The sequence below is a fragment of the Culex pipiens genome, unplaced genomic scaffold (genome assembly GCF_016801865.2).
Source record: "Culex pipiens pallens isolate TS unplaced genomic scaffold, TS_CPP_V2 Cpp_Un0001, whole genome shotgun sequence".
Taxonomy (NCBI): domain Eukaryota; kingdom Metazoa; phylum Arthropoda; class Insecta; order Diptera; family Culicidae; genus Culex; species Culex pipiens.
In genome coordinates, this window is record NW_026292818.1 from 1 (window position 1) to 59667 (window position 59667).

At 36.2% G+C, this 59667-nt stretch overlaps 3 protein-coding genes across 5 annotated transcripts; 1 reads left to right on the forward strand and 2 right to left on the reverse strand.

Annotated features, from left to right (window-relative positions):
- Positions 1–6: 6 nt before the first annotated feature.
- LOC120412463 (threonine--tRNA ligase 1, cytoplasmic-like) lies at positions 7–14413 on the forward strand. 3 transcript variants are annotated; one of them, XM_039572938.2, is made up of 6 exons: positions 7–99; positions 687–732; positions 803–1218; positions 5748–5825; positions 12554–13994; positions 14056–14413. In XM_039572938.2, exons 1-6 carry the CDS (start codon positions 43–45, stop codon positions 14199–14201), a joined length of 2184 nt encoding a protein of 727 aa, XP_039428872.1. In that variant the 5' UTR covers positions 7–42; the 3' UTR covers positions 14202–14413. The 3 variants fall into 3 exon arrangements, with proteins under 3 accessions (XP_039428872.1, XP_052567292.1, XP_039428871.1); XM_052711332.1 differs by having other exon boundaries at positions 90–109; XM_039572937.2 differs by lacking the exon at positions 7–99 and adding an exon at positions 125–324.
- LOC120412465 (uncharacterized) lies at positions 3964–5490 on the reverse strand. Its single transcript, XM_039572940.2, has one exon. The coding sequence runs from the start codon at positions 5354–5356 to the stop codon at positions 4070–4072; it is 1287 nt and encodes a 428-aa protein (XP_039428874.1). The 5' UTR covers positions 5357–5490; the 3' UTR covers positions 3964–4069.
- Positions 14414–16544: 2131 nt separating the features above from the next.
- On the reverse strand, positions 16545–32207 carry LOC120412466 (E3 ubiquitin-protein ligase Su(dx)-like). Its single transcript, XM_039572941.2, has 6 exons — positions 31922–32207; positions 26996–27483; positions 24960–26881; positions 18367–18468; positions 18214–18310; positions 16545–18148 (listed from the first exon to the last, which is right to left on the reverse strand). The coding sequence occupies exons 1-6, from the start codon at positions 31953–31955 to the stop codon at positions 17879–17881; spliced, it is 2913 nt and encodes a 970-aa protein (XP_039428875.1). The 5' UTR covers positions 31956–32207; the 3' UTR covers positions 16545–17878.
- Between the last annotated feature and the right edge of the window lie 27460 nt (positions 32208–59667).

Sequence of the window (59667 nt, forward strand, 5' to 3'; positions counted from 1 at the left end):
AACAACAAGACGTTTCTCTCTTTTGTAGTGTTTTTCGCAAAAATGACCGACAACGTGCCCGTCGCCGAGCTAGAAAAGTTGGATTTGAAGCAGCAAAAGGCATGAAATTGTTAAGTTTATAATCGAAACTCGCACCAAGAACTGTCCGCTCCGAGAATGCGCCTGCTGGCGGTTCTGGCCGGGTGCAACCGAGTGGCCAACGCGAGGTTTAGTTTTGGTGGTAGATTGATTGCTCTGAATCAGCCGCAGCAGCAGCAACAACAACAACAGATCCATCGTCCTCAGCAAGTGGGAGAATTCCGGTGCCGCGAATTTGCCACACTGGTTCGTGGCCAGAACGGGGCCGAGTTATGTTCCCCCGGCTGTTTCTGTTTAGTTTGATAGTGCTTTTAGCTTTTTAGAGTAGAGTGACTTTTTTGTGTTATTTCGGAAGAGACTAGATCGAAGTTTGATGCACGTCAGCAAAAGATCGGTTCCCCTTTCACTAACCGAATCCGTTACGTCACGTTTTCTGTTTTTACTGAATGGATCTATTATCTAAAAACGATGCCCGACTGTGCTATCGTAAAACGTGTTTGAACGGTGTTCAAATGACGAAACTTTTTTGTTATCTTTTATCATTCAAAAAAATGTTTATAAGTTCTGGGCAACCACTCTAACACAATCATTCTCTATCCACCTTCCAGGCTAGCAAGATGAAGAAGGAGAAGCAGAAGAACCAACAGGAAAAGGGTAAATCACACAAACATGATGCAATTTAAACTGCAATTTCAAACCTTCTCCCCTCCTCCATGACCCACAGCCGCCGCAGCGGGAGAAAACTCCAAACCAGCAGCGGCCACCGCAGCAGCAGCAGCCCCCGCTGCCGCTGGCCAGCCGGACTACATCGACCATCGCATCAAGATGTACGACGAGCTGAAGGCCCAATATCTGGACGAGCTGTCCAAGAAGCCCAAGACGCCCATCACCGTGACGCTGCCGGACGGCAAGGAGGTGCAGGCCACCAGCTGGGAAAGCACCCCGTACGATGTGGCCAAGGGCATTAGCCAGGGCCTGGCCGATAATACGGTGATTGCGCGCGTCAACAACGAGCTGTGGGATTTGGATCGGCCGCTGGAGGGTAACTGCAAGCTGCAGCTGCTCAAGTTTGACGATCCGGAGGCGCAGGCCGTGTTTTGGCACAGCTCGGCGCACATTCTGGGCGAGGCGATGGAGAAGGTGAGTTTTTTTTTGGAAAAAAATTCTGGTACTTGAAGTTCACGTCTGTGTTTGGGAAGAAAGTTAATTTCGAAATGGTGGTGAAAAAGTTGAAGTTGCGAAACTCTCCGACCTGGAGAGAGACATGTAGCGGTCGTCAAAGTTAAGTCTCGGGAGATAAAGCTGCTTTCAGGATCGACAACAGTGACAGGGGTCCGTCAAAATCCAGGACCTTCGGCGGATTAAAGCACTGTACGGTTTCTTTGTGACGTGGCACGATTCTACACGAAGAATTCGACCGAGCAGCACAATGCCACCGCTGTCAAAAATTCGGAAACGGCTCTCGAAACTGCAATCTCTCTCCCCGGGCCGTAAAGTGCGGTCAATTACAAGGCAGACCACTCTAACGCAACTAAGTGAGCTGATGATAAAGTGCATCTACAACGGAAAAGTTGTCTTGTGCAACGAATTTGTTTTGTAGTTTTTCCTTCTTTTGCCAAAATACGGCGTTTGACGTTTATTCGGGCGGTTTTTGTATGCAATATATTTTGGTGAAATGAATCAAGTTACAATAACATAACTTTGAAAATTCTGAATTGCTCAGAATGAGACTAACAATTATCATTGAATTGTCGGGCAGAAACATTCAAAAAATTAAAATCAAAAACATAAAAATTTTAAGACAGAAATTTAGACATTTTTTAATATCAATTTACAATCGAGAAATTAAATAAAGATTTACATGAGAAATTTAATAATGCAAACAATAAAAATTCCAAATAACAAAATTCAAATAAAAAATTCTACTATCCTAAAAATCCAAAATTTAAATTTCGAAAATTTAAAAATTTAGAATTTCGACGGTTTGAAAATCAAAAAATTAAAAAATCAGAATTTTAAAAATTTGGAAAGGTCAAAACATCAAAAATTTAATTATTCAATTGAAAAAAAAATACAAAATCATAATTTAAAAAAAGTTAATGTCTAATTTTCTGACGGCGTTAAAAATTTATAGAATTTTTAAATTTTTTTTTTTTATTTTTTTAAATTTTTAAGTTTTTATTTTTTTTATTTTAAAATTTAAATTTTTTAGTTTTTTAATTTTTGGCTTTTAATTTTTAACTTTTAATTTTTAGTTTTTTATTTTTTTTTATTTATCATTTTTCTAGTAATAAATTTTATAAATTTTTAATTATTTTTTATTAAATTTTTTTATTTTGAAAATTGGAATTTTTTTAATGTTCAATTAGGCCGTTGCAAATATTTTTCAAAGTTTATGTCCCTCGGCTCTGACCAAAGTCGAGGGGGGGGGGGGCAAAAAATAAAAAAAAAAATAAAAAAGCTGAAATTACAAGCCTAGGTTTCAACATTTGGATGAAAAAAGTGTTTTAAAATGCTTTTTACAGGCGTACAGTTGCTTTCCAATCATTAGTTTTGAAAAAATCGAGGTATTGACGGATTTTTTTTTTTCTTAAAAAAAATTGTTTGTGGGACGACTGTACATTAGTATTTCATGAAAATTTAAAATGTTTTCAAAGGAGTTCAAACATGCTAAATATGATTATAAACGCGGGAAAATGCATTTTAACTGGTTTTCGGCTGATTAAACTTTAATTTTCATTAAAATTTTGAAGTTTTCCGAAAAAAAAATTTTTTTGCCTCCTGATTTTTCAGGCCAACTTTGAAGGGGGGGGCGACATAAACTTTGAAAAATATTTGCAACGGCCTTATTTAATTTCTTTAATTTTATGTTTATTTTTGCATTTTAAATTTTTCTATTCTTAGACCTTAATAATTTTCCAATTTTAAAATTTTTGATTTTGAAATTTTTAAGTTTCAAAATTTTTAAATTTCACAATTTTCAAGTTTCAATTTTTTAATTTCATAATTTTCAAATTACAAATATTTAAATTTAAAAATTTTCAAATCTGAATTTTTTTTAATTTAATTTTTTTTAGATTTAAAATTTTTTAAATTTTATTTTTTTTGATTTTTAAGTTTTTTATATTTGAGTTTTTTTAAAGGTCCTATAAGCTATTGTGGTTAATATGTTTAGATATGTCTAGATATTTTAAATTTTAGAATTCTTCAGTTTTTTTTGAATTTGAGAATTTTAGATTTTTTAAGTATTTTAGAATTACAGAATTTTAGAATTTCTAGGAATCGAAGCTTTTTTTTAAATAAGAATTTTAAAAATAATGAATTCAGGAAATTTATCAATTTGAGAATTAAAGGATTTGTAAATATAAAAAAACGAACCGTCAACCTTTTAAAAAATAAAATCTAGAGTTTTTTTTGATTAGGTCCTATAAACATATGAAAGACAATGGTTTATTGGTCCTTTTCAAAAAAAACTCTGGAAATGCACAACATTTCTTGGCCTCGTTTCATCCAATCTCCGTACTTAGCTTTACCAGATGTACAGCAAGAGGACAACAACTAACAGTGATAAACTGCTAACTGGGGCGTTTAGAGACATATAGCGTGCCCAGGAACGCCCGAGACAATTGGAGCCAAACATTTTAAAAGGGCACAAAACTTTTGTAAACAATAGTGTATCCCTTTCACTCAAATGACAGTTTGCATAAGGTGTGAGGTTTCAATTTTTTACGTAGTGTCTCTTCAAAAATGACTGAAAAATGAACTTTATTTTTCTTCTAAATTGTTGAACAAAAACCCATCTAAAAGTTTTCAATTATCCGTAGATTCGACTATCCGAAGTGCATTTTTTTTCGAGGACTATCGAGTCTAGACTGTACTACAAAATTATCAATAATTTGCTTTTTATTATCATTCATCAATTAATTTTTATTAAAATATAATTATCACCTATAAATTCGGCTACGAAATCTTGACCTGTTTACAACACCTTCTACAAATACCCAAACCGCACCAAATCCTTGATCAACCCCTTCATCCGCTCGCTGTACATCGCGTTCGCCAGTTCGGTCTTGCTAAATATTACCGACGACTTGCCCTCCTCCCCGGCTTGCAGCTCCCTCTGGGCCTTTTCCATCTTCTCTCCCACGTCTGGCATTTCATCGTTCGGCGTACAGATCATCGGCAAGACCAGGAAACTTATCAGGAGGCCGAACCGTCCAAACCGCTTCAGCTGGTCGTCCAAAGCTGAGCGTGGGAACTGCTTGTCCGGGTCTCCGCCGAGTCGACGGAGGTGGTCTCCAAGCGATTGGTAGTAGATGTCAAGGAGTTGGTTGTAGTACTTGGCACGCATCGCTTCGTCCGTGCTGACACAGATGAAGTACATCAGGTCGAAGATCGGGGAGGTGTAGCGGCAGAGTTGCCAGTCGAGCAGGCGGATCTCGTCCGGGATGAGGGAGTCGTTGGTATAGCTGTACATTACGTTGTTGATCCAGCAATCTCCGTGGCCAATGACGGCGTACTGGCTGGCCTCGTCGCTCTTGGCGTCTGCGATATAGAGATCGGTTACGACCCCACGGATTGGTTGCATTTTGGACCTGGACTCGGCGTCGTCATCGTCCAGAGTTCCGATGGCGCGTTCGCAGTTGGCGTTGAACATCTTCTTCATGTGTTGGCCCGGTTCGTGCTCGATCAGCTTCGCGAACGGATCCTTCAAATGGGTGAACCGCTCGAATACCTCCGGCTGTTGTTCCTTCATGGCGAACGAGATCGCGTGTAGCTTTCCCAGCCGGATCATCATCAGTCGGGTGTGCTCAAAGTCAACCGCTTCCAGCTTGTTCCACATCCGGAATCCCTTCTCGCGGAGATCTTCCATGATGACCACGCCTTCCAGCTTGCCAACGTCACAGTACGCGTAGTAACACTTGGGCGCGTTCCAGAACCCTTCCGGATCACTCTCGCCAACTCCCTTCTCCTTCTGGAACTTGTACAACATCGGAAGCACCTCCGTGTAAGCCTGAACCTCCCGGTGGAACAGTCCAATCGAGTACCGCTTCCGGATCTCGTGCTCCGGAAGCGTCTTGCACAACACCAGCAGATCATCGCGACCCGCCTCCCGAATAAACACCTTGAACAGGTCGCCAATGAACCCATCTCCTTTCTGGGAACCATCCTCAAAGTCGAACCGGCAACCTCCTTCGGAGAAACCCTGCTCACCCGCAACCTTCTTCAGCCCCTCCTGAATGTACTCGGGCAGCTTCGCAAACACTTCGTTGGCCATCGCGTTCAAACTCTTGCACAGGACAAGTTCGAAACTCGCCGACGCGGTGCACTTTTATTCGCACCCAAATTTTCAATCAGCCCAATCACCGACCCTGTTGGCCGATAAGATTATTCGGTAGAAACAGGTGTGTTGTCTCCCCCCGATTCTCATTGTGCTGTGTGTTGATAAGGGGGTGGTTGGTTGGTGGGATGATATCGGATGCACTCGGCGGCGGCGGTCGCCGCACGCGAGTTCCCGACGCGCGGACTGTTTTGATTGATAACGGACGGGTACGATGACCACGCCGAATAAGATGTGGGGTTTTGCATAAATCTACGTTTGTTCCAGATTTGAATTTCTTTTTTTTTTAGATAATAATAACTTTCATTGTTTCCTTTGTCTTTTGCAGCGCTACGGTGGACATCTCTGTTACGGACCGCCGATCGAGAACGGATTCTACTACGATATGTGGCTGGAGGGAGCTGGTGTAAGTACAGAACAATCATTTGTATAACATGAAGACTCAAACGTTTAAAAAAATCAAAGGTTCAAAAAAATTATAAAATCATAAAATACCAAAATGTTTAAACATTATAAATCTAAATCTTCAACTTTAAAAAAAATTAAAAAATCTCAATATCTAAAAAATTAAGCTGGAAGAAAACATATAAAATTAAAAAAAAAATCATTAGAAAAAAAATCTTCAGAAAATAAGTCAATTTGACCAATATTTAAAATGTAAAATTTTCAAAAAACCTCAAATACAAAAATGCGTTATACATACGTACATTTGATTTGCAATCATCAGTAAAAAAAAAATTAAAGATGTGAAGAAAAAAAAATATCAAAAAATACTTTCTGCGGAAAATTTACATGATTTTTGAATAAACATTAAACCCGAAGGAATGCATTGATTTCAGCTGATTGCACTTAAATTTCCATTGAGAATATAATTTTTTTTGAAAATAAAAGTTTTGGGCCCTTGATTTTTCGAACCGATTTTGAAATTTAAAAGGAGGGTGACAAAAAATTTGAAAAAAAAAACCTAAATTTCAAAGTTTAGAGCATTTCCAAAACTTAAAAATTTAAATATACAATATATTGAAATAAAAAAAAATCTGATTAATAAATATTCTCGAAATACTGAATATTGAAATCTCATCAAAAATAAATTTATATATTTGTTCAAAATACTTGAAATACTGAAAATGCTCCTAGTATTCAAAAGACTCAAAATATTCAATTAGTAAAAGATTGAAAAAAAAATAATATCAAGATTAATCGATCGTAATTCCTAGTTTTTACACTGACAAATTAAGACTGATGAGCGAGCAAAATTTAAAATAATCTATAAAGGTTTTAAAAGTTCAAGACAATTGCTATTACACTACCGCAAACAAACAAACAAACTCGCACTTTTTGCCAAACTCGCAAACAAGGCAAAATGTATGCAGGCTGACGTTTGTAGAAACAAATCCAGGCAAACAAACAAAGCAGGCAAATTGACAAACTGTCAAAAATTGCAAGTTTGTTTGTTTTTTTGCCGTAGTGTAATAGCTCCTTAAATTTGTGATATTATTGTTCACAACAATAAAGTTTTTTTTTCTGAGTAGAATGACCTTTGTCCGACCGCAAAGGATTTAAAATGGATTTTTAAATCAATTTAAAAAAATAACGTCGCGACCCTTCTTGACAGAAAAGGTCCTACTTGACAGCTCGTCCCAAGAGGACCATAGTTGATCCATCGAAAAAATGTTGTCTGGTAAATTTTTTTTTGCATATAAATAAATTGCCGCTCTAATCTAGTCCGTCCCATATGTAAAAAGTGAGTGCTGAGATAACGCTGTGAAAAGCCCAAAAAAAGTTTCACCATTTTTCTCATTCTAAACCAACAATTTCTATATAATTTTTCATACAGCTATTTCAATATCAATCTAAAAAACACCACTTTCATAAATTTGATTTAAAAAACTAACAATTTGAAGGTAAATTTGTGGAATTTTCAACAAGAGACCGGCTTGACTTTATTTGTCCATAAATAAAGGCGGGTCAGTCATAGTATCAAGGTAGGCTTGAACATTTACACCAGAGGTTCAACCTGGTTCAACTGTCATTTCCAGGTTTGTTTTGGTAGTTTTCCAAGTAATTAATTGTCACCAAATGATACAAATTTGTTTATTTCAGATTTTTATAGAATTCCATATAAAAATATGACCAGCAACGACACCAGAAATTGTCAAAATACTACAGAGGCAAATGACATGTAACTGCAAATCTCATCTGCTCAACCCTTGCAATTAATTTTAAAAAACTCCGCTTATCGTAGGTGGAATTTCTTCCAGAACCAGGATCAAGCCTATTCATTCAAGACCAAATAGAAGTAATTGTATTGTGTAGATATTAGCCATAACGGCATGATTTTATTTTTCTATCCGTGGTTTTCCCTTGCAAAAGAAAAAAAGCACAAAAGGTTTGGATTATTTAGTTTTTACTAAGCAAATATTTCTTCAGAAATGAACAAATAATGATATTTTCAAGTTTTACGTATTCTCAAAGACATACTCTAGAAAAAAATTAACAAATCTGCATCCACTCAAACGATTTACAAGACATTTCTTTATGAGGAACTGGCTTGCCTTTATTTTCCATATGGGACTGCACGAAAGTCTTATTTATTTTGGGATTTTTAGAACAAACGTTACTTGTTTATTCAATAGGCTAAAAGAACATGTAAAAACAAGACTTTTGATAAGTTTATCTAATTTTTGACAAAAATACATATGGGACGGACTAGATTGGAGCGGCAGTAAAATAAGTGATCACAAATGGTTTTTAATCGTATTTTTTACCGTTGTTCATAAAAAATTACAAAGGGCTTTAGGCAGTGTTGCGATCCTCACGCACTCGTGAGCGCTCATTTTTCGCTCATTCGCGAGGAGGAGCGCTGCGCAAGCTAGCTCATGTTTTCCCGCGCTCACGTTTGCTCCGATTTTTTCAGCTCGTGTTTGCCCCACGCTCGCGCTCGCGCTCATTTTTCGCTCACGGAGCGCTCACTTTGGAAGTATCGTGAATCGTTTTACGTTTTTGAGAATGTTTGTCCACGCTCCATGCAAAAAAGATTTTTTTGTATGGACAATTGTCCACGAAGGAGGGGGGAGGGGGGTTGATATTCCCAAAAAAGTGTCCACGTGGTTTATGGATGGTCCCTTGGATTCGAAAGGGTCAAATCATATTGGAGAACTACAGTCAGAGTTGAAAATTTAAATATTTTCGAATTAATCGGGCTTACCTTAAAAATAGTTAAGGTAAGCAGAGACAATTGCTGGGGCAAGGGTATGAGCGCGTAAACAAAAAAACTGAAACCCTTAGAAAAACTTACAAAACAATGAATTAATTCAAGAAGATTTAAGCTGTGGTAATTTCGATTCAATTTCAAGTGCTTGGTTGATTAAAATATAACATTAAACAGTTTTATGTACCTAAACAGTTTGTTGACTACTTTTCCAGCGTGCGGATCAGAATGAGCAGCCATTAAAAAAAGTCATTCCGTTTAATAAATCGTTCAGTGCTTGAAAACGACTAATCATTTTTATAAAGTTAATCTTTCTCTTTCTCATTTTAGAAATTGAGGTAAAATTGTTGAAACAGTTCGCTTTTTACATTAAAGCCTCCAAATTGCTAGTGTTTGAAATAACCCATTTGAATGAAATAATATAAATTGTCATTATTTTGTTTTACCACATAAAGGGTGGCTCCTCTTCCCCCAAGTCAATTATATTTAACACTTCCGCTACCAAGCCCCTGAAAATGTTCATTTATAGATTCAATAAATGATTTTTTTTAATATGGACATTCTGTAAAATGTTCCAAATATGAGAGATGATTATAACTTTTATAAAGCTTACTGCTGAGTTTATACAAACATTTTTTTTTGTGTGTTTAAAACCGCCTTAAGTCAAAACTCCAGATTCTAGAAACTTAAAATAAACATAATTTGTCAATTAATTCAATTGTTTGTACATATCTATGCATATTTTCACGTCAATGAATTTTTACTTTAAGAATGAGTTAGCTTTTTGTTAGCTCACTCAAAAGTGAATCATTCTGCCCCTTGGCTAATTCTGAATTTCAATTCAATTCAATTGGTGTTTATTAGAATTTAACAGTTCTGCTCCAGGATGTTACATTTGCAATTCAGAGATTTGGAGAACCTTTCAACTGAGATCAATTCATAAGCCTTTACAGGGAGGGTACATGTTTCTAAGTTTAGATGTTGCTAGCTGCGTGCTCTTTTAGGGAAAATAAATTTTGAGAAAAAACCCTAGATCTATGTTTGGCTTAAAACTAATATCACAGTTGTTGACGGAGGAGTGCTTCGATGAGTGGATTCGTTGACATCCCACAGGAAGTCCTGAAGGTTCTCGTTGCCTTTTCGATGCTTGCGTCGATGGTGTCGACGCCGGCCAGCTCATGTAGATCGTCGGTCGGGTACCACGGGTCCAAGTTGTGCACCATCTTGAGCAGCTTGTTCTGCTTCACCTGGAGTCGCTTACGGTGCGATTTGGCGCAGTTGCCCCAGACCGCAGCAGCGTAGGTCAGCATTGGACGGATGATGCACTTGACCACGAGCGACTTGTTCTTGATGCTCAGCTTCGACCGCCGATTCAGCAGGGAGTAGAGCGCCTTGGTGGAACGATCCACCTTCTCGATGATGTTGTTCACATGCTTGTCGTACTTCAGCTTCTTGTCATGCACCACACCCAGGTACCTGACCTCGTCGTCCCACGTCGCAGGCTGGCCGTTGACGCTGATCGATCTGCGGGGAAGGTGCCGAGCAGCACGCCTCCTGGTGAAGAAGATGGACTGGGTTTTCCCAGCGTTCAGCTTGATGCGCCACTTCCGCTGAAACTCCTCGAGGTTGTTCTGTGCCGCTTGTAGGTGGGTGACGACGATCTTCGGGTCCTTATCCGATGCCAAGTATGCAGTGTCATCCGCAAAGAATGCGTACGACACTCCATCGATCATCGGCACGTCGGAGGTGAGGATGTTGTAGAGAGTCGGGCTCAGCACTGATCCTTGGGGCACGCCGAAGGGGATGTTGTGGACGGAGGAACGCTCGCCATTCACCGTCACCGTAAACGACCGATTCGTCAGGAACGACTCGACGATCTTGACCAGGAACGGCTGGAGGTTCGAGCGGAAGAGCTTGTAGACCACGGCGTCCTGCCACACGGAGTCGTAGGCCTTTTCGACGTCGAGAAGGATCATGCCGGTCGATTTCCCCGCCAGGAAGCCGCGCTTCACCATCTCCGAGATACGGGCGAGTTGGTGCACCGTTGAGTGCCCCGGCTTGAAGCCGAACTGCTCGTGTGGGATGGTTTGCTCCGTCTCCAGGTGACGGTTTATCCGGGCGAGGATCACCCGTTCCAGGAGTTTACTCAGGCTGCTCAAAGGCTGATCGGGCGGTAGTTACCTGGGTTGGTTATGTCCTTGTTCGCCTTTGGGATGGCGATCACGTTTGCGTGCTTCCAACGAGCCGGAAAGTAGCCCAAGGCCAGGCAAGCGTTGAAGATTTTGGTCAGGACGACCAACCCTTTTCTTGGCAGCTGCTTGAGGCACGTATTCCGGATTCCGTCTTGCCCAGGAGACTTCCGGTTTTTGAGCGTGCGGATGATCGCCTTGACCTCTTTCGGCTTAACAAGGGCGGCCGGAGGCACGGGAGGAGTTATCGCTCGGATGTGGCCAAGCGCGTTCTCCACAGCGGCCGATGTTTCGGGATCACCTGGTTGCTCGTTGTTGTGGGCAGCGGCGAACGCACTCGCGAGCGCTTCGGCTTTCGCTGAAGGGCTCACTACGAGGTCTCCGTTGACGTTCAGCGGGGGACTGTACTTGACCGTGTTCCGGAGGTTGCGGGTAAGCTTCCAGAACTTGTTGCTGCCGTTGTCCAGCGTCCTTAGCAAGGAGCCGAAGTTTTTGTAGCGGTGCTCGGCGCTTTTGGTGCTGATGACGTTGTTCAGGTGGGTCACCACCGCTCCGATGAGCGGGTCCCGTCTTCGGATGAACTGTCTACGCCGCACGTTCCTTAGCCGGATTAGCAGCTTCAGCTCGTCGGGGATGTCCTTCTTCTGAGGCAGGATCCTACGCGAAGGGACAGCGGCTTCCTCAGCTGCTTTGAGGATGGCGGTGAACTTGTCGATGGCGTCAAAAAAAAAATTCTGAATTTAAAATATGTAGAACGTATATTTCGTATATATGACTAAATCCATTTCATTGCTTACTTTTATTCGTTTGACCACTTTCTTGTTTGTTTTTGCTGCCTGTTCTGAGATAGTTCTAGAAACTTCGTTTCAACCAGGCAGATGCTTCAACAGGGGAAAACAACTACCTACTTTGGCTCACCAGCTCACGTGAGCGTGAGCGAGCGCGAGCTACCTGATAAAAACTCACGCTCCAGCTGGAGCGAGCGCGCATTCCGTGAGCGCTCGCTCATTCGCAACCCTGGCTATTGATATTTTAATATTTTAAAAGAAAAAAATAAAAGAATCAAAGCATACAGAAATTGATGTTTGAATTTGTTGAATTGTTAAATATTTGAAATAGATTCTGTAGATTCAAAACTGTATTGTTGTTTGAACATTCATGCTCTGACTCAATCAAATTCAACGAATAATTTTCGCGGTTAAATTTACGCAGTTGGCCTGGCCGTTTAGCAAAGAAGGATGCTTCAGGAAGGATTGCTGCGCCAAGGTTAGATTAGATTAGATTTTTGAATATTTAAAATATATAATATTTAAAATAAATGATTTTCGAAACTTTTATAGATTTTTATGAATTCCAATATTCAACAACAAAAAATATCGCTTAGAAAAAATAAAAATAATTTGACGGTCACAAAAAAATGTCTTTGTTCAAAATGTTAAAAAGCTAAAAAAAAATATGCAAAAACAGTTTAAACAAAAATAATCTAATCTAATCTAGCAAAAATTAAAGCGGCCAGCCCTACTACGTTGTGTTTACCGCAGAGAGGATTCTGAGAACGGAACACATCTCTCAGAATCTACATGGAAGGAAGGATGCGTGGCATACCGTACAAAACGCTCCAGTTTAGCAAAAACAATTAAAGCAAAAAAAAATTAAAAGAAATGAGAACCCTATTAGAAAAAGTGAATACTTGTGTACTGTGTGACTCATAGATTTTCCAACTCCCCCTTCCAGATTTCCAACTCGGACTACGGCGCCCTAGAGACCGACGTCAAGAAGATTGTCAAGGAGAAGCAACCGTTCGAGCGGCTCGAGATGAAAAAGTCCGACCTGCTCAAGATGTTCGAGTACAACGAGTTCAAGTGTCGCATCCTGAACGAGAAGGTGACCACGGAAACGACAACGGTGTACCGCTGCGGACCGTTGATCGATTTGTGCCGCGGACCACACGTCCGCCACACCGGCAAGGTCAAGGCACTGAAGGTGGTCAAGAACTCTTCTACCTACTGGGAGGGCAAGGCCGACGCCGAGACGCTGCAGCGCGTGTACGGAATCTCGTTCCCCGACCCGAAGCAGCTCAAGGAGTGGGAAAAGATCCAGGAGGAGGCGGCCAAGCGTGATCATAGGAAGTTGGGCAAGGAGCAGGAACTGTTCTTCTTCCACGAGTTGTCGCCGGGTTCGTGCTTCTTTCAGCCGAAGGGAGCTCACATCTACAACACGTTGATGAACTTTATCCGCGCGGAGTACCGCAAGCGTGGCTTCCAGGAGGTCATTTCGCCGAACATTTACAACGCCAAGCTGTGGCAAACTTCCGGGCATTGGCAGCATTACGCCGAGAACATGTTTTCGTTCGAGAGTGAGAAGGAAACATTTGCGCTGAAGCCGATGAACTGTCCGGGTCATTGTTTGATCTTTGACCATCGGAATCGTTCGTGGCGCGAGTTGCCACTGCGTATGGCCGACTTTGGTGTGCTGCACCGTAACGAGCTGTCCGGAGCGCTGACCGGGTTGACCCGTGTCCGTCGGTTCCAGCAGGACGATGCTCACATCTTCTGCATGCCCGAGCAGATCCGTGAGGAAATTACCGGCTGTTTGGACTTTTTGAAGCACGTCTACGGAGTGTTTGGATTCACGTTCAACCTGGTGCTGTCGACCCGTCCGGAGAAGTACCTGGGAGAAATTGAAGTTTGGAACGATGCCGAGAAGGCGCTTGCGGAATCGCTGGACAAGTTCGGTGAACCGTGGAAGGAGAACCCCGGCGACGGCGCTTTCTACGGCCCCAAGATCGACATCACCATCATGGATGCCCTGAAGCGTGCCCATCAGTGCGCCACCATTCAGTTGGACTTCCAGCTGCCGATCCGTTTCAATCTGAACTACATCGACGACAACGGCGAGAAGAAGCGACCGGTTATCGTGCATCGCGCCATTCTCGGTTCGGTGGAGCGCATGATCGCCATCCTGACGGAGAACTACGCCGGCAAGTGGCCCTTCTGGCTGTCTCCGCGCCAGATCATGGTCGTGCCGGTTGGTCCCACGTACGACGAGTACGCCGACAAGGTGCGCCTGCGGCTGCACGACGCCGGATTCATGGCCGAGGCCGACCTGGACGCGGGCGATACGATGAACAAGAAGATCCGTAACGCCCAGCTGGCGCAGTTTAACTTTATTCTTGGTAAGTATGGAAAAATCTAAAAATACTTCAGATTCTAACAAAAAGCTGCTTGCTTTTTCAGTGGTCGGCGAGAAGGAACGCAGCTCGGAGACGGTAAATGTGCGCACCCGGGACAACAAGGTTCACGGCGAGGTGTCGGTGGAGGAGCTGCTTGTGAAGCTTCGCCGTCAGGCGGATGAGTTTATCAAGAATGAGGATCAGTTCTAAGCTCAGAAAAAGACATTTGGGTGGGATCGCCGCGGCGCGCATTTAAGTTATGATGGCAGAAAGTATGTAATACCCGTGCTACAATTGTTTGAGATGTGGGAAGTTTAGAATGCTGGTAATTGTATCTGTAACCCTAAACATTTTCATTTTACATTAAAATTATTAAAATACTTTCTTCTTGAATTGAAATAAAGTTTCCAAGAGCTAATATTTAGTCTTTTTCTAGTTTTGTAATTGAAGAATATCACAATCACAAGCCATTATCTGCGAAATCGCTCTTTAAGAAACCATTTTGCATCATTCATATAATTTTCCATACAAATTTGACAGCTGTCCATACAAAAATGATATAAGAAAATTCAAAAATCTGTATCTTTTGAAGGAATTTTTTGATCGATTTGGTGTCTTCGGCAAAGTTGTAGGTATGGATACGGACTACACTGGAAAAAAATTATACACTAATATTTTTTTGGTGATTTTTAATGTCACTTTTGTCACTAAAACTTGATTTACAAAAAAAAAACTATTTTTTTCTGACATGTTATAGGGGACATCAAATGCCAACATTTCAGAAATTTCTAGAACGGGCAAAAAATCTTCGATCGAGTTATGAATTTTTGAATCAATACTATTTGTTTCAACAAATCGAAATATTGCTCGCAGTAATTTTTCAACTTCATTTTTCGATGTAAAATCAAATTTGCAATCAAGAAGTACTTTAGTGAAATTTTGATAAAGTGCACCGTTTTCAAGTTATAGCCATTTTTAGGTAACTGTTTTGAAAATAGTCGCAGTTTTTAATTTTTTTTAAATTAGTGCCCATGTTTGCCAACTCTTGAAAACAATATTTTTGAAAAGCTGAGAAAATTATCTATATTTTGCTTTTTTGAACTTTGTTGATACGACCCTTAGTTGCTGAGGTATTGCCATGCAAAGATTTAGATTAAGGAAAATTGATGTAATGTCGATATCTCAGCAATTAATGGTCCTATTTTCAATGTTAAAATATGAAACATTCGAAAAAATTTCCGATTTATTCGAAAATAACGTTTTCATATTTTTTTTAAACAAGACTAACATGTTAAAATGGCCAAACATTCAATATTACGATAAAAAAAGCTATTTTCTGATCATGCTCAAATTTGGTGGAGCTGTTTATACATTCATGACATGCAAGAATCCCAAATTTCAGCAAAGTTGGACCATCCCTTCTGTTTTGTCACAAAGGTTTTGCGATTTTCGTGTTGTTTGCACTAGCGTGCACAGGGTGGGGCAACATGGGGCAACTGCCCCACCATCCTCAGTAATTTGTTCTAAATTTGGTCAGGGGGCGTATTTTTCAAAACGTCCATATTATTGCCCCACCTTCCTCAAAGAGTTGGGCACGCTAGTGGTTGTTTGTTGAAAAATCTTTCAGACTCTTGAAATAATTTGTAATATTTTGTACAATTTTAAAATCAATTGCACTCAATTCGTTAGCTCATAAAAAATAATCAAAAGGTTTTTAGCTTAACACAAAGTTACCGCACAGAGACGTGAAGCAGATGTTCAAATAAACAAGCGAACCTTTGGTCACTCTGTTCCTGCAATTGACCAAAACACTTTGTCTAGTAATTTCATCCGAAACGACTCTACACACTCAGCAGACAGAAAAGTAGCAACGAGGGGCTGAAAGTGGGAAAAGTTGGTGGTTCTACAAATTTCAATGGGATTTTAGGAGTTTCTGACCGAATCCGGTTTCTATCGCGTCGGTATAAATTTGGATGTGGATTCACTACTTTGAGACGAAAGATGGCGAATTCTCGAGTGCTGAGTCGGCAAAGGCCAAAAAACGAAAAAAAAGGTTAGCGGCGAAATTGCCAAACGTCTGTTTGAGACTGATGTAAATAGATAATTGTAAATTAGTTTCGTTTGAACTTGAATTTCAGTAAACATTTAAGTTCAATTCAAACTTCGATTGACACCTGAGACGGATTGTCTTACTTGGAGCGTTGGCATCATGGCATTTACAAGGAAAGGTAGCAATGCAAGCTTGCACTCTCAACCAAACAGTAAGTAGAAGTAATCCTTCTGTAGACCCAACGTAAATCTCGCGTTCTTAAATTTTATCGGTAACCCGTCACATCAATTAGTAGGCTGAAACAAAGCATGCTGCAATAGGAACAACTAGACCCAGCTTTTAATGACAAAATTCAACGTCAATGCAGCGTCTTAGCATTCACAATAAAATGTACTGTTCGAAGACGTCTTACCTTCCAAAGAGGTGCTTAACTCGCACGTCCGTGATCGGGAAACGCTTCGTGGGCTGTTCAATCTCGAAGCTTCAAATAAAACAAATTGAGATATTCTGAATAAGTCTCATCCTTACTGATATCGTTCTTTATTTGCTAAACAAAAAACATAATTTATTCTTCCGATTATTTTCTATATCATCCCATTTATTTGTATCATTGATATCACGTATTTACACCGTAAATCTGTCTAAACTATACAATGCAATTATACAAAAAACAAAGAAGTCAAACTGTGACAGAATCGTTACGCCGTAATCGTTCTCATGTTACACAGTTAGCTTTTTTAAAAACATTTTTTCTTCGTAGTAACTAAATCCGCCGCATACAAAATTAGTTTTCTTTCGTTTTAGTTTTCATTTTGCACTAATTTTACGTGTTTATTCTTCCCCTTTCTAGCCGTTTAATTGATTGTTCAAAACAATACTCTTTGCTTGCGTTTTTTTTTTCGCGCGTATTTCAAGTTATTTTTGGATTGCGACTATTTCTAAGCACGATTAGTGTGTGTTTGTTGTGTGTTTGTTAATAGACAGATTTTTGTTAGCATTATTTTTTTTGCTTTACTCAACAGTACTATAGTCACTAACATGGCCCCGACAGTGTTCCTTTCAATATGTTTTCTTGCCGCCTATTTTTTTTTTTGTTGTTGATATTCTACGGAAACAAACGACCGAGCGTGGAACGTGGTTTGAAAAGATTTAGATTTTTTTAACTTGTTTTTTTTTTTGTTGGGTGGGAAAGATGTTTGGAAAGTTTGATGAAATCTATTGTTTTTAGCAGACACAATCTTTACTTGATATAAGGTAAAATGGGCTCGTTTCCTGTAGTATAAAGCTGCTAGTTTTGTTGTTTAAATATGCGTTTTTTTTGTTTTCGCTAGTACGCTTCTAATTATTACCATTTAGACAACAATTTTCTTTTATTTTGTGGGATTAGAGCTTTATTGAATTACTTTTTTGTTTTTAAACTTCTAGCCCTAATGCTGCGCGTTTTTTGATATTTACAATTAGTATTTTACATGCTTGTTTTTAGTTTGCTTCAATAACACTTTTTCACTAACTCTACATTGATGTATCACGATTTTTTGGAACAAGGAAAAGCCAACCTGGCCGTTGACTCTCAACGTTTTGTTTTGTTTGGGCTATTTACAATTGAATTACTAGTTTTGCTTCACTGCGTGCGATGCTGAATTACGCGGGACCAAAACTTTCCACTGTTTATACTGGCTTAATATAAAAATTTAACACGAAACAATTGCTGTGTTTGTGACACGGAGGGAAAAAACAACGAAACGAAAACAATATTTCACCTATAAAACTGTTCGAAAAAGGACCCCACAAAAAAATAATCAATTCAAACATATCACCGTCAAATTTCGCCCCATTCTTACTCCTGCCCGAACCCTTCAGTCTCCTCGATTGCGTAGTTCAGCTTCTCCACCAGCTGGTCGTAGCTCTTGTACGGCGGCAGATCCAACCGGTTGAAGCACGTGTGCGACCGCGGCAGCCACGTGTCCTTGCCCACTTTCTCAATGCAAAAGCGCTGCGGTCCATTGGAGCCCATCAGCTCGGCGAATCCGCCCACCGGAACGCGGCACGTCCCCGTCACAAACTGCAGCAGCCGGGCGCGCTTTTCGTTGTCGGTTTCGCGGACAAACTGAAAGAAACGATGACGGGATGTTAAAACTTACACTAATTAATTCCAGGTAGATTGTTACGAACCTGCCAGAACCACACGACCTGCTTGCTGGTGCGGTTGTAGTGCCGGTAGATCGAGTTTCGCTGCCAGTCGTCGACGTCGATCTCCTGCATGCCGCAACTATAAAATTTAAAAAATCATAATCATGAAGATTTTCTAGAAGTAAAAACACTCACAGCATCAGCTCCAGCTCGCGCTCGTCAAAGTACTTGAGCCACTCCAAAGGCACCACTTCGTTGAAACCCTCCAGGAAGGTTTTGGTTTGCTCCTCGATACCTCTGCAATTGAAAAAAGGGCAACGTTAATGTTTAAAAGTGATACTGAGTCGCGCGTCAAGTGCGCAAACTGTGAAGGAAACCAAGCGGCAAACTACCGCGGCTGTGTCGCGTAAAGGATTACTTGAAGAAGCGGAAGTTGTCCAGTTCTGGCCAGTGAACTATTTAGTGGCAAAAAATAACTTTTTGGTCCTCAAGTCCAGAACAAGTAATTTTTTTTTAATTGTTTTTTTTTTGTTAGGTATTTTTTATTCTATTAGGCCGATGCAAATATTTAAAAAAGTTTTTGTCCCTCTCTGGCCGAGGTCAAGGGGGGCAAAAAAATAAAAAAAAAAATTAAATAACATCATCCCGGTACGAGAATCGAACTCACGACCTCTGGATTGGAAACCCAGCACGCCGCTAATCGAAACCCATCCCCTACCGGTCAGTATTCCCAGTGAGTAGAATTACTCTTTGAAGGGATCTGACTCTGACCCAAAATAACATGCCATAGTCTTCACATTTAAATGAAAAAAGTGTTTTAAAATGCATTTTACACTAGTTCAGTTGTTTTGCAATCATTAGTTTTCAAAAAATCTATGATCTGACAAAAACAAAAATTGTATCGAAAAAAAAGATTTTGCATCGAAAATTTTCAAAAAATCTTAAGATTTTTTAATAAACCCAAACATGCTAAAAATTATTTCAAACGCAGAAGAATGTATTTTAATTTGATTTCAGCTGGTTGCACATGAATTTTCATTGAAATTTTGAAGTTTATTGTAAAAATATTTTTTTTGCCCCCTGATTTTTCGGGCCAATTTTGACAAAAACTTTTAAAAATATTTGTACCAGCCTTATTTGGCCTAAACATTTTGCTGTTCAAATTAAAATTAATTTGCACAAAAACACAATTTTTGAACAATTTAGTTAGAGAAACAAACAGCTTTGGCCCAGCTAGTGCAAAATGTGTTTTGCAGTGTTGCCGATTTTTGCAAAAAAAAATGGTCTGCCAAAATGTTCAGCACTTTTAGCGAAAAGAAATATCCATTACAAAATCAGTTAACTTTGGAGCATTTAAAAAAAAATGTTGCAAGACTTGAATTTTGATAAAAATAAAAAAATCGTGTTGCGATTATCTGGAGTAACATTTTGGCGAGTACTTCGAATAATCGAGTACGCAATGTGTTCAAATTTTCAAATTCCTTAGATTTGAGAATTATTAAATTTTATGTTTTTTTTTTTTGAATTTTTGGATTTGAAAAGAAGGATTTTATATTTTTCAAAGTTTTTATCCCTTGGATCTGGTCAAGACCTAAGAGGCGGCAAAAGATTTTAAAAATATTTTAAAAAATAAAACAAGCTTCAATTTTACCATTTTATTAAAAATAAAAGAAGACATAGGAAATGCATTATATGGCGGAATAGTCTGATTGCAATCATTAGTTAAAAAAAAGTTTGAACGGTGCACATCTACCAGAACTTTTGCACCCAGATTTTTGTTACAGACATTTTAGTATCTTCAAAACTACGGGAACTATCGATATATTTTTTTATTCATCCCCTAAGCTACTAGGTATTTCCAAAAACATTTACAACAAAATTTGTCAATTATTATAATCACATTATTTCAGGATTGGGTCCGTAAGTTCAACAATTTTAGAATAAGAAGATAACAACTTCCTTGGTTGCTGTGTACCCTTAAAGATTTTTTTTTGCTGAAGAAAAATTTTGTACATAAAAAACTCATTAAAACCCAAAATATTTTTAAATTTGCTCTAACATGTTAAAAACAATTAAAAAAGCAGAAGAATTAATTTGAAATTGTATTCAGCAGATTGGATTTGTTCGATTTTTTTGAGTCTTCGAAAAAAAATGTTTTTGTCCCCTGATTTTTTTAGCTGTTTGAAGGGAGGAAGATAAAAAGTTTGAAAATTATTTTCAACAGCCTAATTGATTTTGTAAAAAAAAAACTTCTGAATTTTTAATTTTTTAATATCCAAATTTTGAATTTCCAACTCATTGAATTTGAAATTCTTGATTTTTTTGAATATTTGTACGTTTTTTTTCTAAATTTATAAATTTTAAAAGCTTAATACTCAATATGTATTTCACATTGAAAAGAAACAGTTTTTTTTTCAATCAGCACTTTGCTGGCTTTTTCTGTCAAATAAAAAAAAACCTTGTATTTTTGAATATTTCTGGAGTTTTTTTTTAAGGTCCAACAAACCAAATTTTTAGTTTTTGCTTTGTGGGTGTTTTTAAAACCACCTTGAGTCAGGGGTACTAAAAAACACCCAAAATGGAAAAACTGAAAAAATTTGGTTTATTGGACCTTTCAAAAAAAAAAAAAAAAAACTCCAGATTTGTCTTTCTGAGTTTCTAAATTACTCAAAAAAAGTCTAAACAGAACGCTGCTTGTTGGACAACTGTTGTTCTACTTGAATCAATTTCTTAACTCGACAGGTTGCTTGCTATTGACCTACTTAGCGTCTGCGAAAAAACTGAACTTCGAAGAAGATTTACATTTAAAAAAGGGGCCAAACATTCAATATTACGCCCATTTGAAATGTTAGTTTTGATTCCAAAATTTTCAAAATATTTTTATTTGGAAAGAATCATAAAATTTTACAATTCTTTCATTTTTCAACATTGTAAATTGGACCATTAGCTGCTGAGATATTGGCATTAGAAATGTGGAAATACTTGGATAAGGCTTGATAAAAAACTTCAATTTTCTTCTATTCGTTGTATTTCAGCGTCCATTCTTAAATGTCTCTTAGGTTATTTTATTGGAAATTTTCTCAACATATCGGAAAAAATGGACATTATTTCAAATAGTCGAAAAACGGGAATTTTTCGATTAAAAATCTAGGTTAAATATTGCAGGCCAAGTGCGAATGATGCTGATGATACCTCTTCAGTTGACGCTCAGGCGAGGAACATCCTGGAAGGAGCGTCACTGACTACGTCCGTAGTTCTGTTAGATCATACTTGATCAAGACAGTATAGCTCTGGTTCCTTGCAAGTGTCCTATTTTCTTACCTCCACGTTGGCTTGGTTTTCATGATGACCTAGCTGGTGGCCTGTGGAAACGGCTCGTAAACCTTTGACCACCGCGGGTCAAAATCGAGACGGCTAAAAGAAAGGGGCGCGACAATGTGGGAAAGGGAAGTAATTTGTGATTGTAGACGGTATTGTTTTGATTCGCAGTATGTTGAGTCAACTGCTGTGGATGTACCTGAAACATCGCACAACGGGGTTTCTCTTCTTTCCATTTCAGCTACCACCTATCTTCTGTTTATTTTGTTTCACTGAATTTCTAACGCGGCTTCTGTTTACTATCCTCCATTTGATTTCGATTTTACTCATTTGATTCTCTTATTTCTCAACGCTTTTTCACTCTATTTTACCAATTTTAACAAACTGTCTGCTTTAACAAACTGTCTGCTTTCCCTTAATTTGGCAGCGATGTCAATTTTGTTTATCATGACCCTTTTCTTTATTTATCTATTTGAATAAATTTTGAATAAATTTTCATCTGGCCTGCAGGCCAAGGATTGATACCTAAGAGCATGCAATGGCACTGACCTTGTTGCGTGCTCTTCGGTTGACGTCCACGTAAGGAACATCCTGGAAGGAGCGTAACTAACTACATCCGTAGTTCTGTTAGATCATCCGAATTATCTTGATCAGAACAGTATAGCTCTGGTTCCTTGCGAGTGTCCTATTTTCTTACCTCCACGTTGGCTTGGTTTTCATGATGACCTAGCTGGTGGCCTGTGGAAACGGATCGTAAACCTTTGACCACCGCGGGTCAGAGTCGAGACGGCTAAAAGAAAGGGGCGCGACAATGTGGGAAAGGGACGTAATTTGTGATTGTAGACGGTATTGTTTTGATTCGCAGTATGTTGAGTCAACTGCTGTGGATGTACCTGAAACATCACACAACGGGGTTTCTCTTCTTTTCATTCTCAGCTACCACCTATATCCAATTTTTATTTTGCTCTTCTGATTCCCAATTCTTCACTGATTCTTCTATTTAATATCCAACATTTGATTTTAATTTTACTAACTTTTGATTCTCTTATCTCTCAAAGCTTTTCCACTCTTTTCTATCAATTGATACTGCTGTAACAAACTTTGTTTTGTTTTTTTTTTCCTTAAAAATATACTTTTCCTTAATGTACTAGTAATATCAAGTCTATTTATCATTCGCCTGATCTTTTTTGATTTTATTGCGAATTTATTTATTTGGTTAAAGGATTAACACAAATATTACTATTGTATTTTTGGTAAACTTTTATAACATGCTTAGGACCAAACATTGTAACAAAACACCGCGACAAAAGAAATAGCAACAGATAAACAGACTCAACAATAGGGAAGATTTCAGGAGAAAACAATACACAGTAAATAACAATTAGTTTTTGAATTCAAACTAAAAATAAAACAGTTTTTGCTTTAATGAAAGTTGATAGGCACACTATAAATGGTTAGGCGCTTATACTTACATCAAACCCTACGTAATGTACCACCCCCGGCCGAGTTAAAATGCGTAACCGGAAAAGAAGGTGTGCATGCCTGGCACGAACACTCAAAGCGTGTTCTAGCGTGTTGCTCGTACTGACTCAGAGCAAGGGTGAGATGTAGGTGTAAGGGCAGTGCGTGTTCATCGGGAACCTGGTGCATAAGATCGGTCAAGGCCCGTTCTTACACTGAAAATTGCGAATTGAATTGCGAATTGAATAAATTTTCATCTGGCCTATAAATTGCCCTAATACAATCTAAGCTTGTTTGTTACCTCTATTTATTAACTATTGTTAATTTCTTACTTCATACATAAATATCTTTCTTTTACTATTGGTACTTCAAATAGTATATTTCTTTCACTGTCCATTGTTTTCATTCTTCACCCTTTTCTTTAAAAACAAGTGAGGTTTGAGCCCTTACTCAATTTTTGGAATGATCAAATATTTAACACAAATATTACTATTGTACTTTTTGTAAACTTTTATAACATGCTTAGGACCAAAAATTGTAACAAAACACCGCGACAAAAGAAATAGCAACAGATAAACATGACTCAACAATAGGGAAGATTTCAGGAGAAAACAATACACAGTAAATAGCAATTACTTTTTGAGCTCAAACTAAAAATATAACAGTTTTTGCTTTAATGAAATTTGATAAGCACACTATAGATGGTTAGGCGCACTTATACTTGCATCAAACCCTACGTAATGTACCACCCCCGGCCGAGTTAAAATGCGTAACCGGAAAAGAAGGTGTGCATGCCTGGCACGAACACTCAAAGCGTGTTCTAGCGTGCTGCTCGTACTGACTCAGAGCAAGGGTGAGATGTAGGTGTAAGGGCAGTGCGTGTTCGTCGGGAACCTGGTGCATAAGATCGGTCAAGGCCCGTTCTTACACTGAAAATTGCGAATTGCGAAAAATCTAGGTTAAATATTCAAAACAGCCTAGGACGGGTTTTCAATGCAGATAGAACCTTTTGAAATTTAAATCTAGAAATAAACATTAAACTATATCATGAAAACGATGTACTTGAAAACGAAAGTACTTTTCGATTGTAAATTTAATTTTACATTAAAAACTGTAGTCAACAAATTTTTAGACATAAATTTCTATTAAAAAAAAAACACACACAATTCATAAAAAATAATCGCTTGACGGATTTTTTGTTTTGTCCATACTTCTCTATGGCTCGGCAAATTTTAATTTTATTTGTAACTTTTTTAAGGTGTTTTTTTTTAATCCCTGAACCAAGGCGGTTTCTAAAAATCCCAAAAAGTAAAAAAAACTCCGACCTAGCCTTTTTGAAGGCTGGTATGCAGATCGGTAGGAAAGGGGTCAAGAAACAGCTTTACGAACAGCAGAACAAAGGAGAGGGAACGATTTCTTGGGGCTTTTCTTCCTTCCCTCTGACTTGCTTTCGCTGCCCATTTGATTTTTTTCTTGACCGGTTCCTTCCGAAAGCGGTATAGTTACGCACTTCGGAAGGAACCGGTCAAGAAAAAAATCAAATGGACAGCTGCGGCAGCGCTAGCAAGTTAGAGAGGGTGAAACAAAGCCCCAAGAAATCGCTCCCTCTCCTTTGTTCTGCTGTTCGTAAAGCTGTTTCTTGACCCCTTTCCTACCGATCTGCACACTAGCCTGAAGTGCGTATACCGCTTGAACAAGTTGGTCAATATTAATTTAGCAGTGTTGCCAATTTTAGAAATAAAATCGTAAAACTCGAAAAAGAAAAAAAAAAGTTGGAATAAATTGGCTTTATTTCAGTGTTGTTATTTTATCGAAAAGATCAGAAAATTTTCTCAAAATTTGCACCAAAGACATCAAAGATTGAAACACTTTCTCTACTAAGACGATAACTCAGCAAATACGCGTCCGATTTTCAATGTTTTTTTGTGTTGCTCCAGAAACGTTCAAATTTTTTGAATGAATATGGTCGAAAAGAATTGTTTAAATATAAGATCCCAAAAAAAACTTACCTCGTCATCCGCCACTCCGTCATCAGCGAAATGTACTCCTCCTTGTTCTCCTCACTGACCTTCTCCTTGTCCCCTTCCTCCTTAAGCTCGTGGTGTATAATCTGCCCCAGCACCTCAAAGTCCACGCTGAACCACAGCTCCAGCCCGCACTCGTCAATGTTGTTGTCGCGCACCCAAATCAACGAGTTGTAAAACTCCGGATCGATCGTCTCGATGTCTTTGGTGGTAAGTTTTTTGTTCAGCATTCGCTTGTAGAACGGCATCGTGAAGCCTGAGTAGATGAACCGTCCGTGGTACAGGGCCATCGCGATGAAGCGTCCGATGAACTTGAAGTACTGGAGATGGTCCGGGTTGACGTAGCTGGCGGGGTTGATCTGGAGGCTGTAGTTGTTTTTGTTGGCGTACTCGAACAGGCAGTACATGGGGTTGAGGACTTCGTGGGAGAGCAGGAAGAACCACTCGCGGGAGACGCCGCCGTAGTCGAGGCCTTCCTCGCCGCGGAAGATGATGTAGAGCCGGCGGCGGAGTTCGTAGGCGGGGAGGCGCATGATTTGGTGGTACGAGTCTTCGAAGAGCGTTTGGCGGGTGAGGGTTATTTTGATGTGGGACGCGAGGGCATTGCTTTGGCAGAGGTACCGGAACTGGGAGAGCTTCCAGCGGAAGCTGCGCTCGTAGGCGCGTGGGACGCCGTACACGCCTTTGCTGCCTTTGGGGGCGCCGGGGCGGGGGTCTTCGAAGGTGGTTTTGCGGGCGTTGTGATCGACGAAGAAGCGTTCGCCGGTGGCGGTGTAGCGGATTTCCCAGCCGGGCGGGAGGGGGCCTTCGGCGAGCATGTTGACCTCTTGGCCTTGCGTTCGCGGGTCTTCCCATTGGGTGGTTCGGTTCTTGTGGTTGACAAAGTAGACGCGGTTGTCGGGTTGGACGCGTTTTTCCCAGCCGTCTGGGAGTGGACCGAGGCCGTCGTCTTCTTCGTGCGGGACTGACGTTGTGTTGGACTGCTGGGCGTGCTGGGGGTAGAGGAACCGTTGATTGCCCTGGGAGATGATGTGCTGCCGTTGGCCTTGCCAGTGCTGGAAGTGCATTAGGCGTTCGCTGTTGGGTCGCTGCCAGGTTGTTGTTCGGGTGTTGTGATCTACGTAGTAGACTCGTCCCCGGGCGTCTCGTCGCATCTCCCAGCCTGCTGGTAGGGGTTGTGGCTTCTCCCAGTACGTTGATCGGGTGTTGTGATCTACGTAGTACCGTCGGCCGTACTTGTCAACGCGCATTTCCCACCCGGCTGGGAGTGGTTCTTCATCGACCTGGTTCTGCTGGGCGGCGGCTTGCAGCATCATCTGTTGATCCGTCAGACTACCTCCCATTGGGACGAGGGCACCGGCCGTAGCACCACCACCAGCGGAAACCTGTGGTGCCGCAACTCCTCCGTTCATAGGAACCATCGGTTGCGGCTGGACTTGGTTCGCCCCTCCACCATTCGGCACCCCGTTGATCAACGAATCCTGCGACGAGTTGGAGTAGACCGGTCCCAACCGAGGATGCATCATTTGCTGTTGCTGCTGCTGCTGCTGCTGATCCCAGTTCATGCCACTGCTTCGACGCACCGCTCCAGTCGACGCGCCACCCATCGGCATGGCCACCCCGTTGCCCATCGCCGATCCGGAATGTAAACTCAACTCGTTAAAGTTCGCCGCGGTACTGCTGATGCTGATGCAATCCGCCGGCACTCCTGCCGCAGCCGCCGCCGAAGATCCGTTGTTGAACGACGGCGAGTGCTGCGCCGAGTTCGACGGCCCCGGCTGAAGTTGACCCGACCCGGTAGCAGCACCACGTAATCGCATCCGCGCCCGGATCCCTCCGTTCAGGATACTGCTGCGGCTGTTACTGCTGCTGCTACTGCTACAACCGGCCATCGACGCCGCCTCCAGCTGTTGTGTTGTGAATAAAAAATAAACCCCGTTGAATCATTGATCAATCGACAAACAGAAAAGCAAAGTGGGCAAAGTAGGCTATTGATTTTCCCACGCGCCAAGGTCACTTACCCCGTTACCGTTGACGTGTGACATGCCGGCACCACTGACGTCACCACCCCCATTCACCACCGTCCGCATGTCAATCTTCAACCCGTTCAGCACCGTCACCAGCTCCCCCGTCTTCACCGGTTGCCGCGGCTCGTGGTTGTGGTGGTGATGGTGCGAACTCTTCGACGACGAACCCCCCGACGACCCATCCGTCAGCAGGTCCATGCTCAGCTCCAGGTTCTCCAGCACCCCATTGTAATGCTCCAGGATGTTCGCCAAGTAGACAGTCTGCTGACCCAAGAGCGAGTCCTTCCGGAAGCTCGAGTGGTCCAGCACGCGAAAGTGCAGCACCGAGTTGGCCGACACGATCACCGTGAAGCGTTCGTTCCATTTGGGGGCGTTCGTGTTCTTCAGAAAGTCTGTCTTGCGGCTGCTCTTGCTGTCGATCGATATCTCCACGTACGGGTTCGGCTTGAGGAAGCCGGCGTTCCGCAGAGACGCATGCTCGACTGAAAAAGAAGGTAGATTTAGTTGAATAATTTAAGCATTTTTTTTCAACTGACAACAGCTGATATTAGGGTGGGGGAATAAGTTTTTCAAACACCCACTTGTATTGTTTCAAGCTAAAACATTTTTCGAACCGAATCGCTTTTGCTGGTAATAACCCATTTCTGAGAATTACTTCAAACTAGTAACGTACAATATTTGAACCGTTTAAAAAAATTAAATGAAACAAAACAAAGACAAGGGTCTTACAAAGGACGTCAAATAACATTGAAAAAAAAAAAAACGGAATCGACGTAACACCTTATAATGTGGCCCTCTTAAACCTTGCGGTTTCGTCAACGGATCCACAGCCGTGTATCGTTCTTTTTGCGACAGGACTCCGCCTCCCGGGTCTCCTAAGTGTGAAGGTATGGGCACGGGGAGAGGGCACCGAATACCTATATTAACACTTAGAAACACACCGAAAACGACGTTTGAATTCATTATATTTTTCGAATTATGAGCAAAAATGTAAATTTATTGACAATACCACGCAAATGTTGTTTATTTCGAGGTTTTTAAATAAGCTTTCTGAATAGTTGGATTGTTTGAAAAAGTTTGTTCAATGCTTATAATGGTACGAGATGTTACTACCAAGGTAAACAAACAACAACGGAACCTTCAAATCATTTAGAGGTTTAGTGGTGGAAGTGTTAAATTAGAATCCACTTGGGGGCAGAATGGACCACCCTTTTCCTGCCTTATCAATCAAAAGTTACGAATTTCGAGCTAATATAGGGAAATGAAATGTTGTGGGAGAAATTCAAATTTAAGGTTGAAAAACTTGTAGTTTTTCTTTGGTGCTGGCACTTTTCTTGTACCGAACAAGCACAAAAATAACAAAAACTACCAGATTATTATCAATAACAGTTTTACAATACTTGTGATTGTAAGAAGTCTCGTTTTTTTGCCAAAATTATTTTAAAATGATTCCGACCTTGTTCTTGCATGATCTTGTTGCTCGATTGGGACCCCGATTTGACAGTTCGATTGGAACCCTGAGAGTGACATTTCGCCTCTCCATATAGGCTCTCTATTCACTCCTGGTAGCTTCACAAATCACGTTTAATGCAACATTAGCTGATTTTTCACTTGTTTTGATGCTTATTTGTAAAAATAGTGTCTTATTTCAACATATTAACATTATTTTTAAAGATGTTTGTTTTGGTAAGTGAAAAGTTGTCTAACTTCATGAAAACTATGTTAGAAAGGTTCCTTAAGTCATTTCTTATCTCCCTTCAACGTTGTATTAAACGAAATGGTTTTTTTCTAAGGTAGTCCATTCTGCCCCGCACCCTGGAAAAGTAGTCTAAAAAAACTTTTTTTTTTAAGTTGCATAAAAATAGTCTTAAGTTATAAATTTTCATAATACTTGGTATACTGCAACATTAAAAGGAATATCCCAAAGCATAAGCCTACTACACTGAATTCATATTTTTTTATGTTATTTTCCATGGTTTTTTGGCGCATTTTACTTAGGCGGGCCATTCTGCCCCTATTCAAAAAAAAAAAACAAAACTAGTTAAAGTACACAAATATGTCCAAGAAAAGGTTACTAGAATATCAATATTTATTATTTCTTCTAATTTAATAATGCAACAAATTTGGAAGTCATCAAGTATCAATAAATTACAAAATACAAAAAAATAATTGAAAAAAATACAAAAATTTAAAATTCCAAAATTCTTAAATTTTAAAATTCGAAGCAAATGAAAATTTAAATAAAATTTGCAATTGCCTTACTTTGAAAATTAAATAAAAAATATATTTGTTTAATATTTTACATTAAAAGTTATTTAGTTTTTTTTATTAAAGAATTTTGAAATTTTGAAGTCTTAGATTTTTTTAAATTTGTTCCCCAAAAAAATGAGGGACATTTTTTATGTTTGTACCAGCCTAAGGACTAATCTTTGTACAAATTTTGAATCTTGAGACCACAGATCGGTACAAAACGTGAAAGTTTAGGGGGAACAAATAATTGCAAAATTTGTGACAGTAGCATAATAGAATACAATTTGTACCAGCCTTATGCAATTTAAAAAATATAATATAATTATTGAAATGTTATAAAACGTTTGATAGCTTTGAAATTAAAGGTTTTTATTTAATTTTTTTAAATCATTTATTTTTGATTAGGCTGGTACAAATATTTTTAAAAGTTTTTGTCACCCCCCCCCCCCCCTTCAAAATTGGCCCGAAAAATCAGGGGGCAAAAAAAATATTTTTACAATAAACTTCAAAATTTCAATGAAAATTCAAGTGCAACCAACTGAAATCAAATTAGAATACATTCTCCTGCGTTTAAAATCATTTTTAGCATGTTTGGGTTTCTTAAAAAATCTTAAGATTTTTTGAAAATTTTCGATACAAAATCTTTTTTTTTTCGATACAATTTTTGTTTTTGTCAGATCATAGATTTTTTGAAAACTAATGATTGCAAAACAACTGAACTAGTGTAAAATGCATTTTAAAACACTTTTTTCATTTAAATGTGAAGACTATGGCTTGTTATTTAAATTATTATATTTTTTTATTTTTTTGCCCCCCCCCTTGACCTCGGCCAGGGCCGAGGGACAAAAACTTTTTTAAATATTTGCATCGGCCTTAATGTTTTTCAAAAAAAATTATAGCTTGTTTTTTTTTATTTTGGAAAATTTGTTTTATTTTTAATTTTGATTTGTTTGTTGAATGTTTTGAAGTTGTTTTTTTGTAATTTTGTGCATTTTTTCAAAGTCACCCCGATTTGAAAATTGATTCTAAAAACCAGAGGGTTAAAAATATTTGTCTAAAGAAACATCCAAATTTTAATCAAACTGGCAAACCAAACAATTGAAAACAATCTAAAATGCATTTTTCTGCATCGATAATCATGCATTCTTAGGCTCGTTAAAAAAATAAAATTGTCACAAAATTCCGATGTAACTTTTTTTTTCACAAAAAAAAATCGTCCATGCTTTGATATTTTGGAAACTACTCACTATTTCGTTAAATCGAAAATTACCGAATTCGGTAAAAACTTACTTTTGTGTTGAAATCTAAAAAAAACGTTTTGAGTTTGGTTTGGGACCATCCATAAACCACGTGGACACTTTAGGGGGGGGGGGGGGGTATGGCGATTGTCCACGATCCATACAAAAAAGTTTTTTTTTGTATGTACAATTGTCCACGATGGGGGGGGGGGGGTAACAGATTCCCAAAAAAGTGTCCACGTGGTTTATGGATGGTCCCTTTGGAGACAGACGAATTAATTGCTATAATGTTTCATGTTTTTTCCTTCAAAAAATTACACATTATCAAATAAGGCCGTTGCAAATACAGTCCAGACTCGATTATCCGAAAGCCTTGGAAATTTTTGGAATTTCATAAAAATTCAAAATATTTTTTAACGAGCCCATACATCCTAAATATGAATATCAATGCAGACAAATTTTAGATTGTTTTAAGGTAATTAGACTTCTATTTTCATAAACAAAAATTAAGTTTTTTTGAAACAAATATTTTTTTGCCACACCCTATTCTGGAAAATAAAAAGTTTCCAGAAATTTTTAAAATCTAGTTAGGTGTGTATTCAATTTCTTTATTTTCAAACACGTTTGACTTTTCTTATGTGCTGAGATCTAATAATTTTGCACTTAGGAAATGTTTGACATAATTTTCAAATCCAGTAAAAAAATATAAGGGAAATTTCGCGAAACATTTATTTTTTAATATTGAAAATCTAATTACATTAAAAATGTATTAATAGTTGAGTTGAAAATTGAGCAAATTTCATTTTACATCCAGAAAATGTTATTGGTGAAATAATATTGTGACACTTTTCAAATATTTTCAAAAGCTGGCAAATTTGAGGCATGGCTTATTTGGACTCAAGGAATTGATGGACCAAGTATCACACACATCAAATCATGAATAATTTGTTTGTTTTTAGTTTTAACTTCAAAAGCTAGTTCTGTAAACCAACAATGACAATGAAAAAAACCGCGAAAAAAATTTTTTTTTCGAGATTTGAATATCAGAATTGTTAAGGATGCACATGATTTTGAACCAGACGGCATAATCAATTCAAATCGGATCATGGTAATGTTTCACGATAAATTATGAAACTATAAAATAGAATAAATTTGAATATAGTAAAAACTTGTAATGTTAGCCTCGCCTACTAGAATTTCAGCAAGTAATGCAACCACATCTGTAATAATTCACATATATTCTGTTGAGAAAGGACACGTCCTTCATATCTGCATATTACCCAGACACGTGCTTGCATACCCATTAATCACCACATACTTGTACTCGTAGTTGTGTTGTTGAATTGTTGAAAACCACCCACACCACCCTTTTTATTGCATTAGTGTCTGTCTCTCACCCCCCCGACATACACACTAAACAAATTATACTCACTCGTGACACTCAGCTGGTGGATTCCTTCTTCCATTTGTGTTGTGTGTGTGTCTATTATTCCGTATGTTGCTTACTGTTTGTCAGTAAAATTGCACCACAGCAGATTACACGTATCGCCCTTGAAGATGGTGCTTATTACACGGTGACGAATACGCGGGGTTTCCCCAAAAAAAAAGTCCCCCCTTCTTTTTGCTGCCGCTTCGATGAGGCACGAAGTCACGTTTTCACGCACGCAGCAACTCGTCGTCGTATCGATTGCCCTAGGGAATGGCGCGGTAGAAATTCCTGTAAAGTGATCGAGAAAAGAGAAAAATAGGAAGCCTTTAGTAAAGTAAAAAAGAAACATTCTTAATCCGACAGCTCATGTCAATTTTCCCATTGGCCTTTCTCGTCAAAATGTTGAGTGGCGTGCGGTTGTGTGTGTATTGGAAACTGACCACAGAATTTCCTGACGAGGACTGTCGTTTGCTTTGCGGGTCAGTAAGGATTCCTCAAGTTATTTGCATTCCTACTGAATGGTTTTTATTGTGAATTAGCAATATAGCTGTTTTAAAAATAAAATACATTATGAAATATTCATTTGAGAATTTACATTAAATCTATTAAAAGTGATAACTGAAGTAATAAACTGAACATTTAAAAAACGAGCATGAATTTGTAGTGGTATTTGGACCGTTGCATATATTTTTCAAGTTTATGTCAAGATTTGACTTGTCAGTGTATTTAGCCCATTCAAAATGTTACTCTTGATGAAATATTTAATTTATTTTAATATTAGAAAGCCGAAGATTTCACAAAAAATATTGTTTTTTCATTGAAAATCAAAACAACAGTTTTCGAGATAAAACGATTTTTCAAAAAATTTAAACATCAAAAGGCCCTAAACAACTAGCAATCCGAGCAGTCCGTAAAAAAGAATTGCTGACTTTTAGAAAATATTTGTGCTTGGGTGCTTTTTCTTTCAGAAATATGTTTAAATTGTAAAGAAATGAACCGTTTAATAAAAAAAACTATAACTTTAACACGGTACATTTTATATATATAAAAAAATGTAACACATGTAAAGCCATTTCCGATTACAAATTTGATTTCACAAAAAAAAAAATTTTTGAAAAAATATTTTTGATTTTTTCCAAAAATAAAAAAAATATATCTCTGGTGAGCAACTCTCTACAAAATCGGCCGATTTCGACCATTTTTATTTTTTGTGTTTTTATATTTGGCTCAAACTTTGTGGGGGTCTTCCCTATGACCAAAGAAGCTATTTTGTGTCATTGGTATACATACAAGTATCCAAATGTTCCTGGTAATTTACTTTCCACTAAGAATTATGATTGGTTTGTTTCAAATAAATCTCAAAATAAAGTTAGAGGTCTTGCATTTTTGGTGAGGAAAAATTGCAATATAAGAATTGATAAAGTTAGAGAGATTAGTAGTTCTATTACTCCAGCTGGTGTTTATATTCATGAAAAGTTACAATTTATTTTATATAATGTTCATGGTCCTAACAAGAAAGCATTTAATTTTTTTTTCTCAGTTAGGATCAGTTTTGAGGCAAAACAAGTTTAAGAATAGAGTTATTTTATTAGGTGATTGGAATGCTCAAATAGGTTTTGACTCATTAGATGATGAAGATTTCTCCTTTCTAGGTAATGAGTTATGGTTTGCTCATTGTAATGAGAATGGTGATGAGTTCAAAATATTCTTGCAAGTAAATGATTTAATAAATATTTCTTCAAAAATTGGCTTCAATGTTAAAGTTACATGGAAAAATAAGAACAGAGAAAGTCAAATTGATCATGTATTAATTTCTAAATTGCATGATATTAGGGTAAGATATGTGAAAGGTAGATGGACAAATATAAAAACAGATCATAAACTTTTAGTAGCAGGAGTTGAAGTTTTTGGAATTAGTAAAAAAAATTGAAAAGAAAGGCAATTTTAGAACATTAGAAGCATCGGCTTTGAAATATGATGTTTGTAATAAAAAATATCATGACGAACTGAAGATATTAAATGAGACTAGTGGTAGTTATTGTAATCTTGATGAGGAATTACAGTTAGTATCATCCAATTTGAAGAAAGCCGCAGACATAGCGTTAAAACCATCAAAAGCTCCTCTGACTCCAAAGAGAAGGTGTGCTTTAAACAGATTGAACAAAGCTAATTTAGTTAAAAAAATTCCTGATTTGTTTACCTTATAAGTGGAAATTAAACGATAGGAAGCAGGAGTTTAAAGGTGCTGTCAGGGATCATGAAATTAAACGAATTATTAACTTTTTCAAAAATCTTTCAGATTTTGATATTACTGTTAAAGTGAGGAAGTCACATAAGTTTTTGAGAGATTTTATGTTTAAGAAAAAACCAAGTTTAATCAATATTTCTAAAAAATTGTGGAACGAAGTATTAAAGGATTGTGTTGGGCCTAGTTTGGACATATTTTGTGAAAGGGATACCTGTCCTGTAACACCCCCTCCTACTAGAGATGAGATGTGGAATATTGTTTTAAAATCAAGTAATGGTAAATCTCCTGGCCCTGATGGTGTTAAGGTTGAATATATTAAATATGCAGATGATGTAACTTTTGATAGATTTATGAAGATTTGGAATCATATGTGGAAGGAGAATGAATTTCCATCTGAGATTTATAAATCAGTACAAGTGCCTATTCCAAAAGTTAGGAATCCAAAATCAGTGGATGAGTTTAGGAGAATTAGTTTATGTAATGTTATATATAAAGTGTACGCTAGTTGGATTAGAAATAGGTTAAGACAATTTACGGGGGATCCTGGTCTTCATCAAACAGCTTTTACTGAGAAACGTTCGACTGATGACCATGTTTTTGTAGCTCGTAGGATTATGGAGGAGCATTGGAATGCGGGAAAAATTTTATTTGTTGCTGCTTTAGATATTAAAAAAGCATTTGATAATGTGAATTTAGATAAACTTAAAAGTGTTTTGGCTGGCTTAAATGTGCCATCTCATTTAATTGAGAGAGTTTTAATGTGTGTTAAATTGGATCGTACAAGAATACGTTGGCAGAAACAATTCTCTGAGGAGGTTAATCGTGGAAAAGGTATAAAACAAGGGTGCCCTTTATCGCCCTTTTTATTTATTTTAATAATGCAGAGTGTTCTTCTTAAGGTAACTCGAAGGTTACGCAAGGTTAGATTGATTGGTTTTGGGTGTTTACGAGTCCCAACAGTTTTAGCATTTGCTGATGATCCGGGGTGTAGGGGTAAGCGTGATTGCCTCTCATCCAGTCGGCCTGGGTTCGATCCCAGACGGTCCCGGTGGCATTTTTCGAGACGAGATTTGTCTGATCACGCCTTCCGTCGGACGGGAAGTAAATGTTGGCCCCGGACTAACCTAAAAAAAAAAAGGTTAGGTCGTTAGCTCAGTCCAGGTGTAGGAGTCGTCTCCCTGGGTCCTGTCTCGGTGGAGTCACTGGTAGGCAGTTGGACTAACAATCCAAAAGTCGTCAGTTCGAATCCCGGGGTGGATGGAAGCTTAGGTGTAAAAAGAGGTTTGCAATTGCCTTAACAATCAAGCCTTCGAACACCTAGTTTCGAGTAGGAATCTCGCAATTGAGAACGCCAAGGCAATGCTGTAGAGCGAATAATTTGATTTTTTTTTTTTATTTTTTTGATGATCTTTTAATTTTAGCTAACAATAAAGCAGAGTTGGAAGAAATTTTGACAGCAATTGAATTTTTTCTTAGTGAGGTTGGCTTAGAGATAAATATTGATAAGAGTAAAATCTTGATTAGAGATCCAGCTAAGGATTTGGAAGCTTCAGATGAAAAATACTTGATACTTCTACACACATTAAATTTTTTATTGTTAAAATAAAAAATTTAATGTGTGTAGAAGTATCAAGTATTTGGGGGTGTGTCTTACTAGTACGTTGGATCGTCTTTCTACTACTAGACAAAGATGTATGAATGCAGTACGGGTTTCAAAAACTGTAATTGAATTTTGTAAAATGTTTAAACCACCTTTGGAGATAGGGCTGTTAATTTACAATACTGTAATTGCCCCTTCTTTACTTTACGGTACTAAAGTGGCAACGTTGACAAAAAGAAGTCGATTGCAACTTGCAAAATATGAAAAACTCATTGTTAAAGACATTTGGAATAATTGTGTTAGAAAAGATAATGAAAAATTCAATTTAGTTAAATTGCTCAGAGGTAGAACCATAAATAGAAGAGTCAGGGTTTCTAGACTCTGCTATTATGGTCATATTTTAAGGAGAGAATATAATCATCCTTTAAAGTTAACCGGCTCCGTGGCTTAATGGTTACGGCTTCTGCCTCACAAGCAGATGGTTCAGGTATCAAATCCCGGTCGGTTCCTTTGAAATTTGGAATCATGAATTTGAACTTTGAATATATGAACAAAAAACGAAAATGAATTAGGCGGGATTCGAACTCACTTTGGATTGGTGGTCTGGGACGCTAAGCAGTCGGCCATCAGAAGGTTTACACTCTAGCAGTGAAATGATCCGTAGTGTTGAAACATGTTATCTTCTCATATTAAATACGCGCTGATCCCTGATTTGCCTGATGGGATTGGAAGTCTAAATATAGATCGAGTTTCCTTCAGATGCTTGCTTCTATGTTCAGGCGGGGCCGAACAATGCCCAGCGACCTCGGAATTGGACCGCAAGGAGCTCTGTCATTCTGAAACGGGTCGTTGGAAGCAGCGCAAGGGCTATCACCACCTAATACCCGGGACTGAGATAAGTTGTATCAGCATTCGGCATATACAAAAGTCTGATACAAACTATACTTTCCCATAATATCGCTACCGGTTAGCGGGTATTGGATTGGACCACACACACACACACACATACACACACACATTGGTATACATACAAGTATCCATATAATTTTGGCAGCTGTCCATACAAAAATGGTACGTAAATATTCAAACAGCTGTAACTTTTGAGTGAATTTTCTGATCAATTTGGTGTCTTGGGCAAAGTTGTAGGTATTGTTGAGAAATATTGAGAAAAAATAGGTACACGGAAAAAAATTGCAGATTTTTTAATCAAGGTTTTTTCACAAAAACTCAATTTCCTTTTTTTTTATTTTCGAGATTTTTTTATATGTTTTAGGGGATAGGATATTACGGTCCTGTTCAGCAACGGAGAAGGACAACGATGGGTGATCTCTCATGCTCATGCTCAGAATTGCTCTGCACGGAAAAAAAAGGTTTCCGAAAATCATGCAAATCGTACCATGAAATCGTGAATATCGCGATTTTTGCTTTACGAATTTTTGAACTATGCATAATGGGCACGAATTATCCAGGAATCGTGAATAAATATGCATGACTTTCCATGACCGATTTCACTCGTAAACGTGAATAATATTCATGATTTCATGAAATGGATGCATGAAGTCGTGAAAAATATTCACGATTTTATGAATAAAAATTCATGATTACGATCAAAAAAATATACCTCGTGAATTAAAATTCATGATTTCATGCATAAAATTCATGAAATCATGAATTTTTATGCATGACTTCGTGCACAAAATTCATGAAATCTCGAATTATTTTTACGATTTGTAAATGAAGGCGTAAAAATATTCGCGATTTCATGCTCACAATTCATGAAAAAATGTAAATAAATCATGAAATCGTGAATTTTATTCATGACTTCGTGCACAAAATTCATGAGTTCTGGAATATTTTTTATGATTTATTTTTGAAGGCGTAAAAAAATTCGTGAAATCATGTATAAACTTCATGAAATCATGCATAAATTTCATGAATTCGTGATTTTTTTTTATGAAATCATGAATTTAATTCACGTTTACGAGTGTATTCGGGCATGTCTAATCATGCATATTTATTCACGGCTCCTGGCTTATTCGTGCCCAATATGCATAGTTCAAAAATTCGTAAAGTAAAACTCGTAATATTCACGATTTCATGGTACGATTTTCACAATTTCCGGATTACTTTTTCTGTACATTTACCATATCGTGCCACTGGGGGCACATACCGGAATTGACAAGGAATCCTGTTTTGTGAAAAAAAAAACGGAGCACATTTTATGTGATTCCAATGTACTATGGCCCCACCTGGCCACTTTGGAACCGGTCACCGGTTACCGGTGGTCACTGGGGACATTTCGGAATGTGCAAGGAACCCTGTCATGTGACATATCAAAATTCATGAAATTCAAATCTTTGGCCATTTTATGTGATGCCAATGAAATCTGGCCCCACCTGGCCACTTTGGAACCGGTCACCGGTTACCGGTGGTCACTGGGGACATTTCGGAATGTGCAAGGAACCCTGTCTTGTGACATATCAAAATTCATTAAATTTAAAACTGTGGCCATTGTATGTGATGCCAATGCACTCTGGCCCCACTTGGCCACTTTGGAACCGGTCACCGGTTACCGGTGGTCACTGGGGACATTTCGGAATGTGCAAGGAACCCTGTCATGTGACATATCAAAATTCATGAAATTCAAATCTTTGGCCATTTTATGTGATGCCAATGTAATCTGGCCCCACCTGGCCACTTTGGAACCGGTCACCGGTTACCGGTGGTCACTGGGGACATTTCGGAATGTGCAAGGAACCCTGTCTTGTGACATATCAAAATTCATTAAATTTAAAACTGTGGCCATTTTATGTGATGCCAATGCACTCTGGCCCCACCTGGCCACTTTGGAACCGGTCATCGGTTACCGGTGGTCACTGGGGACATTTCGGAATGTGCAAGGAACCCTGTCTTGTGACATATCAAAATTCATTAAATTTAAAACTGTGGCCATTGTATGTGATGCCAATGCACTCTGGCCCCACTTGGCCACTTTGGAACCGGTCACCGGTTACCGGTGGTCACTGGGGACATTTCGGAATGTGCAAGGAACCCTGTCATGTGACATATCAAAATTCATGAAATTCAAATCTTTGGCCATTTTATGTGATGCCAATGTAATTTGGCCCCACCTGGCCACTTTGGAACCGGTCACCGGTTACCGGTGGTCACTGGGGACATTTCGGAATGTGCAAGGAACCCTGTCATGTGACATATCAAAATTCATGAAATTCAAATCTTTGGCCATTTTATGTGATGCCAATGAAATCTGGCCCCACCTGGTCACTTTGGAACCGGTCACCGGTTACCGGTGGTCACTGGGGACATTTCGGAATGTGCAAGGAACCCTGTCTTGTGACATGTCAAAATTCATTAAATTTAAAACTGTGGCCATTGTATGTGATGCCAATGCACTCTGGCCCCACTTGGCCACTTTGGAACCGGTCACCGGTTACCGGTGGTCACTGGGGACATTTCGGAATGTGCAAGAAACCCTGTCATGTGACATATAAAAATTCATGAAATTCAAATCTTTGGCCATTTTATGTGATGCCAATGAAATCTGGCCCCACCTGGCCACTTTGGAACCGGTCACCGGTTACCGGTGGTCACTGGGGACATTTCGGAATGTGCAAGGAACCCTGTCATGTGACATATCAAAATTCATGAAATTTAAAACTGTAGCCATTGTATGTGATGCCAATGTACTCAGGCTCCATCTAACCACCTTGGAACCGATTACCGGTTACCGGTGGTCACTGGGGACATTTCGGAATGTGCAAGGAACCCTGTCATGTGACATATCAAAATTCATGAAATTTAAAACTGTGGCCATTTAATGTGATGCCAATGTAATCTGGCCCCACCTGGCCACTTTGGAACCGGTCACCGGTTACCGGTGGTCACTGGGGACATTTCGGAATGTGCAAGGAACCCTGTCATGTGACATATCAAAATTCATGAAATTCAAATCTTTGGCCATTTTATGTGATGCCAATGAAATCTGGCCCCACCTGGCCACTTTGGAACCGGTCACCGGTTACCGGTGGTCACTGGGGACATTTCGGAATGTGCAAGGAACCCTGTCATGTGACATATCAAATTTCATGAAATTTAAAACTGTAGCCATTGTATGTGATGCCAATGTACTCAGGCTCCATCTAGCCACCTTGGAACCGATTACCGGTCACTGCGGAAGAATTCTGAATTTATAAAGGTCCCAGTTATGTGATGTTCAAAAATGCTTTAAATAAATTAAAAATACAATCATAAATTTAGTAAAACCAACATTCAAAAACTTGACATGAGCATTTCGGAAACGTTAATTGGGTACCGATCGTTACTATACAAAAATACAACGAAAACTTAAATTAAATACAAAAAGACCTAAGGGATTTCTTGTACAGTCCAGACTCGATTGTCTGATGAACTAATAATAGAATAATCGATAATTCGTATAATAAAGCCATAATTTTTTTGTCTCATTAATAACTCCAATTACAATAAAGTGATTAATTACAATAAAAGGATTTATTTTTGTAAATGCAGATGATCAAACACTTTAATTTGACGCAAATAGAGTCATAGAGAGTTGAATTGAAAATTAAAAAAAGCACCGAAATTCTAAAAATACTCAACAAAATAAAAATCTTTAAAAACTTCAAAAACTCAAACTATTTAAAATACGCAAAAAAAAATAAATACTTCACAAACTCAAAATAATTGAAATACGCAAAATACATAAAATAAATAAAATGCTCATAAAACTTAAAATACTTGAAATACCTAAAATACTTTTTTTGTATACTTTATTATAGAGTTTTAAACTGTTTACTTAAAGCAATTAAAATTCTTAGAATACTTAAAATACTTCAAATACTTCAAATACTTCAAATACTTCAAATACTTCAAATACTTCAAATACTTCAAATACTTTAAATACTTTAAATAATTTAAATACTTTAAATACTTTAAATACTTTAAATACTTTAAATACTTTAAATACTTTAAATACTTTAAATACTTTAAATACTTTAAATACTTTAAATACTTTAAATACTTTAAATACTTTAAATACTTTAAATACTTTAAATACTTTAAATACTTTAAATACTTTAAATACTTTAAATACTTTAACTACTTTAAATACTTTAAATACTTTAAATACTTTAAATACTTTAAATACTTTAAATACTTTAAATACTTTAAATACTTTAAATACTTTAAATACTTTAAATACTTTAAATGCTTTAAATACTTTAAATACTTTAAATACTTGAAATACTTTAAATACTTTAAATACTTTAAATACTTTAAATACTTTAAATACTTTAAATACTTTAAATACTTTAAATACTTTAAATACTTTAAATACTTTAAATACTTTAAATACTTTAAATACTTTAAATACTTTAAATACTTTAAATACTTTAAATGCTTTAAATACTTTAAATACTTTAAATACTTTAAATACTTTAAATACTTTAAATACTTTAAATACTTTAAATACTTTAAATACTTTAAATACTTTAAATACTTTAAATACTTTAAATACTTTAAATACTTTAAATAATTTAAATACTTTAAATACTTTAAATACTTTAAATACTTTAAATACTTTAAATACTTTAAATACTTTAAATACTTTAAATACTTTAAATACTTTAAATACTTTAAATAATTTAAATACTTTAAATACTTTAAATAATTTAAATACTTTAAATACTTTAAATACTTTAAATACTTTAAATACTTTAAATACTTTAAATACTTTAAATACTTTAAATACTTTAAATACTTTAAATACTTTAAATACTTTAAATACTTTAAATACTTTAAATACTTTAAATACTTTAAATACTTTAAATACTTTAAATACTTATAATACTTAAAGTACTTTAAAAACTTTAAATACTTTAAATACTTTAAATACTTTAAATACTTTAAATACTTTAAATACTTAAAAAGCTTTTTAATAATTATAATACTTAAAATACTGAAAAAACTTAAAATACTTAATATACTTAATATACTTTAAATACTTTAAATACTTGAAATACTTTAAATACTTAAAATACTTTAAATACTTGAAATACTTTAAATACTTAAAATACTTTAAGCACTTTTAATATATAAAATACTTTTGAACGGCCCGAGCGGTTTAGGCTTTCAGGATTTTTGTGATATTTACTTGTAGAGTCAAAACAGATCAGTAAACATCACTTATCTGTATATTACACTTTTTGAAGATTACATTTTTGCGGTAACACTTTCAACTTCTACGCGCACGATCACATCACTCAACTTTTTGTTGCTAATTTCATTAAGACTTTCGTCGAGCCAATTCTCTACGTCGAAGCCAGACTTGTCCTCCAGACCTCTTCGCCGAGCCATGCCAGACCTCGAACTCCTAAGTCCCGGGTGGACTCTTCACGGCGGCTAAGTCCCGGCGGACTCTTCACAGCGGCTAAGTCCCGGCGGACTGCGGCCTCCACCGCTAAGTCCGGCTGGACTGGGGCCTCTGCTACTGGTGGCTGCTGGCGGGTCTGGCTGGTCAGGGGCGTCTTCTGGAACTGGAACTGGACTGGAGTTGAGCTGGCTGGAACTGACTGGAACTAATTCTGGAACTAACTCTGGAATTAACTCACTCTCCTCAAGAATTTTGGGGGTTTTTATAGTCAGTCCCCGAAAACTCTACTAAATTTTGTTCTACTAAAAGTTGTCCGTTCCGATGAGAAGCATCGATGAACCTCATGAATTAAATTGTGCAGACCTCTGCAATTCTTCATGACTTTCCGTATGGTGTAGTGAGTACACCTCAAAATCGGAAGTCATGGGTTCGAACCATTGTCGTGAAACTTTAAATTATGTTATTGGAATATCAAAATTATGTTCCTCAAACATTCTCAAAAATGTTGGTCAATAATGAGAAGGTCGAATTCTCCATTGAACAAACATGCCAATGAATTTGGTTAAGCCACACCCTCAATTTCCCCTGTGAAATAACATCGCACATTCATAATTGAAAGCTTAACCATTTTATTGATTGCCTAACAATTGGCGAAATTTAATAAAGGGCTTTTCAGGTGAGGATGACTCATGATCCACACCTGTACATAAGCTTAATTATTTGTCGCGCAACGCGAGTCGACGGGTAAAATTATTTATGCTTGCGTAAGCGCGCATGGTCAGAACTGTGGTGAGGTTCGAAAAATGGACAAATTTAATGATTTAAATTTGAGGTCGCTGCATTCCCCCACACTTACCAGCTAGATGTTTGTATTCTTGAAAAGCATTAAGAACATCTATCGAAAGTTATTTGTAGGTTGAAATAATATTCCCAAAGTCAATAATTTAAATTGTGTAAAAATTACTTTGCAAAAATTCATAAAAAGATACTTTAATGGCTGGCTATAAAAAAAATGATTTAAAAAAATGGTTCGGTTAATCTCCCCCACACTTATCAGCTAGATGATCGTCTGAAAGAAATGATCATCTATGGAAAGAATATTGTCGGGTGTAGTGATCGCGCTGTTTACAATTTGTTCTTCTTGTGCTTTTTTTGTAAATTGCTTTATAATTATTATGTGCTCTTTTGATTTTTCTACTGTAAAATTATTTTCATTACTCTTTTGATCTTCTGTCCTGTTAAATTACTTGAATTACTGTTTGAACTTCTCTTGTAAAAATATTTTCGTTGAAACTGATTTAAATAAACTTGCATTTGAAATTAATTTTCATTATCTATCCTAAAAAAATCATTGCATTTTTCCCACTGTAAGCAAAATCTGTTGTAGAACTGTGTTGATCGGCTGGTTGTTATCGTTGTCGTCTTCCATCAAAATCGTCTTTATCGTGAGGCTATTCATTCCACAGTGACTTGGTCAATTGATCAGTTTTCGAGGCTAAGGTGTTGAATTTCGTCGATTAGTGCAATTGTCGTTTCCATCATGAATTATGCTTCATAACCCAGCTGTGAGTTGACTATGGTCAGTTTTGAGATTGCATTGACATCTCATTTGCTGAGTATTGTGAATTGTTCGTAAATCTTTGACATTCTCAAATTATTGTCATCGGTTGATGTAATTCTTTTCTCAAATGTTTAGGACATGTTGTTAGTCCAAAATTGTCTTTTCGTGTAATTTGCAACTTTGGCTTCTGTAGATTAATGACATCGGATGATGTTATCATTTGTTTATCATGATCTTCTCCTTTCCAATAGTTTCAGACGTGCGGTATGATCTCAACTTGCATTTTTGTTCCATAATTGATGTTTCGCATTTCAATCATCTTTACTTCGCTTAATTCCACATTTCGATTTAGTAATTTGTTTTACGTGAATGTCTCGTTACTAAAATTGCGTTTTAATTCGACTTTATCCTCATTGATATGACCTTTTACAACAACATCAACACCGTTACCTGTCCAACCTCCCGCATGACTTTGCCACTCACCATCTTGCCATCACAAACTTCTGCATACGAACGCGTAGAACTTCTCAGCATACGAACGCGTCGATCATCTCAAGTCGTCTCGTCTCTCGTCTCTGCCATATTTTACTTCAGTTTTTAGTTTTGTTTCTTCCATAAAAATGTCTTACTTGTTTTCTTCGTATGAACAATATTTAATAATTTTCAGGAATCTATCATTTAATTTCTGTGCAAATTGAAAATCAGATTTACTTACAATCTTATAAATCTTGTTGATATTTTTATATGAAATCAGTTCTATTATTTTCAATACTAAAAAAAAATCAGTTCAAATTGACTATTATTTTTATACTTGAATAAAAAAATTACTCTATAAAGTTTTTCATTGATCTATACATCCTATCATCTTGTCATTGCAATACTGCGCATGTTAGAATATCCTTTCTGTTATTTCAACTTTTTATGAAACTTGTCTGTCACTTTGTGTTTTCAAATTTGTCAAACCCATTCAATAAATTTGTTTATTTGAGCAATTCGCAATAAAATGCTGAATTTGCAAGAAAATTAGTTGGTTCAATTATCATTTTAATGATATCGTTCTGTTTTTTTTTCTCTGAATTTTATCAGTTTAAAGGTGTTTTTCCCTTGAAGCATTATTTTATCCCTTGATTTTCCCTTGAAGCGTTATTTATTCATTCCCTTTAATTTTCATTTGACTATCCCCGTAAAGTGCAAATGTTTTGAAATGTTTTTAACCTATTGAATCCCCCCATGGATTACAACTGTTTTGAAGCTATATTCGACATAAAACTCTCCCCATAGAGTACAATTGTCTACTTTTTAATCCCTTTGGCGTTGCTTTATCAGTTTCTGTATCCCTAGATCGGCACTTTTACCATCCTTTCCGATCTTTTTAGATTCCTCACGGTGTACTCACAAATTTTACCCTTTCTTGAGCTGTAGTCCATATTCGTCTTTGCAAGCGTCCTTGCTGATATTGTTGTCTTCTTGATCGTCTTCCAATGGTTTCCTGTAAATCCTTCGTATAAGCATATAACATTCTGAAAATAAATTCTTAATACCTTGTTAAGTAAATTATAAAACACATGTTTATATTCAACATTCATTCTGGGGCGCGCCTCCCTTGTCCAATTATTCTCACACACATTCTTACTTGCATACATGTTGTTTTTGAAACATTTAATAATCATACTTTTTTCATTTGCTTGTCGTTGAGTCGTTCAGTCCGTTTGATTTGTTTTTATTTGTAGTTAAAATTACGTAATTTTTTTTTTATTTTTTTTTTTGTTAACCCATTTCAGCTCAATTTAGTATTTTTTTCAAAAAAATGCAACCCAACAGCTTCATAATTGTTTTAACCTGCTTCATTGTTATGTTTATATTTGATCATTATCGCTTCACTCGTTTTTTAAAGATTCATTTATAAGTTCAGTACTGGTATTTTTCTTAAACTGTTCCTTGTTTTAACCCCATTAAGTATCAATTTAATCATTTATAAAAATTATCTTTCATCCGAAATTCATAACATTCTTGTTTGCGCATTTTTTTTGATAATAATCATTCATATTTTGTTTAACTCAACATTAATTCATTTATCATATCAAATCAATCATATTTTCCTTTTTCATGTTTATTTTTCTATATAAAAAATCAGTATTTGTAACACATTTGTTTGATTCATTTAGTTCTCTTGATAACAATCGTTTTTTTTCTAATTCATCAATCATATCAATTCAATAAGTTTATTATTATTATTATTATTATTATTTTCAATATACATAAATAATCCCGTGTTTAAAATAATTATTTTCATTAATTGTAGTCTTCTGATATTAATCGTTTATGATACTATGTCATTCATTTCAATCATGGTATATTTTGACATAAAACTTTATCTAATATTAATCATTGTATTTTCTAAGTCTATTATTATGTACATCTTCAAATTTGTTGCCATTTTTAATAGTGGTCGTTTGATCGCTGTTAAATTTAACGATATCGTAAGGGCCTCGCCACTTATTTTGTAACTTTTGACCAATTCCTGTTTGTACCATTTGTACCAAAACTCTATCTCCCCACATTGGTACCCAATCATTTGTCTGTTTGTCATAAATTTCCTTTCTCTTTTCTTTTGACAATATTAAGTTGTTTCTAGCAGTTTCATGAGCATCCTTGAATATATCTTTCATTGAACAAATATAGTCGTCATAATTTAAATCTGAATCATTGATTTTATAAATTGTGCTTGGTATAGTAGCTTTTCTTCCATACAAAAGTTCATAGGGAGAATATCCAGTTGATGAATTTTCTGTAGTGTTGTATTCAAACATAAAATATGGTATTAATTCATCCCAACATTGTGGATCTTTGCCAATAAAATTTCGTAAATAAACTTTCAACTCTCTATTTGATCTCTCTACTAAATTAGCTTGAGGATGATATGCACTTGTAACGATCTTTTTAATGTGTAATATTTTGCATGTATGTTGCAATAATTTGCTTACAAAGTTTGTACCTCGATCGGTTACAACTTCTTTAGGAGCACCAAATTTACAAACAAAATTTTCGACAAAAGTTCTAGCAACAGTAGTACTTTCTTGGTTTTCCATGGGAGCTACAATCAAAAATCTTGTTAAATCATCTTGTATCACAAGTCCACAATTGTTTCCATTATTAGAAATTGGTAACATAACCACATCCATATAAATTTTATCAAAAGGTTCATACGATGTTGTCGTAATTTTCATTGGCATCTTATTTGCTGGCCATATTTTATTCTTTTGACAAGAATCACATTGCTTTACATAATTCAAAACATCTCTTCGCATATTTTCCCATGTAAATAGAGGACTCATTCTTTTAATCATTCGTTTACCTCCGACATGACCACCCAACGGTGCGTCGTGAAAATCTTTAAGCACTTGATCTCTATCTTCTGGCTTTACATAAATTCGTTCATTTTCTGTTGCATATAGTGTAAATGACTTTGAAAGTTTCATTGCAAAAAATCGTAATAAGTTTAGTTCCAACTCTGTTTTAAATATTCTATGAGAAATAATTTGTATAACTGATGCATCTTTAGCAAAATCAGGATAATCATTAAAGCTTTTAAATAAACCATCGAAAAATTTTTCATTTTTAACTGCTGAACGATATGTTCCATTCAAAATTAAACCCCAAATTTTCTTTTGCGGGAATACAAATATGTTTTCATTGGTGTAATCCTTAATACCATGTGGAAGGTCAATGTATTTACTCAATTCTTTGTGTACCGTAACACTGTTTAATATCATAAAAGTAGCTTCGGCTTGTTCAAATGGTATAATATTTTTAGAGAATTTTAAAACGTTAAAATCGATATCTGTATCTTGGAAATCCTTGTAGGTAAATGTTTTATCGTTGCTATCATCGTCATTATCTAAATTTATGTCAATTTGTTGAAGTCCATTCATATTATTATTCCAATTAGTGTTGTTTCTAGATAAATTCTTTCTGTTTGAAGTATTTGTTGTGTTTTGATTATCTGAAATATTTTGTCTATTTTGTTTTGCTTGTTGACGAGTTGTAATTGCTACTAATTTTGATGCTTGTTTATCATCTGCATGATCTTCATCATTATTTAAACGTGAGAGAAAATCTGCAACCACATTGTCCTTTCCTTGCTTGTAACGAATTTCACATCCAATGCCTTGGATTTTCAAACGAAGTTTTGTCAAAGTTGGTGAAGTTTCCTTCAAATGCCATAGAGCTACCAACGGTCTATGATCTGTGTAAACGATAAAATCTTGGTTATAGATAAAATGTTTGAAGTGGTCTACTGCCCAAACAATAGCAAGTAGTTCCTTCTCAATAGTAAAATAGTTTCTTTCAGCCCCGATAAGCGCACGACTTGCGTAAGCGATGGGGTGATCATTTGACTTCTCATTAGTAAGAACGGCTCCGATAGCATAATCGCTAGCATCAGTTGTCAAAACAAATTTGTCATTATAGTTCGGTCTGACTAAAACTGGTTCTGAAATTAAATAGTTTTTTAATTCTTCAAAAGCATTTTCACATTCTTCTGTCCAAATAAATTTCACATTTTTCTTTAATAATGCATTAAGTGGCTTACGTTTATCTGCAATGTTTGGAATAAATTTTCCATAAAAATTAACAGTTCCCAAAAATGATCTCACATTTTTAATCGTCTGCGGCCTTTTCATGTTTTTGATTGTATCAATATTTTCACTAGTTGGTCGAATACCTTCTTCATTAATAATATGACCCAAATATCTGACTTCTTTGTGTAAAATTTTACATTTAGATGGTTCAACTTTTAAATTATGTTCATGCAATGCATTCAAAACTTTATATAAATTTTCATTGTGTTCTTCGATAGTTCTACCGAATATAATAATATCATCCAAGTATACAAACGCATTAACAGGTTGTATTTCATAAATAAGTGTGAATGTAAATTTTTGAAATGTTGATGGACTATTTTTCAGTCCCATTGGCATTCTTAAAAATTCATAATGTCCTAAAAACGTTGAAAAAGCGGTTTTCGCAGCATCCTTTGGGTTAATTGGGATTTGATAAAATCCTGATTTCAAGTCAATGGTTGAGAAATATCGAGCTTCTCCAATACTGTCCAAAATTTCGCTAATAAGTGGTATAGGGTACACAAATGGTTTAGTAATTGTATTTAGGTCTCGAAAATCCACTACAATTCTGTAGCGTTTGTTGCCTTCGGCGTCTAAGTCTTTCTTTGGGATGCATAATACCGGTGCATTCCACGGACTTTTACTTGGGCGTATTATCCCTAATTTTAGCATTTCTTCCACTTGTTCTTCTACGTGTTTCTTGGTAGCTTCAGGAAATCTATATTGTCTTTTATTAATTGGAATTTCAGTTGTTGTTTCTATATCGTGCATGGTTAAATTGGTATAAGTCAACTCGTCACCCTCTAAATAAAATATTTCATTAAAATCATTCAAAATATTATTAATTTCTTGATTGATATCACCTTTCAAGTGGTCTGTTTTAACCAATTCATAAATTTTTCTCATTCTTTCGTTGCCTGTAAGTTTCTCATGCTTCATGTTTTCAATCACATCATAATCCCGATCGTTTTCTAAATTCATCTCTTTTGGGTAATCTTGGTTATCATCATCAATTTCAATTTGGTCGTCATAATACTCTTCAATGTACGGTTGGATTCTGCCATTGCAGCCATTGTCATTATCATAATTATTTCCATTATTTTCATCGTAATTTGTATTAAAATTGTCATAACTATTTGCTTCAATACCTGCCATATTTACTTTGTTTATATTTTCAATGTCATTGATTCTAAATAAATTGGTCATTTCATGATTATTATATTGCATATTATTTGTGTCAGGCGTTCGTAAAACTATGTTGTCGAAACTTTGACTAATATATAAGGTGTATTTCTTTAGAAAATGTGCTCCAAGAATTGCATCATCAGCGAAATGCTTCAAAATGTAGAACTTTTCCTCGTATTTTGAATTTCCTATAATTAAAATCATATTTACAGATCCTACTGTATCTTCTGCTATTCCATGAACCCCTCTAATGGAAATTCTATCGTTGAAATCAATGTTAGCTAAACGCATATTACTAACCACATCCCATCTTACAAAATTGTTACATGATGCGGAGTCAATTATAAATTTGTGAAATTTTGTTGGCCTTGCCAATGTAGCAATATTTGCATAAAATATTGAATCATTATTGAAATTGATTTTTAATGTTTCATGTGGTGGAATGTATTCGTTAAATTGCATTTTAAAATTATTTGGAATTTGATTTTTATTGCGTCGACTATTTGTATAAGTTCGTTTTAAAGTGCTCTTTGCAGTATTCGTTTTATAACATTCATAAAATTTGTTAGCTTGATAATTATTTCTTTGATAAAATTTTTTATTTTTATTGTTCCTGAAATTTCTGAATTTTCTGTCAAAATTAAGGTTTGAATTTCCAGTACTAGCAAGTAACCTCTGTTCGAGAGTTCTTAAAGACTCTCTGTCAATTCGTTCATTTTCTAAAAATTCTAGCAAATTTTCCAACTTCATATGACGGTTATTTGTGGCAATTGCTTTGATTTCATTATTTATAATTCCAACTATAAAGTGGCTTTTTAAGCAATAAGCTGTAAATGAATTTTCGTTGTAACTTTGATCAATTTTTATGATTTCGTATTTTATGTCAAGAACTCTTCCTGCATATGATTTAAATGATTCATCCCGTCCTTGTTTCAGATTTTCAATTTGTTCAATTATACTACCAAAAGTAGTTTTGATACCAAACTCTCTAATTAAATTTGCCTTGGTTTCTTCCCAAGTGCTTGCATAAATTCGGTTAATACGTGCTGCTGCTTTAAATTTTAGTTTCATAAAAACAATATTTAAAAATTTACTCTGATCTTCGCCTTCAGGAATTTGATCAGCATAATAATCTATTAATATTAAAAATTGCTCCAGTGAGTCTAATGACCCATCAAATTCTGGAATAAGCTGGATTAAATCCGTCATCTCCAAATTCGCCATCTTTAACGGTGCACATCAACAAGAGCTTTTGCACCAAGATTTTTGTTACAGATATTTTAGTATTTTCGAAACTACGGGAACTATCGATATAATGTTTTATTCATCCCCTAAAGTACTGTCTACTAAGTGATTTACAACAAAATTTGCCTGTTTTTACAATCAGATTTGTGCAGGATTGGATCCGTAAGTTAGTCAAATTTGGCATAAGAAGCCAACAACTTCCTTGGTTGCTGTGCGTGTTTTTAACTATTTACATCAAATTTCGGTATAACTTTTGTTTACTCACCCTAAACTGCCAGTTTTCCATGGTCGTCTTCTTGTGTGTCCGATGCGGCCGAATTTCGTCTCCAGTTGATCCAGATGATCTCGTCATTGTTGAATCCCTAGTTTTGTCCATCGTTGGCCGGTTTTGAAATTTTCGATGCTTCTGCCATTGGTCGAGCCCGTGTTGGTTCCATCTCGTAATGCTGCACATTTGCTTCCATCTTAGAACTCCTCACATAACATTTTTTTCAATTTAACGTTTTTTTTTTCACTATTTTAACTGTTTGTTACTTCGCGACATCATTTTGTTCATTAACTGCACACATAGTCACATTTTCAACTCTCGGTTTTGTCCAATCATAATGGCGTGTCCAAACACACAAAGCGTTGCTTTCCGCTAGTCACCACCTGAACGGCCCGAGCGGTTTAGGCTTTCAGGATTTTTGTGATATTTACTTGTAGAGTCAAAACAGATCAGTAAACATCACTTATCTGTATATTACACTTTTTGAAGATTACATTTTTGCGGTAACACTTTCAACTTCTACGCGCACGATCACATCACTCAACTTTTTGTTGCTAATTTCATTAAGACTTTCGTCGAGCCAATTCTCTACGTCGAAGCCAGACTTGTCCTCCAGACCTCTTCGCCGAGCCATGCCAGACCTCGAACTCCTAAGTCCCGGGTGGACTCTTCACGGCGGCTAAGTCCCGGCGGACTCTTCACAGCGGCTAAGTCCCGGCGGACTGCGGCCTCCACCGCTAAGTCCGGCTGGACTGGGGCCTCTGCTACTGGTGGCTGCTGGCGGGTCTGGCTGGTCAGGGGCGTCTTCTGGAACTGGAACTGGACTGGAGTTGAGCTGGCTGGAACTGACTGGAACTAATTCTGGAACTAACTCTGGAATTAACTCACTCTCCTCAAGAATTTTGGGGGTTTTTATAGTCAGTCCCCGAAAACTCTACTAAATTTTGTTCTACTAAAAGTTGTCCGTTCCGATGAGAAGCATCGATGAACCTCATGAATTAAATTGTGCAGACCTCTGCAATTCTTCATGACTTTCCGTATGGTGTAGTGAGTAGGGTAGAGTAGTCATCAATGAGACACGGGGAACAATGATAAAATGGCTCTCACAAGTCGTAGTTTTAACCAATCAGGCTCATATTTGGGGGAAAGGTTTGTCTACTGGATACACGTCTGCCATTATAGTGGCTTTGGTTATGGAAGCTCCCTTGAAAAGTTATTCATAAATGTTTGATTGTGGGGTGTAAAAGTAAATTATGGACAAAAATTACTTTTTCGCTCGTAAGCTGCCATTAACACCAAAACTAATATTTCTTCAAACTTCTTTCGACGTTCCATAGGGATTGAGTTGGGCTACGAAGTCCTTTCATTAGGTTTGGCCAAAATTTAGAATATACCCAGTATCCAGGACTGTCTCATTGTTCCCCACTCATTTCAGCTCATGGGTAACAATGAGACACTTTGATTTTTTTTCATTAAACTTTTCAAAATCTGTGGAAATCTTTCAAAACATGAATTAAAAGTGATTTTTGACATATTTATATAGTTTTAACTTCATTTAACCAAAAATACAAAATTATTTGGTATAAATATACGATTTTTACAAAATTTAAATACTTTTTAGTATAACTTTTGTTAGTTAAAGTTTCATGATGGCAAAATTGCTCTAAAATGTTCAAGGCAAGTTACCTGCAATGGAACAATACAAAAACATGATGTTTTACTAGAAAAATCTTGATTTTCGTAGTGTGTCTCATTGTTCCCCAGCTGTCTCATTGTTCCTGCCAAGTGCGTCTACAATGAGACAGTTGAATAACTCTGGCTGTAGATGTCGGATCGATCTCATATTTTGGTCAATATTAGAACACATTAAAAGAAAGAAAATGCAACAAAAAGCTCATTAAAACATGCTGATGAAAAAATTAGAAAAATCTTTGAAAGTTGAAAACCAAAAGTGTCTCATTGATGACTACCCTACCCTACACCTCAAAATCGGAAGTCATGGGTTCGAACCATTGTCGTGAAACTTTAAATTATGTTATTGGAATATCAAAATTATGTTCCTCAAACATTCTCAAAAATGTTGGTCAATAATGAGAAGGTCGAATTCTCCATTGAACAAACATGCCAATGAATTTGGTTAAGCCACACCCTCAATTTCCCCTGTGAAATAACATCGCACATTCATAATTGAAAGCTTAGGGACCATCCATAAACCACGTGGACACTTTAGGGGGGGGGGGTGGGGTATGGCGATTGTCCACGCTCCATACAAAAAAGATTTTTTTTGTATGGGCAATTGTCCACGAAGGGGGGGGGGGGGGGGGTTGAGATTAAAAAAAAAGTGTCCACGTGGTTTGTGGATGGTCCCTTAACCATTTTATTGATTGCCTAAAAATTAAAAAAAAAAAAAAAAAAAAAAAAAAAAAAAAAAAAAAAAAAAAACTACTGGAAATACTTAAAATACTTAAAATACTTAAAATATTTAAAATACTTAAAATACTTAAAATACTTTAACTACTTGAAATACTTAAAATACTTAAAATACTTAAAATATTTAAAATACTTAAAATACTTAAAATACTTAAAATACTTAAAATACTTAAAATACTTAAAATACTTAAAATACTTAAAATACTTAAAATACTTAAAATACTTAAAATACTTAAAATACTCAAAATACTTAAAATACTTAAAATACTTAAAATACTTAAAATACTTAAAATACTTAAAATACTTAAAATACTTAAAATACTTAAAATACTTAAAATACTTAAAATACTTAAAATACTTAAAATACATAAAATACTTAAAATACTTAAAATACTTAAAATACTTAAAATACTTAAAATACTTAAAATACGTAAAATACTTAAAATACTTAAAATACTTAAAATACTTAAAATACTTTAAATACTTAAAATACTTAAAATACATAAAATACTTAAAATACTTAAAATACTTCAAATACTAAAAATACTAAAAATACTTTAAATACTTATAATACTTAAAATACTTAAAATACTTAAAATACTTAAAATACTTAAAATACTAAAAATACTTAAAATACTAAAAATACTTAAAATACTTAAAATACTTAAAATACTTAAAATACTTAAAATACTTAAAATACTTAAAATACTTTAAATACTTCAAATACTTTAAATACTTTAAATACTTTAAATACTTTAAATACTTTAAATACTTTAAATACTTTAAATACTTTAAATACTTTAAATACTTAAAATACTTAAAATACTCAAAATTCTTAAAATACTTAAAATACTTGAAATACTTGAAATACTTGAAATACTTAAAATACTTAAAATACCTAAAATACTTAAAATACTTAAAATACTGAGAATACTTAAAATTATTTAAATTCTTTAAATACTTTAAATATGTTAAAAACTTAAAAATACTTAAAATATTTCAAGTTCTTGAAATATTAAAATACCTATAAAAAATTAATTGCTTAAAATTATTTAAAAGCTTAACAAACTTTAAACACTTCAATTATTTCAAATACTTGAAATACTTGAAAACTTTAAAAACATTTAATATTAAAATACCTGAACAAACGAATTTACTTAAAAAAATAAATATTATGCTTAAAATTATTTCAACACTCAACAAACTCTAAACACTTGAAATATTTAAAATACTTGAAATACTTAGATACTTTTAAAGTCACAATATTAAAATTATTAAAATACGTTATTAACTTCAAATACTTTAAATATGTTAAATCCACTGTACTTTAAAATAATATGCTTACAATATTAAAATCATTAAAATTATTAACATACTTTACCTATGTCCCCATTTCTAGCTCAAAACAAAGCACCGAAATGTCACTCAGCGCATCCACGAGAACCGATAAAAAACGGGATTTTTTCGTTTCCAAAACCAAAACAAACCTCACTGTCTGTCACACGCGTAGAATGCTCCGGCAATGTGTGACTACGCGTTCCCTACGAGTCCACGACCAAGAAACTGTCACACGCGGAGATAAAACACGGGAACTGTCTTATGGACCATGTTCCCCTTGATTCGACAATCGAAACAAACTGGGAACTGTTCTGTCTCTTACCTTGTTACTCCTCCTGCCGCTCGGCCCTCCTCCTGCCGCCTGGTCCTCCTCCCGCGCTCGTTCCTCCTCCTGCCACTCGGTCCTACTCTTGCTGCTCGGTCCTCCTCCTGCCATTCGGCCCTCCTCTTGCCACTCGGTCCTACTCTAGCCGCTCGGTCCTCCTCCTGCCGCCCGGTCATCCTCCCGCGCTCGGTTCTCCTACTGCCACTCGGTCCTCCTCCTGCAGCTCGGTCCTCTTCCTGCTAGCCCTTGGCTCCGTTGCCATTTCCAACGGAACGGCCGCAGATCTTTTCCCGGTTCCGGTGGACAGCACCTCCAAATCCCGGGTCCGCAAATCACGGTCACTTTTACTGGCAAACACAACAGGACGCGACAAGTCACAACGCGATTGACTTCGTGGCTAATAAACACGCGGCTGAACTGGCAAGCGAAAAACAAACTTGACAGTTCAAACGAAACTGTTCTTGATTGATCAAGATCACTCGTCATAAACATGGATACAAATTCATAAACCCATGAATGTTATGCACGAATTCATGCATTTTATTCATGAAAACATGTAAACTTTCATGAAATCATGAAAAACATGATTCATAAATTCGCGAATAAAATTTTACGACGTAAAATTTAAGCATGCATAAATAATCGTAAAATCATGAATATTTTTCATGAATTCATGAAGTTTAGTCATGACTTCATGAAAATCAGTCATGAAATCATGAATAGTGATATGCATGATTTCATGAAGGAAAATTCATGAATATTCGTAAAAATATTTTTGCCATGAATTAAATTCATAAATTCGTGCATTTTTTTGCACGATTTCATGAATAAAATTCATGAAATCATGAAAGGTATCACGAAATCATGCACAAAATTATTCACGAATTCATGAATCGAAATTCACGATTTCTCGCACACTTTTTTTTCCGTGTGTTACAAGATTTTGCACCATCTCTATAGCTCTTAAACTAAAAAATACGTAATTTGAAAATTCAAGTACAATAAAAATATTCAGAAATTTCCGCGTATGATTTTTTTCAGAAAAAGTCCTGGTTATAAACTACAACTTTGCCGATGACACAAAATCGATCAGCAAATAGAATGCATGGGGAAATTTCAGCCAAATAAAAAAAATCAAGGAATACAAGGATTCGGAACGATTTGTGAAAACGTAGAGAATTATAAAATTTGAAGAAATGTATAATGTTACCTCTTGTATGATGTAATTTTACCTCAATTCATGTTGAGAAAAAGGAAAAGAACTACATATTACCAGATATTATATAACCTTAGAAAGTATGCATTTTAACCTATTTTGATGTTAATCTTACTTTTTCATCTATAGTTTATTTTCTATTAACCCTTCCACAAAATCAAAAAAAAAAAAATCTCCGCGGAATTCAAATCCACATCCAGTTTTGGTCGCAATTTTGAACAACGCCCTTTTGCCGAATTGATATTTGACATTCAAGTTGCACACAGTAAAAAAAGTTTAATTTTGAAAAATTAAAAAATGTTTTGTAATTTTACCTAAAGAATGTGTAAAAAGCTGAAATTCAACAGAAACTGATGAAAATTAACCAGTTCCTGATGTAAAATTACGCTTTTAACCACAAGAATTTATCTTTCATGGGAGATTTGGTGACCAATATGAGAGAAAATTTTACATCAGGAATTGGTAAAATTTTCATAATTTTCAACTTAATTTCACTTTTTTACACATTATTTTAGGTACAATCACACAAAAATAGGGAATATTATGTCATCAAATTTGTGCTATCAAACATTACTCAAATACCAAATATTAATTTTTCAGAAAGGAAAAAATCAAAATTGTGACCAAATGAAGCAAATCGAAAATTATTTTTGGATTTTTTTTGTATGTAATGTCAAAATGTCTCTTTAAAAATGCATTTTAAACAACATTGCTAGCCATTGACTTTTCAAAGACAGCTGGCATTTTCAAAAAAAAAAAAAAAAATTGCCGACGGTTACTTGTTTGACAATGTCTTAAAAACTAACAATCAAAAACACTTACCTAATTTTGAGATTAAAACAAGACATCTACCACATAAATTTCAGCTAAATCCGTCCTTTACAGAAAAATGCCAGCGGTTTGAATTTTTGGAGCGAAAAAAGAGCAATTTGCAACAATTAGGGAACCAAATGGATTTTGCAGAAATGAAGTTTGGTCTTTTGGTAATTTTTGAGGGATTTTGACAAGTGACAAGTGTTTTTTTAAGATGAGAAAATTTCCTGAAATAAACTGCCTTTATATTATTTTCTTTGTCTGTTGTCAGTATTTGAGTCGAAACGAAAAAAAAAATAAAATAAAATCACAAAACAAATATTTCACAAATAAAGCAACACTTTCCTTTTCATTCCGTTCAACCACATCACGGCAGTAAACCGGTGGACAACCACCCGCACGAGTTTTCCTCTTGCAAGGCGGGGTACCGGTTTTTATTATTTGTCCTCAAAGGTGTTTGCATTTCTCTCAACCTTGTCTAGTTTTGTCTAGTGTCCAGTAGTCGAGGCGCGTAAAGCAAAAAAAAAACTACTAGCCAACTTAAGTCGACGGCAGACTCAACAAATGGAGGTGTTTCGTTACATGTCGGTTAGTAGTAGTTTTCCAAAGACGACTTTTCCCATGTTTGCATATTTTGTCTGTGCGACAAGCCACTATCTGTTCGGCGCATTTAGTTCCCAGTGACGAACCAATGACGAATCGCACCAAGTGTTATCTGCAACACACATTGCGCGATTTGATGATTGTTTTTCTTTTTTTTTTGTTGCGGTTTTAGAGCCGTTACAAGTACTGCTGCACTGAGCTGTATACCGTATACTAAAAGCTAACAGCAAAATATTCTGCGGTTGTAGTCGAATGTGTTTCATGATTGTTAGCACCACCCACAAATACCTGAGTGGGTTAGGTTCAACGTCGTTGTACTTCAGTTTTTGTTGATGTTTTCGAAGGTTCGTAACGCTGTTGTGCCTTTTAAGGCGGTAAATTTAAATGAAAACTCTTGTGAAATAGAAATTAATTAAAATATTTCAGATGTTTATTTTTTTTTAATTTCATAATGTTTGTTGTAAAACTGCTCGATTTGAAGATTCCAGGTAAAAAGTCGATTGTTACGATATCTCATTGGTTCATAATATCTGGAGTTTTTTTTTAAAAGGTATCACGGATGACAAATAATTTTACGGTTTTTATCCGAGAAATTTAACTCTTACACAACCAATTTAGAAGGTTAAAAGCATTGATCACACATATTCGCTTTCTCATATGACCCTTTCGCTGGATTAGTTTCCCTTTCATTTCGATTTTCTTCTAAGACGCTAGTCGCCTATCCATCTATCACGTACAACTCTCTATTAAATTAAGGGGTTACATACATGTAGAAAATCACAAAATTTCATATTGCAGAAAATTTATAAAATCCACTTAAAAGATGATTTTCAACCACTCCTGAAAGTTTCATGAAGATATTACATGATTTAACTGAGTTAGAGACGATTTAAGCTTGGAATTTTGCCATGCGCAAAGCCAACTGTCTAACTTTCTAAGCGTTTTTCTCTGAACACCAAGTTGATTTACGGGTGCTACGATATCTCGAGATGGGATAGACCAAATTGCCTGAAAATTTGGATGAAGACTCCCAAGACATGTCCCGTGTGCCTGACGAAGCCCGATTTTGAAATTTTGAATTTTCAAAAAATACAAAAATCAAAAACTAACGATTTTTTATATCAAAAACAGCAAAATATTTTTATCTTTTTTTTTAAATAAACTTTTTGAAAATTGGCCTTCGTCATGCACATGGGACTGGTTGAACGAGTTTTCACCAAAATTTTGAGCAAATTTGGTCAAAGCAATGTTGAGATTTGTTTTGTTAATAGATAAAAATGTATATTTTAATGCCCTGAAAACAGATTTTGAAAAAAAGTTTAGTTGTGTGCTCAAACCGACCTCTGACATTTTTGCCGATTTACACGTATGTAAAGTAAGAATTTAATTTTACCGATAAGAATCAATAAACCCGTAAAATTCAATTTGATCCGTGGTGTTAAACAATATTTCAATGTAAAAGATAAAACTTTTGTGTAATTTTTAGCTCTTTTCTGCAAAAATAATTATAAAATTGAAAATCTGCCCTTACATTCGAGAATTTCCAACAAAATTGATCTTGATTCTAAAATTTCGAAATTATTTTGAAAGAAATGATTAGAAAATTTAGCAAAAGTTTCACTTTGACAACATTAAAAATCTCGGCGTATTTATCAAACGCGGTAAACCTCGTTGGATAAATGTACGACTCGTGCTGAAAAAAATTTCTTTTTGCAACTTGTTGCATAAAGTACTATGTTGGTGCAGGAAAATGCATTTAAAATTGTTTTCAGTTTATTAAACTTTTATTTCCACTGAAATTTGGAAGTTTTTTGAAAAAATATTTTGTTTGCCTGATTTTTTGGGCCGATTTTGAAGGGGGGACGACTGTTGATTATTGATTTGGT

What these genes read in the sequence shown, in the direction of transcription:
- LOC120412463 (XM_039572937.2), top strand. Translation starts at nt 157, where the DNA reads ATGCGCCTGCTGGCGGTTCTGGCCGGGTGCAACCGAGTGGCCAACGCG. An exon ending in GCCGCGAATTTGCCACACTG is followed by an intron (nt 325 to 686) that starts GTTCGTGGCCAG and finishes TCCACCTTCCAG; the next exon opens with GCTAGCAAGATGAAGAAGGA. An exon ending in GCAGTTTAACTTTATTCTTG is followed by an intron (nt 13,995 to 14,055) that starts GTAAGTATGGAA and finishes TTGCTTTTTCAG; the next exon opens with TGGTCGGCGAGAAGGAACGC.
- LOC120412465 (XM_039572940.2), bottom strand. Translation starts at nt 5,356, where the DNA reads ATGGCCAACGAAGTGTTTGCGAAGCTGCCCGAGTACATTCAGGAGGGG.
- LOC120412466 (XM_039572941.2), bottom strand. Translation starts at nt 31,955, where the DNA reads ATGGAAGAAGGAATCCACCAGCTGAGTGTCACGA. An exon ending in CCACCAGCTGAGTGTCACGA is followed by an intron (nt 27,484 to 31,921) that starts GTGAGTATAATT and finishes CTTCTTTTTCAG; the next exon opens with TCGAGCATGCGTCTCTGCGG. An exon ending in CGCGAGCTGGAGCTGATGCT is followed by an intron (nt 18,311 to 18,366) that starts GTGAGTGTTTTT and finishes TAAATTTTATAG; the next exon opens with TTGCGGCATGCAGGAGATCG.